The sequence below is a fragment of the Pinus tabuliformis genome, chromosome 1_1, assembly GCF_031772625.1.
Source record: "Pinus tabuliformis cultivar Carrire ecotype Pingquan chromosome 1_1, CPIR1, whole genome shotgun sequence".
Lineage (NCBI taxonomy): Eukaryota > Viridiplantae > Streptophyta > Pinopsida > Pinales > Pinaceae > Pinus > Pinus tabuliformis.
The window spans coordinates 342,590,580-342,662,668 of record NC_142297.1 but is presented as its reverse complement, the minus strand read 5'-3'; the positions used below and the strand labels follow the sequence as shown (position 1 = coordinate 342,662,668).

General features: G+C 35.6%; 2 pseudogenes; both read left to right on the top strand.

Moving 5' to 3' along the window:
* The first annotated feature begins 42,590 nt into the window (after positions 1-42,590).
* On the top strand, positions 42,591-45,970 carry LOC149212977 (polygalacturonate 4-alpha-galacturonosyltransferase-like; annotated as a pseudogene).
* Positions 45,971-46,341: 371 nt separating this feature from the next.
* LOC149212976 (polygalacturonate 4-alpha-galacturonosyltransferase-like) lies at positions 46,342-49,302 on the top strand (annotated as a pseudogene).
* The last annotated feature ends 22,787 nt before the right edge of the window (positions 49,303-72,089 follow it).

Sequence of the window (72,089 nt, the reverse complement as noted above, 5' to 3'; positions counted from 1 at the left end):
AGGTGACACCTCTTAGGCTAAAGGTTCAAGGAAGAATTTTGACTTCAATATCAAACCATCAACCATATCCTCAACATTTGTCCCATCAACTTGTTGAAGCCTCGAAAATCGCTGCAACAACATGGGGGAGACCATCCGGTCCGGACCTTGGTTAGCAACTCCTTTTCCGTTTGGAATGGTGGTTCCGACTGGTTCAACTACGTCCAGTTACCTTCTCTCAATCTCCAATGGCTTTAAAATATGACTTTCATTCACCAATGTGAAAGAGACATCAGATCGTCCTTCTTGTTGATCAGGCAAGAAAGTGATCCTTAAGCTGATTTAGGGCTCAGCCAATCCACAACTAAAGTTTGCCTCTTTGGAAAGAGGACTTAAAAGAATGCAGGAATTAATCTAATTGCAAACTTATGCTAAGATGCAAGCAAAAGGAACTATCTTAATTCTATCTTAATTAGGCAGATATAGATCTAACCTAACCAAGAGTAGGTATTTGTAATATTGGGATTGAAATGTGTCGTTTATAATGAATATCAAGTTAATGAAGTAATTCAATTCATTGACATTATGGATACCAAACACATCCTATTGAGACCCTTCAACTGAAATAATCAATCAACAACACTCAAGAAGTAGTTCACAAAATGGTATTGATCATTTAATCAGTAACTTGAATAATTAAACAATAATATGCGGAAGAAGTTCACAACATATCACTATTTATTCATCCAATATTAAAAGACAGATTTGTGAGTAAATAGTTACTCAGAAATCAGAGTTCGGCCCATAAGAGCAGAGATAAATAACAACATAAAATAGAAGCAAATTACCCATACCGACAAAAGTGCACAAATATGTAAGCAAATTGACACCATTCCTGTTATCATAAAATGAAACCAGCATTTAAAACAATAGTATTCAAAATACCAATTTATTAAATCCATTTCTCCAGCTCCGGTCTCTAATAGTCCTTTACAATACCTGGGCTTCTTCTTTTAAAAGAAAAGCTACAATAGTGCAAACTCTGTTCATTATACATAACTCAGGATGTAAAAGAAAAACCTCAATAATCTCCAGATTCCACTCCTCCCACCTATAACTCTAAATCCCTATTACAAAAGTGCTTTTAGAATTCTAGAATTGCAGAGGAGAGCAACCCCCTTATTACATTCTGCAATCTGCTATTTATAACATTTGCAAAGGAATTCTTGAGAGTAAAGTTTGTTGAAGAGAAATCTGTCCAATCCAATTTTATTTGCTCAAAAATTATAATCTTCAATTGCCGGAGCATTCTTATTGACTGAGATCCTTTTCTCCATATTTCTTCCACTGTTTTCCTGCAAAAGAAATCAAAATAAATCAAAATGCAATAATAAAATCAAAATGTCATCGGTGGCATTTAAAACAAATCCAATCAAATACAACTAAATAGATAATTGAAAATAAAAGGTAAGCTTTCTATTGATGCGTGGAATGTTTTAATTGGCCAAACATTTTATTGATGAGCAAATCTGCAATTAAAAGAGGCTTGGACAAATGAAAATAAAACTCAGAAAATTGATTTTGTTTTTAAAATACAGAGCTTGATTTTCTACCTAATTTTTGATCCAATAAATGACCAAATCTATTAGTGAAACCTCCTCAGAAATATTTTCCTTGATTTTATCTTTCTAATGAGCCGTCCTAGGCCTCATTTGGCTAACTATAACTCAATCTATAAGCCTTCAAAGTTGATGGATCAAATCTGGCATGAATCTGGAAATTCTGTTGCTGGGCTAAAAATCTAATCCTAAATTAGGATTCTAATTAATTGTTAATTATAAACTAAATTAATTATTAAAAAACTATTTATTAATCTAATTAACTGATATCTAATTAGCTATTTATAAACAAATTTAATCTAATTAAAAACCAATTAATATTAATTTAAATGATATTTAAATTTAAATTTAATTAAATATTACATATATTAATTAATTTAATTAATATAATATATTACATATAAAATATTAATATATAAACTAATATTTAAAAATAATAAATATACACTCACCTCCATTATCTTTTATTCACTCCACTCATAACTAAACTACCACTTCAAGGAATGCATAAGTTTTGAATAAAACTTTGAAACAAAACGTGTAACATTTCGTTTAACGTTTCATGACTTATGTTTATCGGTGATCGAGGTATGGAGGTATCGGCGATCGGGAGAATTGAAGTGTCGGGTTTTTTTTTTAAATGGTCGTGTTGAGAATTTGCGATGTGATGGAGCATCGTTTTGTTAATTTTTATTTTAATATTAAATCATTTTATTTTAACATTCCATTACCTTTTTACCTATTCGCATGAATGCAAGTTTTATGGAAACTAAGGTTAATGCCCCGAGTCCTTTGACCTTTCTCAATCGCACATCGGGAGATAAGGGCCATCGCAATTTTTATAAATGTGTCAAGTGAAATTTTGCGATGCGATCTTGCGATCCAGTGTAATAAATTTTGTTTATTATATATATATTTTTTAATATTAAGTTTTAATTTTAATTAAATTAATTATATTTTATTATAATAATTAATTTAATTAACCTTAATTTAATATTAAAAATCAGTTATTTTATTTTATTTTACTGATGTTTAGTTTTAGTTCTGAAATTTTCTAAAGCCTAATTCGCCTATCTAAACTACAGCTATTCCGAAAATAAATAAAAAGAATAGAAATAGCATTTTTAACCCAGACTAGATAAATGATAGGACTTCAAAGGAGTACCATTTTTAAACCAGTTGACCAAATGATGCAAAACAAGCGTCAATGGGAAGCTTATAAAAAATTGATTCTAACAAAACAATCAAAACAAGAATCCAAAGAAAATGAAAAATTAACAATCGCGTAGGATAATCAAATAAAATAAAAATCATAAAAGGCGTTTAGCCAAAAATTGATAGAAAGGGTCCCCATTATTTGAAGTGAAAAGTCAAAAATGGGGGGGGTTGTTTTTTTACCACAACAATGGCGACACACGTGAGAAGAACCAGTTATCTCTATTTGATATGAATAAGACTTTCCTAAAATTAAAGTAAAAATAATTAAAGAAGGGAGAATTATTCTTGAAATGGTTCATTAGTCTGAATAAAAGCAAAAATCATCTAACTGTAATTTTTGTTAAAATTTCTCATAAATTAAAATATTTCAAAACTCTATATCAGTCTTTAATTAGTTGTAGAGATAAAGCAGGGGTCATTTTACATCTTAGCTTTTAAAATATACTCATTTGTCACAGGTAGAGCCACTGCTTCCATCAAATGTCTATAGTTTTGACAGGGTTACCTTTTAATCATTAATGATTGAGAATCCCATCCCTTTAAGAATTATTGACCTAGAGATAAATCCATTTATATATGTTTCCTTTTTCTTTTCTTTTTTAGTTTTATTTTTATTATAAATCTTTAAAATCCATTGTCCTGATATGGTAGTCAGATAGTTGACAATGCCATTCACTGGTTATAATTGGACTGAACAAGTTGGCTCGTGATGAGACTCCTTGTCTTATAATTGTTTGCAATCATAAGCCATTACCCTCGTTTGTTTAGCAGTGTTGGTAATGTCATCCTGTTTTTTCCCTATGATCATGGTAAGCAGGCTCATGATGAGACCTCTTATCTTTTAAGTTTAAATATATTTCTGGATTATACTCTAGAAAAATAAGACTCTTTGGGACGGGGAGAATCATTAACTCCTTAAAGTTAAGAATGACAATTTCAGAGTTTAAAGGTGCTTTGCTGTAAAGTGTCTTTACTTGGTTATAAATAACTTTTCTTGATTGATAATATAACTTTTGAAAAATCTTAATAAAATTTTGAAATCTCAAAATGATCACAATTTTGACGAAATTTAAATTTCTCCAGATTTTATGATACTTTGCCAACTTTTCTAAATTGGTAATCTCTTCCTTAATTATGCCTACCTTTATAATAAGAAAATCAAACCTTAATAAGAGATTTAAGAAAAAGCTAATAGGTGACTATTAACAAATTTTCTCCATGTATGCTAATCATTGTTAGGTAACGAGTAGGCCTTCCATATAAATCATGAAAAAGTCAGCAAAATCAAAGCTGAAAACCAAAGGAAAAGAATTCTTAAGCCAAAATGAAAAAGAAATCAACGAACAAAAATGAAGAAATTGAAAATTGAAAGGAAAATCCAAGTTTTTTTTTTTTTAAAATACATACTCTAACAAGAATGGTTATACCATTGTCTCAACAATATGAAGAAAGAAAATACTCGTGTAATCAGTCCTTCTTATGTCGAGATTTTAGAAAAATCATACCTTGTAAGGTTGTAAGTGTTTTTAGGCTTTTTGGATAACAATGATCATCCTTTTAGCCACAATGAAATTTTTTTGTCTAATATCAATCTTCTTGTTTCAAAGCATCAACTTAATGATTTTCTAATGAAAGGAATGCTTAAAGAAACAAACTAAAGGTTCAGAAACTTCCTGGTGTAGCTGTTTCAATGAGGATTATTGCTGCTTCTTGAAATTAAGCCAGGAGAAGAGTATGGACTTCGAAAATATGATCTGGCTGAGGATTGGAAGCTTTTATGAAGAGCTGCAAAACAGATTTATATATCAGAAAATCAAAACTGAAACTAAAGTAACGAAATGGAAATAAATGAAAGTGGGTACATGAATCTTACCATTGGATAATTGCTTTTGATCTTACCTGAAAGGTATCAGTTTCTCCAAACTAGCTGACTTCTTATTTTAATTAACATTAAAAACTTGAAGAAGTCAAACTAACCAAAATCCTATAACCCAAAATCATTATTTATTTTATTTAAACTAAAGCAAGCAGTAAAATAAAAATGGAATTCTTATTATTCAAAGGAAAACAAATGCATCAGAAATGAGAATGAAAATTTGCAGTAATGACTGTTTCTCAAAATATTATAAGTTTCATATAAACTCCATGATTTTATAAATTGTCCAGAATCAAGACCAAATCCAAAATAATAAAATTTAAATGTAAAGATAGAAAGGTCTTGAATTTCTTATTTAATTATGGAATTATATATTTAAAACTGAAATATATGAGAAATCGAAATTATTTAAATATGCTGCAAATTAGTCATTAACTACTCTCTTACCATAGTGGTTACCCAAGCTTGCTTTAAATTAACACATTGTTGTATTGGATGATTCACATCATATGTTTCTTTACCATGCTTCAAGTTTAATCAGCAAGACTTCACCTTTGTTGCTATGCCATATATTGATTAAATCTTAATGGCTTCGAGGCATGCATTGGAAGTTATCGCATCGGATGTTGCAATGGCAAATTGCCGATATGAAAACATGCGATGAGAACATGTGCAATGGAATGAAGCGATCACATTATTAAAGAAATATTACATTAGGGATCGGGGACAGTTATGTCACAAATTGCACATCGCACACTGTATCTTGTGATTTTTACTTTGCATATCACGCATCGCAGATTCAGAATAATGATATGGCCATAAATAAAAATGCAAGGAAGCGATTGCGATATCGGCGATGCGATGGATGACATAACTAATCGGCGATCGGCAATTTTAAGCACCCGATATAACACAATATGATTCCTGCGATGCCGATATGCGATGAATGACGTGGCTAATCGGCGATCGCGATCGGCAATTTTAAGCGCACGATGTAACAATTCTCGATGCGTCGATATGCGATGAAGAGTAGATCCGATAATTTTATGATGAAAATTTAGTAACATATCGGATCTGAAACATCGGCCCTTTAAAATTAAGCCTCTACTTTTATTGTGATTGATGGACGTGATATTTTATAAACTTGATTTGAATTTCATATCGGATCCGGAATTATGTGGTCATCGCAATATCGGTAAAGTCATTTATCGGAGATCGGCGATTCATGATAATGGAAGTATACTTCACTTGCAAACCTCCGATATGCGAAATGCGATATGGATGATGTGATTGACGAAGATGAGCGGGCTGAGAATATTGCAAACATTTTCACTGAAGTATCAGCAATACAAAAATCAAGTTGAATGCTATGATATTGCTTGACATTTCAATTGGGTTTTCTGATGGTTGAAAACAAAGTTAAAAATGTTCAAATTCTAATGAATCAAAAATAAAATTTCCCTGAACCTATTGCAAATTTAAAATGGGTTTGCTACTTACTTCAAGTTTTGAGAAAACAAATGAAAATCTGTAAATAAAATAGAACAAGAATAAAAAATAAACTAAGGAAAAGAGAAAATTAATAAGAGATGAGAATGTGCTTGTAAATGCATACCTAGAAGGAAATTGTCTGTAGATCTTACCTCACAAATCTTCAAATCTTTCCTTGGATTTATCAAAATTCTGACTTCATTCAACATCTTCTTATTATTTATTCTAAATCTGAGTGGGCAATCAACCTAAATAAAATCCGCTTATTCATGTTTAGGAAATATGAAATCCATAAAATTCACCAGAAATAAATCTAAAACTATGCTTCCCTTTTGAATTGTAACAACAATTTATCAGGTCTGCTCATTTCAAACTAACTTGAGAAAAATCTGTATTGTTATAGTGACTTTTTAATAACACCTTTAGTAAATAAATATGATGTGTATTGTAGCATCAGATAATAGACTAAAGGTCAGAATGAGATAAAACCACTAATTGTAGAAAAATATCAACACGGATTTAAATGTGTGCGAGGTGCATATTCTGTCAATACATTATTCGAAATAGGCAGAGATGTATTCATGGATAGAGGCATTGCTGCAAGAGATTTTGATGAAAAAAATGGGAAGGAAGAATTAGAAATTTTCTGATGAGAGGCAAATATTTCCTTGAACATGTATATGATATGAGAAGGGCTAATTGCTTCCTTCATTTTTAATCTGCTGAACTATTAAAAATAAATTAACTACATAAAACAAACTAACTAAATTAATTTTACTCCTATTCTAACCATATACATGAAAATGACTAGGTATAGTCATATTTCCAGTGTAACCATTCTCTCATTTTTATTCCTGCATATATGTACAGTTTAAATGCTAGTAATAAAAATAGAAATCTTATTGAACTAAGAAAGTTAAATCTGAAATCAGAATGTACAACTATTGTTAAAAGCTTATTTGAAATCTCCTTCTCATGAAATTTTCTTTCCAATTGAGTACCAATTGGATCATAGAAATCTGGATGGATTTCTATTAAGGATTGGGAAATGTTCAAAGGAAGAGATAACATGCTAGATTGTGGATATGAGCTTTTAAATTCAAAGGCTTGGAAGAAACTATTAGTGTTATGTGTAAATGTTAAGCTATTAACAATCTTCCATGAAGGAAAAGTTTCCAAATTTTTTCAAATGAATTAATGAAAAATCGATGGAAATCTTTCAAACGAAATGGAAAATTATTAATTAAATTGGATTGCTGGCAGATTTCTAAAAATACATTCTCTTGTTGATATTGCCTTTGAGAAGATAGAAACTTTTGATAAAACATTAGCATTGATTGAAATTGAAATTGAAATAGCTTTTGATGCTCACGATTATGATATGAAACTTTGATTTTCCAATCGAGCAATGTATCAATTGAATGTTTGATAGTCAAGTGCTCAATATACCAGCATAATGTATCAAAAATCTGAAAATAAATCTGATTTTATACAAAATAAGTGAGGAAACAAAAATAAAATGAAATCACTATTTGTACAACTAATGTTACAGCACAATTGGGATCGTTTTGAAATAATTTCTCTTTCACAAGGATTGGCCAGAATTATGGAATTTGAGTAATTTTGAATTCCAACTTGTGAACTAGAAAGAGAATTATGATTATGAACAAGAATGAAGGCTTGATCATTGCAAATTTCAGATTCCAAATCATTATTTTGTGTGCTTATGCTTTTTTGAAGAAGGTTGCTTTGCTGCCCTGATTTCGACATTTCCTCATCATGGAAAGATTGAGAAATTTGTACAGTTGTTTGCAGATTATTATTTACTTTGACTGCTACTTGCATTCGCTGATTTCCAATCTGATTTTTTGAATTTCCCTCAAAGTAGCTTTCAGATTTCAAGGCGGTTCTTTCTCCAAAATTGTTGCTATTGTCTTCTTGTATTTGATCAGAAATATTTTCCAAGCTTTGTGAAACCTCTTTATCACAATTTATTTTCACATCCGAATTGGATTTGTCATTTATATTGGAAGGGGATGGAACAAAGCTTGACTAATTTCATATGGATCAGGAATAGGAGGAATAGAATAATTATGTTCAAACCAACCTAGTGATTCTTCTTTTATAGGTTCATCTTTGACATTAAATTTTAAACAATTCAAATGAAATCGAATATTAAAATCTCTAACAGACTCATTTTCATTTCGTAGATATTCAATTTCTTCACATACATGACCATAATCATAGCGGTCAAATTTACAAACGAAAATTGTAAAAAATTGATCCCAGTTGTGAATTGAGGCTACCGAAAGAGTTCTACACCAGTTCCTGGTTTTTGCTGCAAATGTGAGAGTAAAAATTCTGCATAAGATGCCTTCATCAATTCCTTGAAAATCATAATTTGAAACATTTTAAATAAATTGAAGGACATGATTAAAAGCAGAAGAATTTCTCTCACCATTAAATTTTACCTGAGACAAGAGTCTTACCACTTCGGGTGGAGTATTGGAAGATGCACGTCCATGGATACAACTCCAAATTGGAAGTTTAAGAGGAGCCATCGTGATTAAATAGAATGTTAAAATTGAAAAGACTCCAACAGACAACAAGTTTCAGGCCCTCCTTCTAGCGCCATTATGTTGAAGCCTCGAAAATCGCTGCAACAACATGGGGGAGACCACCCGGTCCGGACCTTGGTTAGCAGCTCCTTTTCCGTTTGGAATGGTGGTTCCGACTGGTTCAACTAGGTCCAGTTACCTTCTCTCAATCTCCAATGGCTTTAAAATATGACTTTCATTCACCAATGGAAAAGAGACATCAGATCGTCCTTCTTGTTGATCAGGCAAGAAAGTGATCCTTAAGCTGATTTAGGGCTCAGCCAATCCACAACTAAAGTTTTCCTCTTTGGAAAGGGGACTTAAAAGAATGCAGGAATTAATCTAATTTCAAACTTATGCTAAGATGAAAGCAAAAGGAATTATCTTAACTCTATCTTAATTAGGCAGATATAGATCTAACCTAACCAAGAGCAGGTATTTATAATATTGGGATTGAAATGTGTCATTTATAATGAATATCAAGTTAATGAAGTAGTTCAATTAACTGACATTATGGATACCAAACACATCCTATTGAGACCCTTTAACTGAAATAATCAATCAACAACACTTAGGAAGTAGTTCACAAAATGGTATTGATCATTTAATCAGTAACTTGAATAATTAAACAATAATATGCAGAAGAAGTTCACAACATATCACTATCTATTCATCCAATATTAAAAGACAAATTTGTGAGTAAATAGTTACTCAGAAATTAGAGTTCGGCCCATAAGAGCAGAGATAAATAACAACATAAAATAGAAGCAAATTACCCATACCGACAAAAGTGCACAAATATGTAAGCAAATTGACACCATTTCTGTCATCATAAAATGAAACCAGCATTTAAAACAATAGTATTCAAAATACCAGTTTATTAAATCCATTTCTCCAGCTTCGGTCTCTAATAGTCCTTTACAATGCCTGGGCTTCTGCTTTCAAAAGCAAAGCTACAATAGTGCAAACTCTGTTCATTATACATAACTCAGGATGTAAAAGAAAAACCTCAATAATCTCCAGATCTGAGATTCCACTCCTCCCACCTACAACTCTAAATCCCTATTACAAAAGTGCTTTTAGAATTCCATAATTGCAGAGGAGAGCAACCCCCTTGTTACATTCTGCAATCTGCTATTTATAACATTTGCAAAGGAATTCTTGAGAGTAAAGTTTGTTGAAGAGAAATCTGTCCAATCCAATTTTATTTGCTCAAAAATTCTAATCTTCAATTGCTGGAGCATTCTTATTGACTGAGATCCTTTTCTCCATATTTCTTCCACTGTTTTCCTGCAAAAGAAATCAAAATAAATTAAAATGCAACAATAAAATCAAAATGTCATTGCTGGCATTTAAAACAAATCCAATCCAATACAATTAAAGAAATAATTGAAAATAAAATGTAAGCTTTCTATTGATGCCTAGAATGTTTTAATTGGCCAAAGATTTTATTGATGAGCGAATCTGCAATTAGAAGAGGCTTGGACAAATGAAAATAAAACTCAGAAAATTGATTTTGTTTTCAAAATTCAGAGCTTGATTTTCTGCCTGATTTTTTTATCAATTAAATGACCAAATCTATTAGTGAAACCTCCTCAGAAATATTCTCCTTGATTTTATCTTTCCAATGAGCCGTCCTGGGCCTCATTTGGCCAAGTATAACTCAATCTATAAGCCTCCAAAGTTGATGGATCAAATCTGGCATGAATCTGGAAATTCTGTTGTTGGGCTAAAAATCTAATCCTAAATTAGGATTCTAATTAATTCTAAATTAATTGTTAATTATAAACTAAACTAATTATTAATAAACTATTTATTAATCTAATTAAAAACCAATTAATATTAATCTAAATGATATTTAAATTTAAATTTAATTAAATTAATTAAATATTACATATATTAATTAATTTAATTAATATAATATATTACATATAAAATATTAATATATAAACTAATAAATATACACTCACCTCCATTATCTTTTATTCACTCCACTCATAACTCAACTACCACTTCAACGAATGCATAAGTTTTGAATAAAACTTTGAAACAAAACGTGTAACATTTCGTTTAACGTCTCATGACTTATGTTTATTGGTGATCAGGGTATGGAGGTAGTGACGATCGGGAGAATTGAAGTGTCAGCTTTTTTTCTTTTTTAAACGTGTTGTGTTGAGAATTTGCGATGCGATGGAGCATCGTTTTGTTAATTTTTATTTTAATATTAAATCATTTTATTTTAACATTCCATTACCTTTTCACCTATTCGCATGAATGCAAGTTTTATGAAAACTAAGGTTAATGCCCCGAGTCCTTTGACCTTTCGCAATCGCACATCGGGAGATAAGGGCCATCGCAATTTTTATAAATGTGTCAAGTGAAATTTTGTGATGCGATTTTGTGATCGAGAGTAAGAAATTTTGTTTATTTTATATATCTATAATTTTAATATTAAGTTTTAATTTAAATTAAATTAATTATATTTTATTATAATAATTAATTTAATTAATCTTAAAATTTAATATTAAAAATCAGTTTTTTATTTTTATTTTATTTTAATGATGTTTAGTTTTAGTTCTGAAATTTTCTAAAGCCTAATTCGCCTATCTAAACTACAGCTATTCCGAAAATAAATAAAAAGAATAGAAATACCATTTTTAACCCAGACTAGATAAATGATAGGACTTCAAAGGAGTACCATTTTTAAACCAGTTGACCAAATGATGCAAAACAAGCGTCAATGGGAAGCTTATAAAAAATTGGTTCTAATGAAACAATCAAAACAAGAATCCAAATAAAATGAAAAATTAACAATCGCGTAGGATAATCAAATAAAATAAAAATCCTAAAAGGTGTTTAGCCAAACATTTATAGAAAGGGTACCCATTATTTGAAGTGAAAAGTCAAAAATGGGGGGGGGGGGTTGTGTTTTTACCACAACACAACCATATCCTCAACATATCGAACCAACAATCAAGAAGACAACTTAGGTGAAGCATGGGAATCCTCTCTCACCCACGTTGTTCTGGATATATATCAATCTGTGAATGCCTCATCACTCCACCAACTGTGCATCAATAAAAATTATATTTGCCCCATTGTCCACCAAGATGGATACACATTGTCCCAACATTGTGCCTCTGATTGCCAAAATTGTAAAATTGGGATTTTCCATGTCAAAATTTTAATTCAAGACTGACCATGCATTGGAAGGCCATTAACACAATATTAGGGCATAAAAATTGAATAATTGACACAATACCAAATACAATACATACATTGAGTTTTGTCTCACAAGGTATCTAGATGCTAATTGAGCAAGTTCACGCAAAGAGAGAAAGGCAATGTCATGATACATTGTTCAATTTGTAATCAAGAGCATTATCTTGGATAAGGGAGAAGTAACATTTAGTTTCTCTCTCATATACAAAGGCAAAATTATGAATCAATGTCAAATGCCTTTTGTGAAGCAATGTTGTTGTAAAGGGTGTTAGAAAGCTTGCATTGTAGGCAAGGACCTCACACCATACTAGATTGTGTTAACCAAAGCATGTTAACCATGTCCAATGATCTCAAATTTCATGAGCATGTTCAATGAGTCACCATAAATGAGGGGTGTCAGAGTGGCTAATAATCATAGCTTATAGTGGATGATTGTCATCGTACATAACATCTGTGGTCCAAGTCATTTGTTTGGTGCCCAATATTGGTGAATCATTGTATTACATCATGGTAGCATATCTTGCCTTTTTTAAAGCAAAAATATATTGGAAATAAATTAAGTTATGTCTCATGCAAATGTTCAATATTGTTGTTTTGTGAGTGTTTTTCATATTATATGTATCATATATCTATAATCACTTATTCCAAGCCTACCTTAAGAAATAAATGAAGAGGTGCAAGGACTTTTCATAACAAGGACTCCCACCAACTCCTCTTCTCGTAGCAATCTTTCAAACATTAGGCCATAAATCAAACACATGCCCTTGTTTCTCTAGTTTGGAAACCCTTGGATGGATATGACAGTGAACTCCTCCCAGCCACTTCTTTAACCATCTATTGAATGCCTTTGATTGGTATGTGTAAGTGATTGTGATTGATTCCTGGAGAGGTGTGAAATCTAATTTTGCATTGACATAATAAAAACACCAAACTTAACCCGTGGTTGCCAAAATTTCAGCCTTACAACTCTCTCATCCAATATTAAATACTTCACTAATTAGTCAAGGGGTAATCTCCTTAACAATATATTAAATATTAGAAGCATTCATATTAATTGAAAAATTAAGAGTATTATTTAATATTAAGTTATAATGCAGGTAGCTACCAAGTTGACATATGAGACCCCCTTGTTTGTGAGACAAGGGATGCCCTCCATTCAATGCTTTAACTATTTAATCTATGGATGTGTACATACCTTAATTTCCATTGGATCGAATCCTGTGACCTTTAAAGAAGAAACACTTTAACATAAATCGAACATGTAAATACAAGATTAGTTTGTATGTGTATCAAAGTTACTTTGAGAGTTACATGGAATGCTTAATTTTGTATAGAAGCAAGGGAAAACTTGAAGGGTTGATAACAACAAACATGTATGGTCAATTATGATTATCATAGGTATATTAGTTTGGTTTTCCCAATCCATAACTTGCACACTTTGTTACTACTGTTAAAGGCATGTCATGATGGTTTACTGGTGTACATCATGTACATTTAGTTGTGTCTATTAAAGGCATGTTAGTTCAATGACAAAACCAATGGTTTGTCAACTTGGTCAGCTTAGTGAGCTATGGGTTAATCATCTCAATGAACAACATATAAGGTCAATTAGCTTAGCCACTGACATGCACATTCCATTGTCACTATTAGTGACATGTTAGGTTGGATATTAATATGTATTTTTGATTAACATTATCTAGGAGGTTAACCAAATCAACATGCATGTTTGACTACAATTGTGGGAGATATGTTAGATAGGTCAACCCCATCAAAAACATTTATGTTTAATAGCCCATGTTAGAGGCATGACACAATGGTCAATTGATTAATAACATGTACATTTTGGTTATCACTATTAAAGTTGTGTTAGGTTGGTTAGCTTGTTCAATGACTTGTATGTTTGGTTACAATTATTAAAGCCTCACTTGATTGTTTAATGCAGTAAATGGAGTGTAAGTCTAGTTACCATTGTCGAAGGCATGTTTTGTTGGTTAAATGAGTTAACATCATATACATTCAACTATGATTGTTAGATCCATCCAAGGCTATTAAACCCGTTTAAAGTAGTGCATAACATCAATGGGGGCTTGCTTATTGCATTGTGTGTGAGTATAATGTGTTATTTTTTTGTAAGTCGAAGATTTTTCATTAATAAAAAAGAATGTACAAGGGCGTCAAAATGCATGGCTTATAATTATTTATATATTTAATGTAATATGTTTTTCATTAAGAAGAAGAAACAAACTTTGGGGGATAGGGGAAATGGCGTTGTCTAGGGAAAACGTCGATCTCGTCTTCACTCTCCCTTCCCTATCATTAGCATCCATCTTCTTTTTTTCTTTATCCACCAACACCAATAATAGAATTTTTGTGAAGAAGTAGCATTGGATGACTCAGGACGAGGGTTAGAGCTCATATGTTTATCTTGGGGTTCTCCTTGGTGTTTCTGAACTTACATATCTTGCTTTAAATTCTTCTTAAACATCCCAACAATATCCTTTCTCATCTCTTGTTCATGAAACTTCAGCTTTTGAGCACAATATTCATCCTAAATTTCCTTTGAAGATTCATGTAGCCATTTTGCACCGAGGCCTATTCCTAGGGGGCGATTGGGAGGATCTACATTTGTCAACAGACCTTTTTATTGCTGTCCCATGCCACCCCAAACTTTATAGCCCATGTTTGTAGCCAAGATATACCCTCTTCCATATGTAAACTATTTATCAGATTGATAAAAAGAGAAGACTGAGCTCTTCCATGAGCTTTTATTTGAATATGAGAATGACAATGAAATGTTCATTTTTAACTATACACCTAAAATCTGGACTCAAACCATGGCAGAATGTGACATTTTGAAGCGTGTCACTCTAGTCCCTTTGACAAGGAGTGACATGACACCTTTTGTGAAAGAGCAACAAGAGACTGTCGCCTCTTGTCCCTTTGAAAGTGGTGAAACTTTTAGAAAAAGGGTAAATGTCTAAAAACATCATGGAAAAAGGTTTCCAAAAATTTAAGAATGATTCCATTTTATTAAATCACTACTACAAGAGACTATCACCTCTTCCCCCTTTGAAAAAGGTGAAACTGTCTAGAAAAAAAATATATCTGAAAACATCGTGAAAAAAAATTTCCAAAGCATTTAAAAATTATTCCATTCCATTGAATCACTACTACATGAATTCATATTAAAATTTCATTTTATTTATTAAATTTATCATAATCAAAATTCCCCATGAAATACATTGAGAGGCATTAGAAGAAATATATATATATATATATTCATAAGAGCTTGTTAAAACATACCATGGCAATTTAATAAGTTTATTTAAGACATTTTGTCACCCGTGTACCAGTCACCAAATAAAATTTCGAGGTGGGCGATGCCATTTTTGTTCAAACCCTCAAGGAGCACCCTCAAGGATCTTTCAAGAATGGAAGAACAACAATGGGTGATGCAATTTTGTTCATACCCTAGATTTTTTAATTCTGGAGAAGGTTTTAGCAATTTTGTTCAAACCATGAATTTTTGAATTTCGGAGAAGGTTTCAGCTATGGAGACCAACATTTTGCTACGAGTATCCTATTTTTCCCTTCCAGTTTGATAGAGGCAGGGGATTGTTGGGGTTTTGTGCAGGGAACGGGACACATAACAGGAACTTGTGTGGCACCTTGATTACGCTATGGAACTCCAGACCCACATAAGGTTCAAACAGGGCTTTTCCTTTCCACCGTCACCCAAAAAATTCCCCTCTCTCTCTATAGGTTGTTGCCTTCTCCTACAAGGCAGTGAAAGAGGTTGATAGACCTATTCCAGAAATTATGGACTCGAGTAATTGATGAAAAAGCTTCGGTTGTTGGACATCCCCTTCGGAATCATACATTTTCCCTAACACAGGCAACAAAAACCCTTTGAGGTTTCTACAGCAAAGGACGTTGATAAATCTGGGGAAGAGGGAAAAAAAATAAATGGAGCCCGTCGACCCGCCAAGCCTTGGGAAAGAACTTTTGACTGTATCCATTTCTCACAATGGTAAGTCTCTATCTGACTCTAGTTCTATTATCAACTTTCTGTCTTTGGAAGATTTGACGATTATTGAAACCAGAGTAAATTAAAGGAAACGAAAAACCATAGTAAATTAAATTCAGTTTGAATCCATCAAATAAAATAGACTTCTTTGACTAAGACTAATTCTATCCTAGCTTTCACTGATGGAATGCGAATTTGGCAGCTATGAAAAATAATGTGCAGCATGCACCGAGCATGGGTACTAGAAATTACTAATTAGAGTATATAAATGTTTTGTAAACCCAAGATGTAAAAATCATATAAGAAGTGATGGCTTTAGGCTAAACACACGTGTGTGTCCTGATTGCCTCAATGAGTTGAGATGAGAAGAAATGTCGAGATGCATTTAGCTTAGACACCAATAAAATTCATACCTATTTAAATGAGATTTTAGAACATTGTGTTTCATATTTCAAGATCCTTGAAATGATCTTTATTTGTCATGAACCCCCTTTCCTTTGATACCAAAATCTCAGAGATGCACAAAGGTTGATCCTTTACCTTCAATAAGCATCTACCCAATGGAAAACCATGAACACTATTTTTCAAACCCTCTTGATTGATGTCCAAGGGCTGAGGATACTTCACCTTTTGTAGCCTTTTATACTTCTCTGTGAGACAGACAAAGCCCTAATATAAGGTCGAAGGCATGTCAATGAGCTCAAGAATAACATTATATATATGAGCTTAGATGTTAGGAACTTTATAGCTTCAGATATGATTTTATATAAACCTAGAATAGAGAAGGAATTCCGAGTGAGACACTATCTTCAAACCAAATTCAATTCAAGGGTGATTTCATAATAGAAGATTTGACCCTAAAGCAACCAAAGCTTCCTGGCTATAGTCATGAAAAAAAACCTTAGATATAGATCATTTGACCAACAATTTGACAGAGATCTCTATCCTAGAGATGCTTGTTTGATCAGGCCTTGATCTCATTTCCTTTCTAGGATCTGCAACCTAGAATTTTGTAGTAGGAGTTTCAGTGCTTCACGATGACTGATCTTTGAAGAGGAAGTGTTGGGTCCCTATAATACTGGTGATTACCCCATTACTATTGTAGTTATACCCCTTATTAATATTGTTGTGCCCCTATTTCCCCCATATTGTTATTAATGCGCCCCATAGAATCCCTCTATTGTTATTTTTGTGGATTTATATTATTATTGTTAGGTCGGTTGTGTTATATTGTGACTCCTTAGACTCCTATATATAGAAAGGAGGTTTTGTCATTTGAACCATCCAAGAATTGTTCATTTATGTAATGTAAAGGAGGTTTCCTCCTCAAAGAGGCTGAATTCTAAGGCGTTGATCTATCTTTTCTATCTTTTCTTGAGCTGGTTTCATAACATTTGGTATCAGAGCTTTGGGTTCTAGGATTTCGCTGTTCCAAATAGGTCATCGTGGAATTTTTGATATAAATCTTTTTCTGCGATGTTTCAAAAGTTTCAAAAACAACCCATTTTAGAAGAAGTCGCGCTAAACCTTGGATCCGAATTTCAGAGCTTTTCGCGCTACATTTGCGGAGATATGATCTGAGGAAGTTGGTGTTTTTGCAGACTCTTGAATTACATTCCAAACAGGTGACCTGGGGAAAATCGTCATATCTTTCTCTCTAGGGATCGGATTGAAATTTCTTAAGAAGGTACAGAAAGAGGACGGACTCTAGTTTCTTGTATGCATTTTTCAGATCCAAAGGTCGAAACAGTGACTCGTGGCACGTCGTACAAGTTCGCTCTACTAAACTAGTCTATAATCAAGTCACTGTGTGAGATTTCGCATAAATCTTCCTTGGAGAATCCAATTTGGGTCATACTTGTGGAATTGGAAAGAGAACACAGAGGGCTACTGCAAGACACAAATTTATAACTAGATGATCAAAAAGTACAGAGATACATCAGATGCAATATCGAGATCCTACAAAGTGAAAAAAGGTGTGTAGATTTTCTTAAATTTTTGCTTAAGATCGGTTTGAAAATTATTTTGAAGGAACTATTATCGGTAACTGATGCCCTGAGGAAAGAAAATGCAAACACCTAGTAAGGAACCTGAAAGCTCTAGCATGACTCATGAAGAAGAGGAAAAAATGCTACATGATATATCAAAATTACAAGAACAAGTGCAACAAATGTCACGCTCACAAAAGCTAACAGAAGCTAAGATAAATGGCATGGAATCTAAGATAAAGGGCGTGGAAGCTAAGATGGATGATTGGAAGATAGATTTGAAGATAGAAATGGAATAATTGAAGATAGATTTGAACACAAACTTGAAGACAGGCATGATAGATATGAAGAAAAATTTGACAAATTTTCTACAAGAAATACTTACTAATGGTGAAAAGGTAGTAAAGGAAACTCATGATGTCAACAAAAGAAATGTTAATCATGATATCATAGACTCTAATGTTGGATCAAAGAACCACCATATTCCAAAAATCGATATGAGGAAGTTTGATGGCAAGGATCCCGCAACATGGATATTACAGATGGAGCAATTCTTCGATCTCAATAATGTGCAAAACACACAAAAGGTACGTATGGAAACTTTATATTTGGAACCAAATCAGTTTGTATGGTATCAATGGCTTTGCTCTCGTAAACAATTTATCACTTGGGCAATTTTTACGGAAGAATTGATAGCACATTATGAGGATACAAAAAGCAACACTTTTTTTAGCCAATTGATAAGTCTCAAACAAAAGGGTTCAATAATGGAGCACATTGAGGAGTTCCAAAAATTGAACATAAGGGTAAAAGATATTCCAGAGGAGCATAGGATTGATGTGTTCATAGGGTCTTTAAAGGATAATATCCAACATGATGTTCGCCTTTGGGAACCTGATTCATTAGAGAAGGCATTCAGGTTAGCAAGAAAAATGGAAAGCAAAATTATGGCAACCAGGAAGCATACCACTCACAACTATAAAGACGGAAGTGTTGTTGCCCTAGTCTTCCACAACCTATAAGGTTGACACCACAACAATTGGAAGAAAAAAGAGCAAAAGGGCTTTGTTACAGTTGTGATAGCAAATACACTAAAGGTCATAAGTGTGCTGAGAAGAAATTATTCTACATAGATTGTGAAGAGGAAGAAGAAAAGGAGCAAGAAAGGTCAAAAGAAGAGGATATACTCCAGGAACAAAGCCTAGATGAAGAACAAATAAATCCGACCATATCTTGTAATGCATTGGCGGGAATTACCACTCCTCAAACCATCAAGATAGAAGGACAAATCAAGAAGAAAAAGGTAATAGTGTTGATTGATTCAGGAAGCACCCACAATTTTATTCATTGTAAGGTAGCAAAAGAATTGAATTGCTTCCTATATCCAGCACCAGAGTGTCAAGTGATGATTGCAAATGGAGGAACAATAAATTGCTCTGGAAAGTGCCATAATATCAAGCTATCCATGGGAGAATATGTATTGACTAGCCCAATGCTTTCCATTCCAATGGGAGGTGCTGATGTTGTACTAGGAGTCCAATGGCTACAATCCTTGGGTACAATAGCTTTTAATTTTCAAGAACTTTTCATCAAATTTTCTACGGAAGGAAAGGAAGTTGAATTAAGGGGTATTGCAGGGAAACCAGGAAAGATAATCAGCTCTAATGGTATGACAAAGCTTCTAAAAAAGGAGCAAAGAGGTGTAATTGCACAATTATGTTCGCTAGATGTTTCCACATCGAAATCATCTATTTCTCCAGATCTCCAAAAAGTCTTGGACAATCATTCCAAGGTATTTGAGACTCCCAAAGGTCTCCCACCTATGCGTGATCATGATCATGCTATTCATCTGATTCCAGGAAGTGTTCCTCCAAACATCAGGCCGTACAGATATCCCTATGTCCAAAAGAGTGAAATTGAACGTATGGTTGCAGAAATGCTAGAGGCTGGTATAATTCAACCGAGTCAAAGTTCTTTCTCTGCTCCAGTAGTATTGGTGCACAAGAAGGATGGATCATGGCGCATGTGTCCGGATTATAGGGAGCTCAACAAGCTCACTATTAAAGATAAGTTCCCCATTCCTGTCATTGATGAATTACTGGATGAATTGCATGGATCAATTTACTTCACCAAGTTGGATCTTCGTTCAGGATATCATCAAATCAGAATGAAGATTGAAGACATTCCGAAAACAACATTTAGAACTCATGAGGGTCATTATGAATTTTTGGTCATGCCTTTTGGCCTTACCAATGCACCTTCAACATTTCAAGGTTTGATGAATTCAATTTTCAAACCATTCCTTAGAAAATTTGTGTTAGTATTTTTTGATGATATACTAATCTACAGCAAGTCTTGGAAGGATCATGTTGAACATGTTGACAGGGTGCTACAACTATTGGAGGAGAAACAATTATATGCAAAAAGATCCAAATGTTTCTTTGGAGTCCAGGAGGTGGAATATTTGGGTCATATTGTATCTCATGAAGGAGTTAAGGTAGACCCTAGCAAAATTAAAGCCATTAAGGAATGGAAAATCCCCACATCCATAAAGCATCTGCGAGGATTTCTTGGGTTGACAGGGTATTATCGCAAGTTTGTTAAGAATTATGGGAGAATAGCAGCACCTCTAACAACATTATTGAAGAAAGATGCATTTTCATGGACTCTGGAAGCAACAAAGGCCTTTGAACATCTTAAAGAGGCAATGTGCCAAGCACCGGTCTTAGCTACACCGGACTTCACAAAAACCTTTATTGTGGAATGTGATGCTTCAGGAAATGGAATTGGTGTTGTTCTAATGCAAGATGAAAGACCCATTGCTTTTGAAAGTCGTCCAATCAAGGGAAAGTTTTTAAGCAAAGCTATTTATGAGAAGGAAATGTTGGCAATACTCCATGCACTTAAGAAATGGCGACCCTACCTAATGGGAAGACACTTCAAGGTAAAAACGGATCATGATAGCCTTAAATACTTTTTAGAACAAAGATTATCCTCTGAAGAGCAACAAAAGTGGGTCACAAAGATGTTGGGTTATGACTTTGAAATCATCTACAAAAAAGGGAAGCAAAATGTGGTGGCAGATGCACTCTCAAGAAAGGATGAGGATGTGGAAGCATTGTTGTGCGCCATTTCTATTATCCAACCAGATTGGATAAACGAAGCAAGGGAGGAATGGAAGAATGACGAAGAAGTGTGGGCACTTATTCGAAAGTTACAACAAGATTCCAGTACGTCTGATACATTTAGCTGGCAAAATGATTCGTTATGGTACAAAGATCGCTTATACCTCTGTAAGAATTCCCAGCTAAAACAAAAGATTCTTATGGAATTGCACACTTCTCCCTTAGGAGGGCACTCAGGATTTTTAAAAACTTACCACAGGGTTAAGAAGGAATTTTTTTGGGATGGCCTTAAATCAGATATTCAAAAGTTTGTGGCGGAATGTTTGGTTTGCCAACAAAATAAAGTTGAAACAATTAAGACACCAGGTCTATTACAACCTTTATCCATTCCAAGCCAACGTTGGGAGGAGGTTTCAATGGATTTTATCACAGGTTTACCCAAGTCTGAGGGAAAGAGTGTCATCATGGTGGTAGTTGACAGACTTACCAAGTATGCACACTTTTGTGCATTATCACATCCATTTAAAGCCAGTACAGTTTCTACTGCATTTATGGAAACAATTCAAAAGCTACATGGAAACCCAAAGATTATTGTAAGTGACAGAGATCCCATTTTCACTGGAAATTTTTGGACAAAATTATTTTCTTGTCTTGGTACTCAGTTAGCTCATAGCTCATCTTATCATCCTCAATCTGATGGGCAAACTGAGATAGTAAACAAATGTTTGGAAGGATATCTTCGTTGCTTTGTATCTGATAAACAGACACAATGGGTCAAATGGTTGCCTCTGGCTGAATGGTGGTATAACACTTCCTTCCATACAACAACAAAAATGACCCCATTTATGGCACTTTATGGGTATCAACCACCATCCATCACATCATATTTAAGAGAAAATTCTAAGGTTCAGGCAGTGGAACATCACATCGAACATCAACAACAAGTCCTCCAACTCTTAAAGGATAACCTCGTGTTGGCACAGAATAGAATGAAACAACAGGCAGATCAACATCGCAGTGAAAGAAGTTTTGATGTAGGTGATTGGGTATTCCTACGGCTACAACCATATAAGCAAATGTCCCTCAAGCAAGCTAAGAAGGATAATAAATTATCACCAAAGTATTATGGTCCGTACAAGGTGTTGCAAAAGATTGGTACTATGGCATACAAATTGGAGCTTCCTGCAGCTTCTCGATTGCACCCAGTTTTCCATGTTTCATGTTTAAAGAAGGTTATAGGCGACAAGCTCCCAGTTCAAACAATATTGCCAGAACTTGACGAGGAAGGAAAAATTATATTGGAACCGGAAGCAGTCACAGAAACAAGAACTCGACAGCTACGAAATCGATCAATTTCAGAGTATCTTATCAAGTGGAAGAACTTATCCGCTGAAGATTCCACATGGGAGGATGAGAATTTTATGCAGAAGTATCCAGAACTACTCAAGCGTTGAGGACAACACTTTTTTGAAGGAGAGGGGCATGTTGGGTCCCTATAATACTAGTGATTACCCCATTACTATTGTAGTTATACCCCTTATTAATATTGTTGTGCCCCTATTGCCCCCATATTGTTATTATTGTGCCCCATAGAATCCCTCTATTGTTATTTTTGTGGCTTTATATTATTATTGTTAGGTCGGCTGGTTATATTGTGACTCCTTAGACTCCTATATATAGAAAGGAGGTTTTGTCATTTGAATCATCCAAGAATTGTTCATTTATGTAATGTAAAGGAGGTTGCCCCCTCGAAGAGGCTGAATTCTAAGGTGTTGATCTATCTTTTCTTGAGCTGGTTTCATCACAGGAAGGAGGTCAATGTTGTCAGAAAACTTCTTGTGATTTCTTTCTTCCTTGCTTGGGCTTGCCCTCACCTTAGATTTGATACCTTGCCCTCACCTTAAATTTGATACCATTCTGGCAGGGCAAGCTAAACATGACAACAATAGAGGTAAGAAGTTGTAGATTCATGTGCTGTCTGTCTTTTAGCTTCTATAACATCATATGTTTTATTGCCAATTTCTACTAAATTTAAAATTGACATACTGATCTAAGAAGAGAGTTTGCAATGCTAATAAGCTCTTCTTCAGTCCATGTTGGCACACTCGAGTCTTAAAGGACCAACTATTTCTTGTGCAAAATTCGAAGCAGACGACAACATACAACATGTTTTTTGAGAATCAAAACAACTTCTAGAAGTGCTATGACATTAATCCAACACTATGTTTATAAACCAGTTCATACTAATGGACACAAGATGTGTAAAATGTATTATTTAACAAAAATTTTCTCTGTTGGTTGGTTTAAAGCTTACAACCTTACTCATATCTTCAAGAAAGTGTACTTGCTTCCCTTTCACTTCATAGGTATATGAAAACCAAGTTTTGTAAGCACCCATAACCATGAATATTATACCAACTCCCTATGCTTAGTGCATCAATAATGTAAGTGTAACACTCATCCATGTGGTAGTCATAAGGCATTTAGGTAAGGTTTTACTAACACTGGCATCCCAGACCATTAAGATCTATCCATGGCCTCAAATGATGTATTTCCTTTACTCAATAGAACACTCATCGTTTCTCTCCCTTAATCATCATATTCTTTCTCTTCATTCTGAATGAGAAATCAATCAACAAGTCAACATTTTAAATGTTAGATCACAATATGTTTAGCTTCTCTCTTGTGCTTACACCCTAGTATTCTCGCAGCTTCAGAATCACGAATCTTAAACACAGTCTCATGATGTGCATTTAGGGTGGCATAATTCACCCTTGCTTTGCATCAAATTACCCCCCTAGCATTCCCTTTACCTTTACATGCCTCAATGCAAGGCATGCCAAGTCAGTACTTTCTCAGTTAAATTAGTAAGTTTAGGGGCGTCATATATACCCAATGTTGCCTGCCTGTTCTTCCTCTTCCTATGTCGTAGTGTATGAACAGTCAGCTAGACTGGTGAGGATCCCCATTAATAATAAAATCTATGTTGGCATCTGAATCAGAATGATGTTTTTCCCTTAATTATATGTTTTGGTTTTTTAGCCAAAAAGGCTAACAGAGATAGAGACCCTCAAATCTATCTACTTCCGGCCCCTATGCTCATTTTCATCTAGGTTTTTACCATGCCAGTGTCCCTTTCTTTCTCAAAACTGCATGAAATCAGTTGATCTATCCATTTCCTAATGCCTTTGGTAAATTTTTCTATCAAATGCTCTAAAGTATATATGAGATCTAAGGGTTTTTTTGGTTGTTGCTGACTTCATATATTTTTGCTAACCATGATATGGGTTTGATGTAGAGGATTATGATCGTGTAAGGGTTGCATTGGTCGATATATGTTGAGGAGGAGGAGAAGGAGAAAATTGGTGTTAGGGTTGAGAGCTAAAGATGCCTGTGAAAAGAGGATGTGTGTGGAATGGAGGGTGTCAGGGCTACCAGCGTGGTAGAAATGGAGGATGGGAAGGTTAGGGTTTTCATCATCGAATAGCTGTGGTGGGCTTCCTTGTTAGCTTTGTGGTCATGCCATTGGTTTTCTTGGCAGCTAGGTTTCGTCACTCTGCGTCTACATCTACAACTGGTAAGCTTCTTCCTTCCCTCCTCCCTCGCTGGTAAGCTTCTTCCTGCCCTCCTCCCTTGTCAGGTTGCTTCTGTCTCTTTTTTTGGGGTGGGTCAACGCTTAATTTATCTTTATTGGCAAGCATGCCCTTTCTTAATCTGGTAGTATTACAATGAAGTGTAGTCATCTTATACTATTTTAGAAAGATCCCTTTCATTGAGAACCCATTGAACAATGTATTTATGTGATTTGAGACTTGGCGGGGAATTATCATCACTCCCGGTTAACCATTGAACGAAGAACCCATGGACCTGCTCCAAAATTTGATTTGCCTTCACCACCCCCAGTTAACCATTGAACCAAAACCCCATGGACTTGTTAGCCTCCTATCACAATAGGTGTTCATATTTCATGATTGACAGTTGAAAGTGCCAAATATGTCATCTTTTCATGCTGCAAGGTTCCATATTTCCAGAAAGAGGCCAAAGAAGATGCCATGAAAGTGTGCCAGTCTAAATGCCACTGCTGTATTCCAAATTTTGATGAGTTAATCCATTTTGATGAGTTTTTCAGTTAAGGGAAGTCCAAACAGCTTAGTCTTGGCTTCCCTAGGTTTCAATTTCTTGTTGTAGAATATAGAGAATGAATATCTATCCAAACAGCTTAATCTTGGCAGATTTGTAGATAGGTAGAGAAACAAGGGTTCTCAACAACTTAATCTGAGCCCCTAGATGATATAAGGGTACGTTTAGATAGGAGGGCAGTCAAAAGAAAAAAGGATAATCAGGGTCTGCAAGTCCAAGTGCACCCATGCAAAAACAAGAAAAAATGCTAGGTAAGTAGGCTAGGTAAGTAGTTTTGTGGTTGCAGAATCAAGCTATGTGATCCATTTCATGTTTTCAAGTGTTATATCTATTCAGATCACAAGTACAAGGCAATTTCCCTTTGGAGGAGCTCAAGTGAGGCATGTCTAATTCCCCCCTCTTCTAAATCTCCAAATCACTCACTAACATCCCCTTGAGGACCTTGTGATCTGCCCAACCAGTCCTGTTATCACTTCATTTTTGTAAAAATACCAAGTCAAGCTTTGACTTTCTTCAGTGAAAAGAAGCTACATTTCTTGTGTAAAAATCATGCCTCTACAGTCCATTCACTTCCTATGTCTAAGTTTCAGCTCACAAACTTAGCCTCTCCCCTACACTTCACCTCACAAATTCATATTAACTCCTAACTCTACTATCTAGCTCCCTAGATCATTTCCTTATCCCCTATTATACAAAAAACTATATAAAATTCCAAAAAATAATACATATCCCACCTTATAGCATTATAGCTATGTATATATGGTTTTGGGAAATGATAGTCCACCTGGAGCTACTATTAACCCATCTGCGTCTTAGCCAGTAGTCAGCTTAACCTCTGGTTAAGCTAATAACCATTCCCTTCCCCTCTCTTACCCATAAACCTTATTGTTTTACCCTACGCACTTACATTTTTGGGTTTTGTTTAAATATTTTGATTAAACTTTACCCCCGATGCACAAACCATGTATAAAACCCACAAACCCAAAGTCTAAAACCCCCGCAGCATTGTATAAAATTTTGAAAATTCCTGCGGGCCCCGCGCACAAACCTGCCGCCAGCTCTGCGCTCCGTCAGCCCTCCGATCCACCCTCCCAGATCCGACGGCTCTCGGCGATTTCGGAGCTGCCCTGTCACTCGACAGTTAAAGTCCGATGGCACGGCGGTTTTGCCGTCGTACAGAAGGACGCGTGTCCGCCTTTTATTGCATCGGGTGGGCTCTGACAATTACCGCTCTCATACAGAAGGCGGTCCGATGAAACTACAGACTGCCTTCTATCTCTCCTCCCCTGACGACATCACAAGGTCAGCGCATGTCACCTCTGCGTCCCCCCCCCACTGTTACGTGTCACTGCTACCACATCACCCTGCCATGTCACCATGTCGTACCGGGACCCACCGCTGACATCATGCTGACGTCATCATCGAAAAAGGCACGAAAGGAGAAAATTGCAGCAAAGGATGCCCAGAAGAAAAAACTGAGGCAGTTTTCGATGCGCGATTAGCGCTAATCGCGCATCGCTAAGAAAAATTGGTCAAAATGGAGGGCCTCTCATGGCTCGGCTACCTGCAAAACCCAAAAATTTGCAATTTGACAGGATTTCTTCATTTATATTCATATTCAAATTGGCCAGCGCCGATATCATTCCAGAGGCCACGAAAAGCATTTGCAGCAGCCATTTCTGCGTTGAAAGGGAATAAAAGGGGCGAATTGACAGTTTCAAACACATCAAGGGAGAGAAAATGGCCCAATTCAATTGTGAAAGAGTATCAGAGGAAAGATGAAGCCCTGAAATCAAAGAGTATCAGTGAAGCGGCAAAGAGCATCAGATCGGCAATACCAAAGTAGGTGAACATTAAAGGCCCCCAAGCAAAGTCAAAGAAAGCGGTGAAGCCATTTAAGGCTCTCAAATCACAGTTAATGCACATCAAAGCCACTCAAGAGCAGGGGATCAAAACCCAAAGCACAGTTATGGCTAAATGAACAACACAGAGCCATAAGGAAACCATATTAACTCATTTTGATACAGCTGCCTCCAACGCAGCTCAAAGATATTTTCTTGCATTAATTTCAGGACAAGATTAGGTTAAAAAACTCGTTGCCCTCAGACCTGTTTAAGGTTTGCTGTAATAGATATTTTTTGATATTTTTCTCTATAGAAACCACCCTAATTCACTATTTAGAGGGTTGGTTAGTTGATTTGCTCCACTAGAGACTCGCTCTGTATGTTTGATGATTTCTTTAATCAAAGACTGCTGAAAGTTTGGAAGATGGACTGCCTGCTGTGTTATTAAGGTTTTGAAGAGTGAATTATGGAATTCTCGTGATGCAACATGACTCAATAAGTGTTTTCTACCTATGTTTTCCATTGATATATGCTCATTTCATATATATATCATCATCTAAAATAACAGAAAAAATGAATAGCTTAGATTTTTTTTAACGGCACTCTATGCTCAATTTTTGTTGTTTCTTTATGTTTTCATTTGAATTGGTAATGAATATGAATTCCCTTTGACTCATATTTCCCCAATTCACCCATGTTTGACAGTTATCTAGGGATTCTTTATTGATCCTAGATAGAGCTCATTCACCTTTCCTCTATTAAGCTGAATCAGAGATTCTTAATTGCCTCTCATTCCTTAGCCCTCAATCCATCTCCATTTAGCTTGAATGTTGTTTCATGTGTAACTATCTTGCTCCATATTCCTCTTGTGACCAAGAAAACGCACCAGCAGTCCTACTCCTTGACTCCATGCCCAATGGTTTGAAACTCTCATACTATACCTACCTCTCTACTTGAAAGCATCATCCTTCCCACCAAAACTTAAACAAAACCCCTTGAACTCAATAACTAGCCTAAAATCATCATCAACAAAGCTAAATCACTAAGAGAGAGCCCTCTCTGATTGCAATTGGGCTAGCACTTGCAGTCCAAAGATTGGTTTGTGGTTACCTCGGCCGTATCCCTTTAAGGAGCTTAGGGACAACCTGAGTGTTAACATAATGGCGACTCCACTGGGGAAGAATGGATTATTGCAATCACTGTTTGTTCCTTAAAGCTACAGATGAAGCCTGAATGTCAGCCAGGAAGCCTTTGAAACTGTTCTTGCTCTGCATCTACAGGAGTAAATAAAAGCTGCTTCAGTCAATCTTCATGCTAGCTTTAAGCTACAGATAGCTATTCGAAAAATTTGATTACTTCCTTTCTAAATTCCAAAAATTTCTTAGAAAATACCAAAAACAAATTTGGAAGCTGGCTCCAAAGAGGAAAACTCGTTATACAAGGTCAAACCCAGACCCAAATCCCCCAGCTGCTTTTGAAAATCCGAATTTAATCCCAAGGAATCTCAGGAAACTAGAGCGAATAGAGGATTTTGCTGATTCTAGTCCTGAAACAGTTCAGCCAAGCTGTGTTCCAACCCTTGTCAAAGTTTTATTTCGTTCTACCCCTACTTCCCCTTGCTCATCATCCACCTCTCAAAGCACTCCTTCCACACCTCCATTCACTGCACATACTACGACTACCACCACTGTTGTTACAATTGTTCCAGTTGTTCCTGTTGTTCCACTTATCCCTGTGAATATGGTGAATAGATATGCTCCGTTACAGTTGCCTGCTAATCCTGGGGCTATGCCTCAGAATTATCAAACTAAAATCACATATTTTGATGGAACTGGTTCTTGCACAGCCCTTCAGCATGCCAAGAAGATGCAAGACTATTTTGAGAACTACGAGATAGATGATGATAGCGTGAGAATGAAGATTTTTGTCCAAAGTTTGGCAGGTGATGTCAGGACTTGGTTTAGAGCACTCCCAGCCAATTCCATAGCAGACCCAGAAGCCTTATGCCAGTCATTTATCAACAGATGGGAGAAAAAGAAAGAACCCTTGCACATATTATCTGAATATGACACCATCAAAAGAGACCCTCAAGAGTCTGTCTTAGACTATTGTGCGAGATTTAATAATGTTTATAATGCAATACCACAGAACTTAAGACCTCCACCTGATCTTGCTTTGTATAAATTCCCTGATGGTTTTGATACTGACATGGCTTGTCAGTTAAGGGAAAGAGCCCCTCAAAGCCTAGCAGACATGCAAAATGTTTCTGTTAGCGTAGAGGAAAACCTAATTGCCAAAAGAAACAGAGCTAGAACTGAGAGAAGAACCACCTTTAAGGAGGAACCCTCAGCCTTAGATCAAAAGCTGGATGCTATTATTAGTGGCATGCACAGGCTGGGAGACAGAGTAGAGAGTGTTAAGAGGAAATCATCATGGGAAGGACAACGGCCTAATACCATAAGGAACCCAAATTTCAGGAAAACTCAAAACACAAATGTTGGTAGGTCTAGCTCAGACCATGATATAAGGCCTCCTTTCCAAGAGAACTATACAGAAGCATCCACATCTAGTGAGCAGACAGAGGACACTCACATGAACTTGATGGATCTAAAGGGTGAGCAACAAATTTTTCTAACCCAAGAAGACCAAGATGACCATGAGATAAATCAATTTCAGACTAAGTCTGGTGAGTCTTTTGACTTTAAACAAGGTTATGATTCAGCTGTTTATGAGGTCCACAAACAGTATAAGCTGAGGACAAGAACCATAGATGTGCCCGAAAAGGTTAAACCAAGTGATACCAAACAGTCCAACAAGATTAAGGGCAAGGTTATTATAACAGAACCAGCTGATATAACTGTCCGAAACCTGCAGCAAGTGACTGTAGAGGATGTCACAGACATGCAGCCCTCTAATGATCAGCCTCTGCCACCTTCTTCCTCAAAAGACGATTTGAACAGCACTCCTAAAAGCCTTCCCAAAACAGAAATACCGCAAGATATCACTCACCATAACGCTGATAATCAAGAGGAAAACGTAGAAAATACACTTGAAAAGGGGAAATCTGCTGCTACCAACACAAAGACTCCATTGGAGAAACCATTTAAGTTAGAAGCAGAGATTGGCAAACTTAAGATATCCGTCCCTTTATCTGAACTTGCCAAACATGACATCTACAGACAGCAGATCAAAAGATCGCTGCAAATCCCAGAGAACAAGGATGATGTGAATGTTCTTGATGATCAGCCTGAACTGCTGTTCGGTCCAGAAGTTAATGGAAAATCAACATATGGATCTGTTCTACCCTTTTATGTCAGTTTGCACATACATGACAAAGTCTTGCACAATGCTATGTTTGACTCAGGTGCCTCACACAATCTTATGCCCAAAGCTGTAATGGAGAAGCTAAACCTTGATGTCACTAGGCCATACAAAGATCTATTCTCCTTTGACTCAAGTCAAGTCAAGTGTTTAGGCCTCATCAAAGACGTGTGTCTCCTTAGTCTAATATCCCAACAAGACAATCCTCATGGATGTGGTGGTTGCTGACATTCCACCAAAGTATGGCATGCTATTGTTAAAATCTTGGGGAGCAAAACTCTAAGGATCTCTCCAATTAGACCTCTCTTATGCCACTATATCTGTCTTTGGGCAACCAAAGAGACTTTATAGAGAAACCCTAATGAAATATGTGGTAAGTAGTGAGGACAAGCCCCAAAATTTTCCTATTTACTTAATCCATTCTGATATGGATTCTTTTATTTTGTTTAATGATGAAACAAGTCCTCCAACTGATGATAAGCTTTTGGCTTTAGAACTGGACACACACATCAATGAAGAATCGGTTGCCCATACTAATGAAACTGTCAAAACAATCAAGGCAACCAGCATACAAGAAGAACCTCCCCAAATAGAAAATTCAAATTTGCCCACTGCAAGAATGACTGAAACTCTTAATACTAACCACAAGCAAGAAATCACATGGTATTTAGAGTTTGATGGCTCTGTTAACAAGTTAGGAGCAGGGGCAGGTGTATGGATTCACAATACACATAACAATCATGCAGAAGGCCACACCTATAGATTGAATTTCAAATGCACCAACAACATGGCAGAGTATGAGGCTCTCCTTTTAGGCCTTAGACTGCTCAAAACTCTAGAAGCTGCAAAAGTGTCCATTCTAGGTGACTCTGATTTAATCATACAACAAATGAAAGGAAGCTTTGTTACCAATGACAATAGAATGCGGGCCTATAGGACTGCTGCCACTAATATACTCAATGCATTCACTGAATCCAAGCTTGCCAAGATTTCAAGAAATCATAACATTCATGCACACAGCCTAGCCACTTTTGCTAGTACATGCAAGCTTCCCTTTGAGCCAAATCACCATTTCACTGCTGAGATAAAACATAGGCCTGTTGTCCCAAATAATGTTAAATATTGGCAAGTGTTCGAAAATGATGCCCAAATTAACAATTTCCTCACTCTTGAGCATGAGTTTTCAAATATTAACATTGACATGGATGCTATGACGGATGAACAACAACAAACAAATGAAAATCAGTAGGTTGTAACAGCTATAACAGCCAAACAAATGCTAAACCCAACTGTTTTTGACAATGCAAACATAGAAGAGTTGAAACAGATGCATTTGGAGGAAATATCCAAAACAGAGGCCGAGATCATTGATCTAAAGGATAACTTTCTTCTTGCTGGCCTCACTCCGTTAGAAGATATGTTTGATGCAAATGATGTTCCCAAAAATCCAAAAATGCAGCCCTTAAATGCTGCTATAGAAGAACACAACATTGGGACAGCAGAGAAGCCCAAAATGATCAAACTATCTCAATCTTTGCCACCCGATCAAAAGCCCAAATATGTTGATTTGTTCAAAGAATTCCAAGATGTATTTGCTTGGAGTTATGAGGACTTGAAGTCCTATGACACCTCAGTGATCCAACACACCATTCCCTTAAAACCAAATCAAAATCCCTTCAAAAAGAAACTAAGGAGAATCAATCCTGTGCTTCTCCATTTGATTGAAAAGGAAGTGAAAAGAATGTTTGAAGCAGGTATCATAGCACCCATCAGATTTTCTGAATGGGTATCCAATATTGTTCCCACAAGAAAGAAGACAGGTGAGATTAGGCTATGTGTAGACCTAATAAATTTAAACCAAGTCTCCCTAAAAGCCCACTACCCATTGCCCAAAATGGATCACATTCTACAAAGAGTAGTGGGGTCATCTAGAATCTCTTTGCTAGATGGCTTTTCAGGTTTCATACAAATACTGGTTCACCCGGATGACCAAGACAAGACAGCTTTTACCACACCGTGGGGAACATTTAAGTATGTGAAGATGCCTTTTGGACTTAAAAACGCTGGTGCTACCTTTCAAAGGGCAATGGATATTGCATTTGCCAAGGAAATACATGATTTCCTAGTTGTCTACCCCGATGACTTAACCCCTTTCTCCAAATCTGATCAAGAGCACCTCAAACACCTAAGGCAAATATTCATGACATGTAGGAAATACGGCATTTCCTTGAACCCCAAGAAGTCTCTCTTTGGCCTTGAAGAAGGTAAATTACTAGGCCATATCATCTCAAAAGATGGGATTAGAATTGATCCTGAAAGAATTCAAGCCATCCTTAAAATCCCATTTCCAAGAAACATAAAAGAGTTGCAAGCATTCCTTGGAAAGATCAATTTCCTAAGGGGATTTATCCCAAACTTGGCCGAGCTGATAAGACTATTAAGCAACATGTTAAAGAAGGATGCCAAGGTAAAATGGTCTCTTGAAACCAAACAAGCCTTTGAGAGTATCAAATCTGCCTTAACCCAAGCTCCAGGCCTCACAAGTCCTCAATTTGATAAGGACTTCATCATATTCTCATTTGCATCTGATCACACCATAGCTGTTGTCATTTTGCAAAAGGATGATCAAGGAGCTGAAAAGCCAATTGCCTTTTTCAGCCGAGCCTTAAGAGATGCCCCTTTAAAGTACCAAATCATGGAGAAGCAGGCCTATGCCCTTGTTAAAACAATCAAAGATTTCCGAGTTTACATTTTATATTCACATGTGATTGCCTATGTCCCAAATGCTGTCGTAAAATACATATTAACCCAAGAGGGGTTAGAAGGAAAAAGAGGCAAGTGGATTGCTAACATCCTTGAGTATGACATAGAAATAAAACCAACCAAGCTAATTAAGGGATAAGGTTTAGCCAAACTGATGTCCGAAACAAACTTTCAAGCCTTAGACATTAACCAACTGGACAATGAACAAGAGCTGGCGACTCCATAGATCGGTGAAACCTTTTTGCAATCCCCATGGTATGTTGATATATGCTTTGTATTGTTAAACCTGTTTGCTCCCCCAGGATTGTCCAGAACCAAGAAAAGATTTTTAAAGATGAAAGCTTCCAAGTTTTGTGTCTTAGATGGTGCATTATTTTGGAAAAATCATGAAGGCATATTGCTTATTTGATTAACTATGAAACTAACAATGTCATGAAAGAATTCCATGCAGGGGACTGTGGAGGACATCTATATTGGAAGTCCACTGCTGATAAAATTTTAAGGGCTGGTTTCTATTGGCCCTCTTTGTTTGCAGATGTAAAGAAGTTTGCCATTTCATGTCAGAAATGCCAAATCTTTGAGGGAAAAAGGAAGCTGCTGCCCTTGCCCCTTAAGCCCATCTCAACTGAGAAACCTTTTCAACAATGGGGTCTTGACTTCATTGGAGAATTCCATCCCTCTTCCTCAGGCTAGAACAAGTGGATTTTAACAGCCACCGACTATTTCACCAAGTGGATTGAGGCCATCCTATGTAGGCAAGCCAATGATACCACCATTATCCAATTCCTCGAGACCAACATCATTTCTAGATTTGGCTGCCCTGAGAAGATCATTACTGACATCGTTGTTGCCTTCAAATCCAAAAAGATGATCAATTTTTGCCATAAATTTCACATTACCTTGGGCCATTCCACAGCCTATTACCCTAAAGGTAATGGCTTGGCTGAGTCATCTAACAAGAGCCTGATTAGTATTATCAAGAATATCTTAGAAGAAAACAAGAAGAACTGGCATAGAAAGCTCACAAATGCCCTATGGGCAGACAGACTTTCAACAAAGAGATCCATTGGGATGAGCCCTTATGAGCTGGTGTATGGCATGGAGGCCAAGTTTCCATCTTCTTTAGGCATTTCCATTATGAAGCTGTTACAAGAGGTTCAGGCAGAACTAAATGATATTCAATGAAGAATAAATCAGACCATTCATCTTCAGCAAACAAGAGAGCAGGTCTATGACAGAGCTCAAATTTTACAAGAGAAGCTCAAAAGGATGTTTGATAAGAGAGCTAAGGCTGAGGATTTCTGTGATGGCAACAAAGTTCTAAGGTGGGACTCACGAAGAGAAGACAAGGGCAAACATGCAAAATTTGATTTTTTATGGAAAGGTCCATTTGTTATCAACGCTGTGCAGGGAAATAACACATATTTCCTCAAATCTATAGAGGGCGGCACAACTAAAGAAGGCCCTGTTAATGGCTGAATGTTAAAGCATTATCATGATCCCTGTTGTTGAACACAACGCAGCTGTATTATATTTGTACATAAATACTTGTATTTTCAGCACTTTGTTTTTATAGCAGGTCGAATAATGGAATAGCGGAGAAAAGTTCTTTAAAGGCAGAACCAAAGCAAGGCCTCCATTCAGATCTCTGTCATTGCATTAATTTCAGCAAAAGAGCAGGAAGTTTTTCAGTTAATAGTATTAAAGGAAAGGAGGATTTTCAGTTTACATCAACACCCTTTTTCAAGACAGAATCAAGGGAAGTGCTCCAGTTTTGTTTCCCTATGTTGTGTTTATTTCAAAGGCAGGTTCTCAGGCAAGAGGTGCATGTAATGATAGAGCATGCATAAGAAAGCAGGCAGTGCTTCTATTGTATAAAAATTCAGTTTATGAGAATGTTGTGTTCAGGTTTCAAAGTTTCAATCATTTGACAGCCAGCACAAGGGAAGTTTCAGTCTACAGCAACAATAGAAGATCAAGGCAGTCTGACTTGTTGTTATTCGCTTTTCACAAGGAAAAGCCATCCCCAATTAGAGCCACTGTTAGCCTCCTATCGCAATAGGTGTTCATATTTCATGATTGACAGTTGAAAGTGCCAAATATGTCATCTTTTCATGCTGCAAGGTTCCATATTTCTAGAAAGAGGCCAAAGAAGAGGCCACGAAAGTGTGCCGGTCTAAATGCCACTGCTGTATTCCAAATTTTGATGAGTTAATCCATTTTGATGAGTTTTTCAGTTAAGGGCAGTCCAAACAGCTTAATCTTGGCTTCCCTAGGTTTCAATTTCTTTTTGTAGAATATAGAGAATGAATATCTGTCCAAAGAGCTTAATCTTGGTAGATTTGTAGATAAGTAAAGAAACAAGGGTGCTCAACAACTTAATCTGAGCCCCTGGATGATATAAGGGTACGTTTAGATAGGAGGGCAGTCAAAAGAAAAAAGGATAATCAGGGTCTGCAAGTCCAAGTGCACCCATGCAAAAAGAAGAAAAAATGCTAGGTAAGTAGGCTGGGTAAGTAGTTTTGTGGTTGCGGAATCAAGCTATGTGATCCATTTCATGTTTTCAAGTGTTATATCTATTCAGATCACAAGTACAAGGAAATTTCCCTTTGGAGGAGCTCAAGCGAGGCATGTCTAATTCCCCCCTCTTCTAAATCTCCAAATAACTCACTAACATCCCCTTGAGGACCTTAGGATCTGCCCAACCAGTCCTGTTATCACTTCATTTTTGTAAAATACCAAGTCAAGCTTTGACTTTCTTCAGTGAAAAGAAGCTACATTTCTTGTGTAAAAATCATGCCTCCACAGTCCATTCACTTCCTATGTCTAAGTTTCAGCTCACAAACTTAGCCTCTCCCCTACACTTCACCTCACAAATTCATATTAACTCCTAACTCTACTATCTATATCCCTAGATCATTTCCTTATCCCCTATTATACAAAAAACTATATAAAATTCCAAAAAAATAATAATACATATCCCACCCTATAGCATTATAGCTATGTATATATGGTTTTAGGAAATGATAAGCCACCTGGGGCTACTATTAACCCATCCGCGTCTTAGCCAGGAGTCAGCTTAACCTTTGGTTAAGCTAATAACCATTCCCTTCCCCTCTCTTACCCATAAACCTTACTGTTTTACCCTGCGCAGTTACATTTTTGGGTTTTGTTTAAATATTTTGATTAAAATTTACCCCCGACGCACAAACCATGTATAAAACCCACAAACCCAAAGTCTAAAACCCCCGCAGCATTGTATAAAATTTCGAAAATTCCAGCGGGCCCCGCACACAAACCTGTCGCTAGCTCTGTGCTCCGTCAGCCCTCCGATCCGCCCTCCCAGATCCGACGCCTCTCGGCGATTTCGGAGCCACCCCGTCACTCGACAGTTAACGTCTGATGGCACGGCGGTTTTGCCGTCGTACAGAAGGATGCATGTCCTCCTTTTATTGCATCGGGTGGGCTCTGACAATTACTGCTCTCGTACAGAAGGCAGTCCGATGAAACCACAAACCGCCTTCTGTCTCTCCTCCCCTGACGACAGCACCAGGTCAGCGCCATGTCACCTCTGCGTCGCCCCCCCCCCCCATGTCACCTTTGCGTCACGCCACCCCCCCCCCCATGTCACCTTTGCGTCGCGCCCCCCCCCCCCCCCCCCCCCCACTGTTACGTGTGTTGCGTCCCTATAATACTAGTGATTACCCCTTTATTATTGTAGTTATACCCCTTATTTATATTGTTCTGCCCCTATTACCCCCATATTGTTATTTATGTGCCCCATAGAATCCCTCTATTGTTATTTTTGTGGCTTTATATTATTATTGTTAGGTCGGCTGGATTATATTGTGACTCCTTACACTCCTATATATAGAAAGGAGGTTTTGTCATTTGAATCATCCAACAATTGTTCATTTATGTAATGTAAAGGAGGTTGCCCCCTTGAAGAGGCTGAATTCTAAGGCATTGATCTATCTTTTCTATCTTTTCTTGAGCTGGTTTCATAACATTTGGTATCAGAGCTTTGAATTCTAGGGTTTCGCTGCTACAAACAGGTCATCATGGCATTTTCTCTATAACTTTTTTTCTATGAAGTTTCAAAAGTCGCAAAAAAAAACCCATGTGAGAAGACTTCGCTCTGCACCTTGGGTCTGATTTTCAGAACTTTTTGCACTATATTTTCCGAGTTATGATCTGAGGAAGTTGGTCTTTTTGCAGACTCCTGAATTACATTCCAAACAGGTGACCTGGGGAAAATCGTCATAACTTTCTCTCTGGGGATCAGATTTCAATTTCGTAAGAAGGTATAGAAAGAGGACGGACTTTTGTTTCTTGTATGTGTTTTTCAGATCCATAGATCGAAACAGTGACTCGTGCATGTCGTACAAGTTCGCTCTACTGAACTAGTCTATAATCAAGTCACTGTGGGAGATTTCGCATATCTCTTCCCTGGAGAATCCAATGTGGGTCAGACTTGTGGCATTGGAAAGAGGACACATAGGGCTAATATATCTCACAACGTCATAACTAGATGATTGGAAGGTACAGAGATACATCAGAGGCAATATCGAGCTCCTACAAAGTGAAAAAACTTGTGTAGATTTTCTTAAATTTTTGCTTAAGCTTGGTTTGAAAAATTATTTTGAAGGAATTCAAAGGGCATAGTAGAGAATTATTATTGGTAACTGATGCCCCGAAAGAAGATGCAAACACCTAGTAAGGAACCTGGAAGCTCTAGCATGACTTATGAAGAAGAGGAAGAAATGCAACATGATATATCAAAATTACAAGACCAAGTGCAACAATTGTCCCTTACACGAAAAGGAACAGCTAAGATGGATGGTTTAAAGAAAGGTGTAGAAGCTAAGATGGATGGTTTAAAGAAAGGTGTAGAAGCTAAGATGATTGACATGGAAGCTAAGATGGATGATTTGAAGATAGATTTGAAGATAGACATGGACGAATTGAAGATAAATGTGAATAAGTTGCTACAAGAAATGGGCACTAAGGGTGAAAGGGTACTAAAGGAAACTCATGATGAGAATAAAAAAAATGTTAATCATGATTCCATAGATGCTAATGTTGGATCGAAGACTCACCATATTCCAAAAATCGATATGAGGAAGTTTGATGGCAAGGATCCTGCCACATGGATATTACAGATGGAGCAATTCTTCGATCTCAATAATGTGCAAAACACACAAAAGGTACGTATGGAAACTTTATATTTGGAACCAAATCAGTTTGTATGGTATCAATGGCTTTTCTCTCGTAAAAAATTTATCACTTGGGCAATTTTTACGGAAGAATTGATAGCACATTATGAGGATACAAAAAGCAACACTTTTTTTAGCCAATTGATAAGTCTCAAACAAAAGGGTTCAATAATGGAGCACATTGAGGAGTTCCAAAAATTGAACATAAGGGTAAAAGATATTCCAGAGGAGCATAGGATTGATGTGTTCATAGGGTCTTTAAAGGATAATATCCAACATGATGTTCGCCTTTGGGAACCTGATTCATTAGAGAAGGCATTCAGGTTAGCAAGAAAAATGGAAAGCAAAATTATGGCAACCAGGAAGCATACCACTCACAACTATAAAGACGGAAGTGTTGTTGCCCCTAGTCTTCCACAACCTATAAGGTTGACACCACAACAATTGGAAGAAAAAAGAGCAAAAGGGCTTTGTTACAGTTGTGATAGCAAATACACTAAAGGTCATAAGTGTGCTGAGAAGAAATTATTCTACATAGATTGTGAAGAGGAAGAAGAAAAGGAGCAAGAAAGGTCAAAAGAAGAGGATATACTCCAGGAACAAAGCCTAGATGAAGAAAAAATAAATCCGACCATATCTTGTAATGCATTGGAGGGAATTACCACTCCTCAAACCATCAAGATAGAAGGACAAATCAAGAAGAAAAAGGTAATAGTGTTGATTGATTCAGGAAGCACCCACAATTTTATTCATTGTAAGGTAGCAAAAGAATTGAATTGCTTCCTATATCCAGCACCAGAGTGTCAAGTGATGATTGCAAATGGAGGAACAATAAATTTCTCTGGAAAGTGCCATAATATCAAGCTATCCATGGGAGAATATGTATTGACTAGCCCAATGCTTTCCATTCCAATGGGAGGTGTTGATGTTGTACTAGGAGTCCAATGGCTACAATCCTTGGGTACAATAGCTTTTAATTTTCAAGAACTTTTCATGAAATTTTTTGTAGAAGGAAAGGAAGTTGAATTAAGGGGTATTGCAGGGAAACCAGGAAAGATAATCAGCTCTAATGGTATGACAAAGCTTCTAAAAAAGGAGCAAAGAGGTGTAATTGCACAATTATGTTCGCTAGATGTTTCCACATCGGAATCATCTATTTCTCCAGATCTCCAAAAAGTCCTGGACAATCATTCCAAGGTATTTGAGACTCCCAAAGGTCTCCCACCTATGCGTGATCATGATCATGCTATTCATCTGATTCCAGGAAGTGTTCCTCCAAACATCAGGCCGTACAGATATCCCTATGTCCAAAAAAGTGAAATTGAACGTATGGTTGCAGAAATGCTAGAGGCTGGTATAATTCAACCAAGTCAAAGTTCTTTCTCTGCTCCAGTAGTATTGGTGCACAAGAAGGATGGATCATGGCGCATGTGTCCGGATTATAGGGAGCTCAACAAGCTCACTATTAAAGATAAGTTCCCCATTCCTGTCATTGATGAATTACTGGATGAATTGCATGGATCAATTTACTTCACCAAGTTGGATCTTCGTTCGGGATATCATCAAATCAGAATGAAGATTGAAGACATTCCGAAAAAGACATTTAGAACTCATGAGGGTCATTATGAATTTTTGGTCATGCCTTTTGGCCTTACCAATGCACCTTCAACATTTCAAGGTTTGATGAATTCAATTTTCAAACCATTCCTTAGAAAATTTGTGTTAGTATTTTTTGATGATATACTAATCTACAACAAGTCTTGGAAGGATCATGTTGAACATGTTGACAGGGTGCTACAACTATTGGAGGAGAAACAATTATATGCAAAAAGATCCAAATGTTTCTTTGGAGTCCAGGAGGTGGAATATTTGGGTCATATTGTATCTCATGAAGGAGTTAAGGTAGACCCTAGCAAAATTAAAGCCATTAAGGAATGGAAAATCCCCACATCCATAAAGCATCTGCGAGGATTTCTTGGGTTGACAGGGTATTATCGCAAGTTTGTTAAGAATTATGGGAGAATAGCAGCACCTCTAACAACATTATTGAAGAAAGATGCATTTTCATGGACTCCGGAAGCAACAAAGGCCTTTGAACATCTTAAAGAGGCAATGTGCCAAGCACCGGTCTTAGCTACACCGGACTTCACAAAAACCTTTATTGTGGAATGTGATGCTTCAGGAAATGGAATTGGTGCTGTTCTAATGCAAGATGAAAGACCCATTGCTTTTGAAAGTCGTCCAATCAAGGGAAAGTTTTTAAGCAAAGCTATTTATGAGAAGGAAATGTTGGCAATACTCCATGCACTTAAGAAATGGAGGCCCTACCTAATGGGAAGACACTTCAAGGTAAAAACGGATCATGATAGCCTTAAATACTTTTTAGAACAAAGATTATCCTCTGAAGAGCAACAAAAGTGGGTCACAAAGATGTTGGGTTATGACTTTGAAATCATCTACAAAAAAGGGAAGCAAAATGTGGTGGCAGATGCACTCTCAAGAAAGGATGAGGATGTGGAAGCATTGTTGTGCGCCATTTCTATTATCCAACCAGATTGGATAAACGAAGCAAGGGAGGAATGGAAGAATGATGAAGAAGTGTGGGCACTTATTCGAAAGCTACAACAAGATTCCAGTACGTCTGATACATTTAGCTGGCAAAATGATTTGTTATGGTACAAAGATCGCTTATACCTCTGTAAGAATTCCCAGCTAAAACAAAAAATTCTTATGGAATTGCACACTTCTCCCTTAGGAGGGCACTCAGGATTTTTAAAAACTTACCACAGGGTTAAGAAGGAATTTTTTTGGGATGGCCTTAAATCAGATATTCAAAAGTTTGTGGCAGAATGTTTGGTTTTCCAACAAAATAAAGTTGAAACAATTAAGACACCGGGTCTATTACAACCTTTATCCATTCCAAGCCAACATTGGGAGGAGGTTTCAATGGATTTTATCACAGGTTTACCCAAGTTGGAGGGAAAAAGCGTCATCATGGTGGTAGTCGAAGACTTACCAAGTACGCACACTTTTGTGCATTATCACATCCATTTAAAGCCAGTACAGTTTCTACTGCATTTATGGAAACAATTCAAAAGCTACATGGAAACCCAAAGATTATTGTAAGTGACAGAGATCCCATTTTCACTGGAAATTTTTGGACAGAATTATTTTCTTGTCTTGGTACTCAGTTAGCTCATAGCTCATCTTATCATCCTCAATCTGATGGGCAAACTGAGATAGTAAACAAATGTTTGGAAGGATATCTTGTTGCTTTGTATCTGATAAACAGACACAATGGGTCAAATGGTTGCCTCTGGCTGAATGGTGGTATAACACTTCCTTCCATACAACAACAAAAATGACCCCATTTATGGCACTTTATGGGTATCAACCACCATCCATCACATCATATTTAAGAGAAAATTCTAAGGTTCAGGTAGTGGAACATCACATCGAACATCAACAAAAAGTCCTCCAACTCTTAAAGGATAACCTCGTGTTGGCACAAAATAGAATGAAACAACAGGCAGATAAACATCGCAGTGAAAGAAGTTTTGATGTAGGTGATTGGGTATTCCTACGGCTACAACCATATAAGCAAATGTCCCTAAAGCAAGCTAAGAAGGATAATAAATTATCACCAAAGTATTATGGTCCATACAAGGTGTTGCAAAAGATTGGTACTATGGCATACAAATTGGAGCTTCCTGCAGCCTCTCGATTGCACCCAGTTTTCCATGTTTCATGTTTAAAGAAGGTTATAGGCGACAAGCTCCTAGTTCAAACAATATTGCCAGAACTTGACGAGGAAGGAAAAATTATATTGGAACTGGAAGCAATCACAGAAACAAGAACTCGACAGCTATGAAATCGATCAATTTCAGAGTATCTTATCAAATGGAAGAACTTATCCGCTAAAGATTCCACATGGGAGGATGAGAATTTTATCCAGAAGTATCTGGGTGAAACTGTGAACTCTATCTCTGCATTAACACGGTACAATACCTACCAGGAGAAAGATTCAAAGTTTGTACCTCTCTCATGCAAGAGCAAAGGTTTTACCAACTGCCCCTAGGGTAATTTCCCTTGCTAAAGATAATGAAACCATTAATCCCGATAGCAAGAAATAACAATGCTCTTTCCATTTTTTAACAAACGGAAATGCATATGACTGGTAAATTCGCTGGGCAACTGCTCGGTGAATTCACTGGGCACTCCTCATTCTGAGTAGGATGGTACTAAGTGTGCATTGGATTCTGCATAAGCTGGATGGGTATTATAAAAATGTGTTTGTTAAGAGTTCAGTTCAACATCTTACTCATGGGAATTGAATCCTATGGGAATTGAATCTGGGTGGGAAGGGTAACAATCATTCTTCCCATCCACTCATTATCTAAGCCAGACCCACTTTCCATCCATAAAGCTAAATCCACTTATCATCAGTCAAGCTAAACCCAGTTCTGATCCACCCAACCTAGACCCAATTCACAACGAGCTGGCTGCTTTCTGCTATACATATAATTTTCACACTGTTCCCACAGTGTTCATAGCACATTGGCCAAAACAAATGATAGATACTATACACACCATTTTATTATTGATGTGTAATGAAATCTCGATCTTAGCATATCCATGATAGCAAAGTAACCCCCTTTTTAGCGTTTCAGTAATTTTATAGATGTTCTTCTCCATCAAGTATTTCTACCTGACCTTTTATGCATTTTTTGTCATTTAAAACAATAGGGCACAACTTCTAAGGAGATGGATCTGTTAGAAGGGTATTCTCTTTCCACATCTTGAAAACCAATTCTATTTTTCTATGGCCATTTTGTTCTTTTTCAGGATCTGGGCAATGCACTTGCACTTACGTTAGTCTAATCCCAGAAAATAAATAATGTCCCTAAACTAAAATTTAATCGACCTGAGTGGATTGAAATAGAGAGGAATTATTGAGGATACTGGAGCTCTGTCATATCTTTAAAATCACTCTTATCTATTTATTTGTGGGGTTGACAGGAACAGACATATGACTGGAGAAAGCAGAGTTTAACAAAGAGCATTGACTCTCTCTTCCCAAAGGAGGAAAGTATAAGAAACCTGCTACATTTGGATATCTTAAATTTGATTTCTCCACTATTGAGCAGAGAATTGAAAATAAATTTTATTTACTGCGTAGGTGATTGATGTCATAATAGCTATCGCAGAGGACTCTGGAACTCTAAACTTAAATATTGTTGGACGGGATGACTTATCTTCGTCATGGGTATTAGAAAAGCCCTTCGAAGTAAACCAAAGGGATATTACTAACTCTGAGGTACGATTGGTGAATATTTTGGTTATTTTCTCTATTGAACATGTAAGGAAACCTACGTGATGATGACCTATGTAGTTGAGTAGGGTTGTATTAAGAAGGAAGTGAAAACTGACATTGGCAGGGGTGTTTCTCTATTTCTAACTGTGTACATCAAGCAGATGCAAATGAGATCTGGAGATAGCTCAGAAAAGTTACATTCACAACAAGATGGTGTGATCTTTAATGAAGAAGGCAAGGAAAATCCTGAGGGGGGTAAAATGAATGACGAGGTGCAGAAAAAAACTTCCAATGATGAAGAACTTCTTACGAGGTTTCAAGAGGATGACACAGGAAGTGAACATCGAGACGTCAAAGAGAATGCTCTTGATGGTAAGTTTTGATTTTCCCTAGTTAACTGATCTATGATGTTGGTAGCCTAATGTAAGGTAATGTCTAGTCAAACTCCCAGGACAATGGTTTTTGTAATGCAAACCATTTGCAGCTTGAAGAAAGTCCAACAAAAGTTTTGCGGAGGGTAAAAATATTTGCTGCACTAGATCGCTACTTTTTGTTCTCATGGAAAAGGGAATTGTTATATTATTTTCCAAAATCCTTTTTGAATGTTACTTCTCCAATATAAAAATTTTATATTTCTTAGATTTTAGCACAGTATGCTTTAATTTATAGTCGTTTAATGCTTACAAAAATTGAGACAAAAGAGGAGGGAGAAAAGGTCAACAGAGTTGATTCAACAGGATGAAGAAAAACAAGTTGAGCTTGAAAACACAACAATTAAACGTTCCGAGGCAGATTCTGCTGTCCTGGGAAAATACAGCATTTGGAGGCGGGAGAATGAGAACGAGAATTCTAACTCCATTGTTAGATTGATGCGAAAGCAACTAATTATGGCTAGGGTGTATTAAATCATTTCCCAGGCTAGGAATAATCTTGATTTATACCATGAATTGATGCTTCGTATTAAATAATGTCAGCGTACATTGGGTGAGACTAATGTAGATTATGATCTACCTCAAAGGTAATAGTTTTTGCATTGGCTACTTCTAAATCAAGAGTAGTAAGTGCTTCCATTTGCATTTGGTGTTCATATCCTTTGTTTCTTTTAAAGTTGCAGTCTATGTGTCAACCTTTATGCTTTTCATTCTCTTTTTCATGGCCAATAATTGATATGAATGTTTCAGTGCACCTAAGAAGATCAAGGCTATGGGTCATGTCCTATCCAAGGCTAGAGAACAATTTTATCACTGTGGGATAGTAACAAAGAAGTTGCGAGCCATGCTTCAGTCTGCAGACAAGCAAGTAAGGACCTTGAAAAAGCAAAGTACATTTTTAAGTCAGCTGGCAGCAAAGACTATTCCCAAGGGCCTGCACTGTCTGTCCATGTGATTAACCATGGATTATTACTTGCTTGCCCTTGAAAATCAAAATTTCCTAGAAAGGACAAGTTGGAGGATCCAACTCTTTATCACTATGCATTATTTTCTGACAATGTATTAGCTGCATCTGTGGTTGTGAATTCAACTGTCATGAATGCTAAGGTGAAGTGTTATGAATTTAAAATACTATAAAGTTTGGAAGTCCAACAGTTTTCGTGCATTTTACATTTAATATTTGGATCTCATTGTAGGTGTTTTACTTTTGTTTACAAGAATCTCAGAAACATGTATTTCATCTCGTCACAGACAAGTTAAATTTTGGGGCCACGAAAATGTGGTTTTTACTTAATCCCCTAGGGAACGTTGTGATACATGTAGAAAATGTTGATGATTTTAAATGGCTTATTTCCTCCTATTTCCCTGTGCTTCGCCAAATTGAATCCGAAGCTATGAAAGAGTATTATTTCAACGCAGATCACTCGACTACACTCTCAGCACGTTCCTCCAATTTGAAATATATAAATCCAAAATATTTATCCATGCTAGATCATCTTAGTTTCTATCTTCCACAAGTTTATCCCAAACTGGACAAGATCATTTTCTGGGATGATGATATTGTCGTGCAGAAAGATTTGATGCCCTTGTGGTCAGTAGATCTTCATGGAAAGGTTAATGGTTCAGTGGAAACTTATGGTGAAAGCTTTTGTTGGTTTGAAAAATACCTTAATTTTTCCAATCCGCACATATCCAGGCACTTTGATCCTAATGCTTGTGGTTGGGCATATGGGATGAATGTATTTGATCTCAAAGAATGGAAGAAACCAGATATAACTGGAATATATCACGAGTGGTAGAACATGGTAAGTGTGTAGTGTGGTTTATTTATGTTAATTCCTACGATGCTTACTTTAAAGTATTTGAAGTAAATCTGAAGTAATTGGCTAGAAAACTTAATGGGTTTTTCTTTGTTCGATTTCTAACTTTTTCTTTTATTGTATGTCAAAATGAGGATAGAGTGTTGTGGAAGCTTGGAACACTACCCCTAGATTTTCACATTGGTTGCTTCTAAATCAAGAGTAGTAAGTGTTTCCATTTGAATTTGGTGTTCATATCCTTTGTTTCTTTTAAAGTTGCAGTCTGTGTGTCTATCTTTCTGCTTTTCATTCTCTTTTTCATTGCCGGTAATTGACATGAATATTTCAGTGCACCAGAGAATATAAAGGCTATGGGTGATGTCCTATCCAATGCTAAAGAACAATTTTATGGATGTTCAAAAGTAACAAAGAAGTTGCAAGCCATGCTTGAGTCTACAAATGAGAAAGTAAGGACCTTGGAAAAGCAAAGTAAATTTTTAAGTCAGGTGGCAACAAAGTCTGTTCCCAAGGGCCTGCACTGTATGTCCATGCGATTGACCATAGATTATTACTTTCTTCCTCTTGAAAAGCGATAATTTTCTAAAAAGCACAAGTTGGAGGATCTGACTCTTTATCACTATGCATTATTTTCTGACAATGTATTGGCTACATCTGTGGTTGTGAATTCAACTGTCATGAATGCTAAGGTGAAGTGTTATGAATTTAAAATACTCTAAAGTTTGGAAGTCGAATAGTTTTGCTGCATTTTACATTTAATATTTGGATCTCATTGTAGGTGATTTACTTGTTTTTGTAGGAATTTGAGAAACATGTATTTCATCTCGTCATAGACAAGTTAAATTTTTGGGCCATGAAAATGTGGTTTTTACTTAATCCTCCAAGGAAAGATGCCATACATGTAGAAAATGTTGATCATTTTAAATGGCTCAATTCCTCCTATTGCCCTGTGCTTTGCTAACTTGAATCCGTAGCTATGAAAGAGTATTATTTCAACGCATATCACTTGACCACACTCTCAGCATGTTCCTCCAATTTGAAATATATAAATCCAAAATATTTATCCATGCTAAATCATCTTCATTTCTATCTTCCACAAGTTTATCCCAAACTGGACAAGATCCTTTTCTGGGATGATGATATTGTCATGCAGACAATTTGACACCCTTGTGGTCAATAGATCTTCATGGAAAGGTTAATGGTTCAGTGGAAACTTGTGGAGAAAGCTTTCGCCGGTTTGACAAATACCTTAATTTTTCCAAGCCGCACATAGCCAGGCACTTTGATCCTAATGCTTGTGGTTGGGCATATGGGATGAATGTATTTGATCTCAAATATTGGAAGAAATAGGATATAACTGGAATATATCAGAAGTGGCAGAACATGGTAAGTGTGTAGTGTGGTTTATTTATGTTAATTCCTGTGATGCTTACTTTAAAGTATTTGAATTAAATCTAAAGTAATTAGCTTGAAAACTTAATGGGTTTTTCTTTGTTCGATTTCTAACTTTTTCTTTTATTGTATGTCAGAATGAGGATAGATTGTTGTGGAAGCTTGGAACACTACCCCCTGGATTTTCACATTGGCTGCTTCTAAATCAAGAGTAGTAAGTGATTCCATTTTCATTTGGTGTTCACATCCTTTGTTTCTTTTAAAGTTGCAGTCTGTGCGTCAATCTTTCTGCTTTTCATTCTCTTTTTCGTGACCGGTAATTGATATGAATGTTTCAGTGTACCTGAGAAGATCAAGGTTATGGGTCATGTCCTATCCAAGGCTAGAGAACAATTTTATGGCTGTGCGAAAGTAACAAAGAAGTTACAAGCCATGCGTTTGTCTGCAAACGAGCAAGTAAGGACCTTGGAAAAGTAAAGCAAATTTTTAAATCAAGTGGCAACAAAGTCTGTTCCCAAGGGCCTGTACTGTCTATCCATGCGATTGACCATAGATTATTACTTTCTTCCTCTTGAAAAGTGATAATTTCCTAAAAAGGACAAGTTGGAGGATCCGACTCTTTATCACTATGCATTATTTTTTGACAATGTATTGGCTGCATCTATGGTTGTGAATTCAACTGTCATGAATGCTAAGGTGAAGTGTTATTAATTTAAATTACTCTAAAGTTTGGAATTCCAACAATTTTGCTACATTTTACATTTAATATTTGGATCTCATTGTAGGTAATTTACATGTGTTTGCAGGAATCTGAGAAACATGTATTTCATCTCATCATAGACAAGTTAAATTTTGGGGCCATGAAAATGTGGTTTTTACTTAATCCCCTAGGGAAAGCTGTGATACATGTAGAAAATGTAGATGATTTTAAATGGCTCATTTCCTCCTATTGCCATGTGCTTCACCAACTTGAATCCTCAAAGAGTATTATTTCAAGGCAGATCACTTGATTACACTCTCAGCACGTTCCTCCAATTTGAAATATATAAATCCAAAATATTTATCCATGCTAAATCATCTTCGTTTCTATCTTCCACAAGTTTGTCCCAAAATTGACAAGATCCTTTTCTTAGATGATGATATTGTGGTGCAGAAAGATTTGACGCCCTTGTGGTCAATAGATCTTCATGGAAAGGTTAATGGTTTAGTTGAAACTTGTGGAGAAAGCTTTCGTTGGTTTAACAAATACCTTAATTTTTCCAATCCGCACATAGCCAGGCACTTAGATCCTAATGCATGTGGTTGGGCATATGGGATGAATGTATTTGATCTCAAAGAATGGAAGAAACAAAATATAACAGAAATATATCACAAGTGGCAGAACACGGTAAGTGTGTAGTGTGGTTTATTTATGTTAATTCCTGTGATGCTTACTTAATAGTATTTGAAGTAAATCTGAAGTAGTTAGCTAGGAAACTTAATGGGTTTTTCTTTGTTTGATTTCTAAGTTTTTATTTTATTCTATGTCAGAATGAGGATAGAGTGTTGTGGAAGCTTGGAACACTACCCCTTGGATTGAACAGTTTATGGCTTGACCCATCCTTTGGACAAGTCTTGGCATGTGCTAGGTTTAGGATATAATCCTAGTGTAGACTGTTGAGAGATTGACAATGCAGCTGTTGTTCATTACAACGGGAACATGAAACCTTGGTTAGAGCTAGTTAGAGTAGGGAAAAACCTCTCAATAGGGGAAAACCCAACAATCCTCCTCTTATTGAATTTATTCAAAATGAGATATCCAACACTAGACCAAAGATTCCCTCCAAGTCAGCCCTCCTCTTTAAGTCAAGGTCAATAGTTGAGTCTCTGCCTAGTCAAAGTCAGAAGCAACTTCTAAATTTCTGTCCTTATTGCAGGTTTAGTCTCTTATTATAATACAATGACTTCCAATTACAGACTCTTTGCCTTCTATTACTGATCTTTGGCTACTACAGCAAACCCTTGACTCTTTACCACAGATATTGAGATCCTGTTGCAAATAGATAGCTTTAGATTGAGATTCGGCTTAGTCACAGACTTCGGTTTCTTCAAGTGTTGTAGACTTCTTTTTATCCTCAGTTTTTCTTCTCCCATTGGATTACAGACTTAGATATTTTTCACTTTCTTGGTTGCTACCCAAAAGAGGTCGAATATAGGCTAAAACACCTGGATATCATTCTCCATGAGCTTTGACTTAACTAAACAAAGAGTGACTATGCCTGGATTGTTGCCTTTGTAAGGTAGAAATGTCCTACAATCTTTTCCCGTGACAAGATGCAATAGCCCTAATTGGACAACACTGAAACTAGCTCAATTCAGTGATTAACTGCCATGACCAATTCCTTCATTTTCCCATAGCAGCTATGCTGCAATAGTCTCACATGGAGTGAGGGTTAATTTGCACATGGACATCTCTCTTTTGACAATCAAGGCAATGTGCTAGGCTCTCATCTAATATATGTTCCTAAGCTATAATAAAATTATGGTGTATGAGTTATCATCATTCTTACTCAGTTATGTTATATGTGCTCCCTGTCTTTGTGCTCATGGCTGAAATAAATAACTCTCCATTGAATTTTTATTAGCATCATTCAGAAACTCTTGATTGATTAATGCTCTATGAAATGCATCAACTCTGAGTTACTGATAATTCACTTTCTTGTTTAGTTAGAGATCAACTACCATGGTTCTGGAGCTAATGCATTTCCTCTAGGAGTTGCTAATTTAGTTTCTGTACGACTGTTAAGAATTTCTCTCTCCTTACCTGGAATATTCTTAAGCGTTCTTGGGTGGATTTCTACTTACTAGAATCGTTTCCGTCTCCCCTGAGCATTATTTTCATTTGCTAGGGTGAGTTTGAGCTCACTCTTGGTTGTCTAAGAGGCCATAGGTACTAGACAAGGCCATACATAACTGTAGGAGATCATTGGCTTTCCAATTTCCCTTCATTCCCATAATCCATCGAATACATGGGTGCTGAAATCTACAAGGCAAAGCATTCTTGATGTGTATTTATGGTAGAATATAATTATATTATAATGTTGTTAAATTGAGATTCATTACTTGAGTGATTCAAATTGTATGTTGTTCCATTGGTACTGGGAATCGTTACATGAGAACCCATTAACTACAATTATTCACCAATAATATCCAGAGGTTGTTTTGTACTAGAATGATGATTGTCCAATATGATGTATAATGAGGATAAGGTTGAAGAAATGAATGAGGAGAAATCGCATTCAAGGGGCAATGTGGATGAAAGTTGTACTGTAGAAAAAGAAAATACAACAGTATGGACAAATATGGACAAATTCTGATGAAGAACATGCAACATCAGCCAAATTTGATGAAAACACAAAGTGTGAACAGTTTAAGCTGTCTGATTTCGCACTTATTGCATATTGAACTGGTGGATCTGTATCTTCTTGTATTGATAATATGGAAGATCAAGATTACATACAACAATGTATACAAACTTTTACCTTAAGGCAAAGTGTTGGGCAAAAGACCCTCAAGGAAAACTCCCTTGAGACAAGTGTCAAGTCAGTGAGCAAAAACTATTGTAAAGATGCTAGCAGTCAATTGTCCAAGGGTGATTTTTGGATGCCCTCACAAGAACTAAAGATTGTATCCCACTATCCAAAGGATCTTCTCTCAACTAAAAAGGGTATGCTAATAAATTCTTATGGGAAAAAGGCACAACACATTTATCTTTGTTTGGGAGCTTATCCATATTGTCCATGATGTAAATAGTTATAATGTCATGTTGAGTAGATTTTTGGTACACCTTTAAGAAGGTATCATTATCGAATGGGGGATAGAAATATAAAATGTTATCCATTGAATTAGATATAGGATTATATTTGTCTAGATGGGAAGGTTGATATAGTTTGAGATTGTAGGAATCAATTATTGGTGAATACCCTATTACAGAGGAAGCTTTGGGTTGAATGAAATTTGATGAACCTACTGTAGAATATGTGACTTAAATTTTTTATTTTTAATATATTTTTGCCTTAAACTATTTCTTATGATGGATGGCATATGATATGTAGGAAGCTTTTCACTCTATAGAAGATATTCATGGCCTTGTGTATGGTCAAGAAGATTCCTAAACCTCAAATGATGGCAATCTACTATTCAAAGTTAACAAAGATATTTTGGATATTAGAAAGTCATTTGTATCATGCTTATGCATGGTACAAGCTCTATATCCTCCAGAAAAGCTACAATAAATACTTAGCATAGAAAGATTTGTAGCTGATGGCATCATCTAGATTGTTGGCTGCCATTGTGAAATGGGATGAGGGAAATGTGTAGAAAAATCATATTCTAGAAACCATTTATCTTTGGTTGGGAGTTTAACCATATTTCCCATGATGTAAATAGTTATAATGTCATGTTGAGTAGCTTTTTGGCACATCTTTAAGAAGGTATCACTATCGAATGGGGGCCAGAAATCTAAAATGTTATCTATTGAATTAGATATAGGATTATATTTGTCTAGATGGGAAGGTTAATATAGTTTGATATTGTAGGAATTAATTATTGGAGAATACCCTATTGCAGAGGAAGCTTTGGGTTGAATGAAATTTCATGAACCTACTATAGAATCTGTGAGCTAAATTATTTTAATTTTTAATATATTTTTGCCTTATACTATTTCTTATGGCAGATGGCATATGATATGTAGGCAGCTTTTCATTCTATAGAAGATATTCATGGCCTTGTGTATGGTCAAGAATATTCCTAAACCTCAAATGATGACAATCTACTATTCAAAGTTAACAAAAATATTTTAGATATTAGAAAGTCATTTGTACCATGTTTATGCATGGTACAAGCTCTATATCTTGCAAAAAAGCTACAATAAATACTTAGCATAGAAGGATTTGCAGTTGATGGCATCATTTGGATTGTTAGATGCCATTTCTATTATGCCCTATGATCACAAGCATGGGGCTCACCATTTTGAGCTGGAGAATGAGAAGGAAAGAAGTTCAAGAATGGCTAGTCTTCTAAGTTTTGGGATTTAGTTTGGATCCTAAAATGGATACCAGAGAAGTGGTAACTTATTTCAATCAAAAGGCTTAAGTTCATCTGTCATTGTTTGAGATGTTTGCATTTGTATAGATTTTTCTAGTATAAGTATTATATTTTATGCTTAGTCCAAGGAGTTTTCTTCCAATATGTCTAATAATAATATGTTTTTTGGGCAGTTGTCACGCTGAACACTTCTATCTGAAGTGGTAAGTAATAGGTACAAAGATCATTAAAGAGTTTATTTTTGAAATTAAGTCTTTCCTTGATGTTGCTGAGAAGTGAGAGCACACATATATTCTTCTAAGCACTTTTTATGCTTGTACAAGTTACCTCCCTTATGTCTTTCCATATGTACCTTGTACCTTGTTACCTCCAAACTTGCAAGTAAATGGTTACCTTCCATATGAAGAATTATCAGCCACTGAGACAGAAATCAATGTTTCACTTGCCAAAGGTCCCAATGTTCAATCAAAAGTAGTACCCATAGCAGCAACTCCACCTCCTGTCCTAGATCTTCTTGGTTATTTGATAAGTTTAGGCAATGCACTTGTCCGTAGAGATTAGTGAGCAGTAGGCTCTCGGTGGGTATTAGATAGTCAATTCCATTTCATTTTGTAAATAACAAATGGAAAAAATTGGCTTTATTGTTGTTAGATTTGAATTGTATTTACTATGATAAGCATCAACCTGATTAAAGCAACTTGTGATATTTGATTAATGCTTTGTGCAGGCCTCCATTGCCTGTTTTACTTGCAACATCAGTATGTCAAGGCCTTCAGATCAATGGAAAACCTATATGGTGCGATGGTCAAATTTTTTACAGCCTGAAGCTTTAGAATAACTCTTTTGGTCTTGCAACTGCTGGACCTCTATAGGTACAGTTCATAAAATGTGAAAATAGTTGAGATATTAGTTCTATTTACTATAAATATTGCTAGTTTAATAAGATGTAGATGCACATCTATTTTTAGTCCTTTTCCTAAGTTTCGTTCCTCGTAAATTGGGTGCCACCATTACAGCCTTGTAGCTCAACAGACACACTGCTACCAATGGTACTATTTCAAAACATATCTCCTAGACCGGAAAATGCTCTTTTGTAGGTGGAAGTAAAAAATAATCAACAACTTGTTTGGTATTTTAATGATAATATTTCATTTGAAGTTTTCTTCACTGAGGATGACAGGATGGAGCGTGAAACATTTCTGGACGTAATAATGAATGATAGGATCTAAATTTTAAGCTTTGGAAGTTTTCTTCATTGAGAATGGTAAGATGGAGCGTGCAACGTTTCTCGAGGTAATAATGAATGCTAGGACCCTTCCCTCTCCGCCACTCTGCTTGTGCCTTCGACTCTGTTGGATTTTTAGGACTTTTGGGTCAGAATGATTCGGCAGGATGAAAAAGTCCAAGAGATCAAAAGGGGAAGAGGAAGAGCACAGAGACGGTGAGCTTGTTCTCTCCATTAAAAGGTTGCAGGAAATCCAGGATGAGCTTGAGAGGGTAAGTTCTCATGCACTCTGAAAACTGCTTTTTGGGGTTATTTTATTTTATTTATTTATTTTTAAATTGGTTTTTCTCTTATCTTTTTTTAAAACATTTTGCCCATGATTCCTTTCACTATGTATTATTTTTTTGATTTATTGGCGCATATGTGGATTGATTGAATTTTTGCTTGTTCGTGGGCTGCCTGAGAATGATTTGTTACAGCTCTTAAGAGTGGGTTTGAGGAAAAGAGCGGTGTTTTCAGTAAAGCCACACTTCATCTTCATATTCTTTTAGTCTTTTGGATATGGACATTTTGATTGGTTTACATATATTGATTTTCCAATAGTGTCGGGCAAATTATTTCAAGGAAAAATTGAAACTAGAACATCCTCAAATTAGTTATTTCAGTTTCTTTGCCATATCCATTTATTTTTTTGGCATGAGTTGGTAAAGCTCGGGGTTCAACAAATGTAATATTTTATGTGACAATTCTTGATTAGTTACAGTCTTCTTGTTTACAATTAGGTTCATAATGCTGGTGACCTAAGGCTCTCTCAATGTAGTATGCCACACTCCTAGACTTAATGGAAAAAGCTCGCAATTCTATTCGACACCTGCCCTTAGGGAAGGGTAGACCTACCTTACCTATATGGTTGTTGAAGGTTGGCTTATTCTTACATTCATCTTTTTATTAGTTCCTGGAAAGCTTTCTTGGATGAATTAGTGGATAGAGTTTAAGTTGGATTCTGGATGATACTCAGAATATTCCTACATTACATATTTGTAATTTCATAGTTTCATTCAATTGAGGAAGAACCAGATTCATTGTATCACTTTTGTTTTCCCTTTCCCCACTTATATGGAAATGTTGCAGCTCTGGATTTTATTTTTCCCTTCTAATTTTTCTCTCTGAGATTGAATCTAAAGTTTCCAGTACCTAGCAGAGCCTTTTTCTCTTCTATCATAAGATGCATATGTGTGTAAACCTATGTAGTTGATGAGATAAGTTTGGAGTGGATTGAAACAGTGAGATCTTGCTGTGGCGTTGGTGATGAATCATTTTTTCAATTGAGCATAACATGTTTATATGATATAATGGAGAAAAATGGAAAACAAAGTGAAATTTTTAAAGGGTGCATTGAGCTACTCTCATTTGGCTATTCATCTCCAGTTATGTTGAATGTTAGAAATGGGGGCCAACTGCAATTTTTTTTTTCTTTCATGAGACTGCAAAAATCAGTCTCCAAATAAATTGAAAATGTCCTGGTGCACTCTGGGGTGTTCTATCACTAGTCTTACATGGGATGTTTGTATTCAAGTTATTTAGGTTACTATTTTTTTTAGTTATTATATGATGTCCAACTACGTGGGGCCTTCTACATGGGTAGATTGCACTTGGGTATTATAGACAATTGAGTCCTCAATTATTTTTTTTTCTTTTCCTTTCACTACAGGGTCTTTAACATTCATTACGGTTTGATACGGTGAGCATTAAATATCATATGCCCTTCTTTATGCTTTGCCTTTCACTACAGGGTCTTTAACATTCAATACTGTTTGATATGTTGAGCATTAAATATCATCTGCCCTTCACCATAAACCATAAAAAGATAAAGCTTTCTTTATATATTTATTTGAATGAAAAAAAGGGGAGAGAGCTGTTGTTTCAATTTCTCTAGCATGGCATACACCAAACTGTGAAACACATCGTTTCTATTTTAATAGAATAAGCATGTAGTTCATCGAATTAAAAATCCAATTAAATCAAAGCTACAAATCAGAACACCCATTTTTAAAAATCCCCCTATCAGGGAACAACATGGAAATATGCTTATTTCCATTAGAATCGAGTGTCAAGGCTATGATACATAGCTTAATGTTATGAACATTGCAGCCTGTTTACATGAGATTGCCATTGTGAACTAATGGCATTCTATGAAGGGGTGTCTTCCTTGTGTACAATCTGAAACAAGTTCTTCGTTAGATATGTCAAATTTTCTAATAATACAACATTCAATAATCATGTGATTCTGGATCCTATGAATAGTAATAATGGGGTACATAGGACTGAAAATTGACCATGGTTGGCAATGTCTAATCTCAGTAATTGGGCAGGGAAGACTGCAACTCAAGAAGTTGATGATAGCAATTTGCAGCAGAAGGCCTCTGATTTGGGTCTTGTTCCAAGCACATATTCTGTAAATTCCTCAACAGCTCAAACACATTTAGCCCACTTGTCCTGATAAGGTGTCCAGTACTCCACACATCAACTTTAACCCCATGATCACCCCTAGACATCTCAGGAGCATGGTTCAAGCCACTAAGATTATGAGGGTAAATCTGAGGTGCACCAATGGCATCCTCAAAATCTATTATAAACCACTCATTTGATTCAATGTTCTTAGTCACATTATCCCACCTGAGGTCCCTGTGCATAAACAAAAGGGTGTGCAAAGACACCAGTGCCTTGGTCACAAATTTGAGAGTTTCCACAAGCTTTTTGGGTTTGTTCGTAGTTTTTAATTTTTATCTTTTCTCTTTAATTTAAAATCAACGACTATAAATGTAATTCTAAGGATTTCCATAACTCTTCACTTGGTTTGGTGTTTGGGTTTGTTCATAGTTTTTAATTTTTATCTTTCAACTTTTTTCTTTAATTTAAAATCAATGACTAGAAATGTAATTTTAAGGATTGGCATAACTCTTCACATAATTTTTTAAAGTGTGTTAGCTCAATGGAAGAGCGTTTTCTTTAGAAGGTAACATGAATTAGTCAATGATTTTGTAGTTCATTTTTAATTAAATGTTTTTTATATCGATTTATTTCAATGGTGAGATATTTTTGGATTCATTGTTTTATATTGTCTCTAAAGAGGCAAAAGTGATCTTTAAATAAATTTTTTATCGTCTCTGGAGAGACAATAGCTAGTATTAAAGACATATTGTCTCTAATCCATGTGTTGTCTTTAGAGAGACAAAAATGAAATTGTCTCCGGTGAGACAAAAATGAAATTGTCTCCTAAGAGACAATAATGGTTGTGTTATATACTCTCTTTATAGAAACAATATTTTTTAAGACAATAATCTTTAAAACAATATACTTTAAGACAATATTTATTAAGGCAATAATATTTAAGTCACTACTTTTTAAGACAATAATATTTAAGACAATAATTTTTGAGACACCCCCTTAAAGACAATATTTAAGACAATACACAATTTTTTTTGTCTTAAGTTAAGACAATTTATCCAAAAATTGTCTCAAATATTGTCTTAAAACCCTCCTTTATGTAGTAGTGTAAACTAACTGTATATCAACAGATAGTCAGTGCTAGATAAACCGATAATCTTGCACTGCATTTATTCTTTCTCATACCTGCCATGCAATAATAATGTACTTAACCAAAACCAAAAGAAAAGAAATCGATAATGCCTTTGTGTAGACCAAAAAGAAAGAGAAATCATGAACCATGACATATTTGTGCATATACTACACTGAAGAAATATTTAACTGCATGTACTGCACTGAAGAAATATGAAGCAAGATATCACATAAATATCTATAAATTTGTAACAATAGGTACACTTAAATTTAATTAGATACATTTAAATGAATATATACATTAAATTTAATTTTGATTGATAATTTTTTATTTAATTTGTTTATTTAATTAATTATTCAATTAACTACTTATTAGGAGATATCACGACCTGACCATAAAATCATTAAAACAAAGTAACCACATAGGAAGGTTTTGCTCATACATAAATCAGAATTACAATATATCTGCGTCCATCTTCTTCTATGTATAAGTAAATAGATTATTTGGCTTTAAACTAACTATATATCAACACATAGTCAATTTTAGATAAACAGATAATCTTAGACTGCATTTATTCTTTCCCATACCTGGCATGCAATAATAATGTACTTAACCAAAACCTTGAATTGATATGGGAATGCCTTATAAGTAGACTATTTGGCTCTAAACTAACTATATATCAACACATAATCAGTCTCAGATAAACAGATAATCTTAGACTGCAGTTATTCTTTCCCATTCCTGCCATGCAATGACAATGTAATTAACCCTAAGGAAAAGAAATTCATGACATATTTAATTCGAAAATTATTAATGATGACATATTTGTGCATATAGTGCAGTAGTGAAGCAAAAGTGAAGCATAAATTTCAGAGAGGAAAGCAAAAGCCACTTAGTATAAGTTGGTCCAGTTAAGTTGCCATTACCTGGTGGCATAAGTTGCTCTACAATTTTATCAAGCTGTTGTTGTCGCCGCCTTTGTTGTTGCTCTTGGTGTTGTTATTGTTGCCGACGATGGGATTGTTCATGGTGTTGTTGCTCTCGGTGTTGCCACTGTTGTCGCCGAGGATGGGATTCCCATGACTCTGGGTGTTGGGGCCAATGATGTTCTTGTCGCCGTTATCGAACCTACGGTCGACCTTGTTGTTATAGCCACTGACGTTACACCCTGCTTGTAGCAAATTGTTCATGGTTTTATGGCCGCTGACATTACACCCTTCGAAGGTAACAAGATTCCCACTTCTACCATAATGTGGACATTCATAAGTTACTGTGAATCAATGCTTAATGTTACTGTGAATATGAGCAAATCAATGATATCTCACAGATTAGAAATTCCATAAGAAAGAGGTGAGAAATAAAATTGCATAGCCTGCCATATATAGAAGTAGGCGAACTCCAAACTTGGATTTGAAAACCATCTACACTCAAGTTTTGAAGTTTTCATGTATTAAATTTACATGAATGACATCATCAATCATGCAAAGACCAGCGTCACTAGGATGACATATTGTGGATGCCTTGTTGGGCAGATGAGTTATTCTTTTTGAGATTGAAGTGTTAATCATAAATGTGATTTCTTTAGTATTTGTGATTGTTCAAAAACTTTTACATTTATCATGGGACTCACTGACCCTTTAGCATAATTTTACAAGCAACCCTTTTTTTTGGGTGGACTTTTACCATGTGAATTTAGGTATCACATGTCGCTTTATACTTCGGAAGGAAAATCTAGTGTGGTTATATGAAAATCTTGTCTATGTGGTATATTTTTTAATTATTATTAATGATGAGGTTTTTTTTATGTAAGATAATAATAAGTTTGTTTATGTAAGATAGGTTTTGGTAGTTTTGTCAATAAATGTTTTTTTTTTTTTTTTTGACTTTTTGAGAATTTATTTCAATAGAATCACTGGATTCATTATTTTCCTAGAAATGTATTTTTGTGGTTAATATCATTAAAAATGTATATAGTTTTTGATACATGTGGTTAATATTATTAAAAATGTATATAGTTTTATCTAGTATCAAGTGCTTTCATGTAATAATATTAGTTGGATTCATAATAAGATTACTATTATAGATATTCGGTGGTTATTGAAGATATCTTTAATGAAAAATAATTGAGTTCAAAATTGGAGGATTTACCTCTCAAATCAGTTGTGATGAATCTCCCATACTACTTTATAAACCATTCATTCGAACTTAAGTTGGGGTGGTGGAGAACCTGTGGCCTGCCTCCTTATATTTTGTTTCAAATTGAAAAGAGGTTTCATAAAGCCTTTCCTTTGACCCCTACGATTTTGTTTTGTAGGAAGGAGTTTGAGATTGTAAGTGTTGTAGTCATTTTTAAAATTTCATGAATAAAGATAGCTTTGATGATCTCATCCACAAATTAAGGCATTGTGTTATGTAAGCTTATCTATGATTTGTAATTATTAGCACAAGACACCATTAAAATCATGTCAATAGTTGGCATCTGCAATATACAAGTATCAATAAAATCTATTCACATGTTGGAAGTAAATCCAATGATTATAGAAAGACAAATGTGATGGGATGGATGATCAAATTCATGTATACTTTGCAAAGAAGAGGTTGCAAGATATTTCAAAGATTAACAAGGTGTCACAATCATAAGATAACCTTTCACTTGTTGAACCACACATGGTATGTTGAAGGAGAATGGTAGTTTTAAAAACCATTGGAAAATCTCCCATGTACCACTCATAAATTGTTATGCTCTTGACCTGCGAGAAATTCCAGAATACCAAATATGCAAAGAAATACAACCGAGAACATAGAACAAAATGAGAAAAACAACAAGTATTTTATTATTAGGAGATGAAAGCAGTGTTCACTTGCCTCTTCGAGGGGGCAACCTCCAACATAGCAGAGCTCAATTACAAAATAAGAAACGATATATCTGAATGGGGAGTCTCTATCCTTTATATAGGATTCATAAATACAATACCATGGGTCATTACCATGGTTCTCTCAATACCATCTATCTAATACCATGGCCCGTTTGCAACTAACTGTGGTCCCTTTCTTAAATGCAGGTCAACCACTTACAATTATTAATACGAGCTTTATTGACTCTTTGCCTAACTATAACTTTGACTCGACCCTATTACATAAATAAAGGGGTTAGGGTTGGACCCTAACATAAATCCCAATGAGGTTTCTTGCAATCCTTATACAATGGTTGGAAAAGTAATTAGTGATGACTTGATTTTCAACCAAAATAAATAAATAAGGGGAACTTATCTAAATGACAAGGGAGTATTAATCCCAACTAATTATGTCCAATGGTAGTTCAAGTTCATGGTTTGAAAATATCATCTAGAAAGTTATTATTCATGGAATTCCATTAAAATTTACAAGCTTAGAACCTGCCAAAATTTGGAGCCCCATTTCAAATATGAACCATTATCCACTAACCCAAAGTTGTAAAATATTCACATATGCTTGTTTTTATACTTTCATTTTACATTTTGAATTAGTTGTAGGATTAATAACATTCCCTATGGCTTCCAAAGAAATATGTTCTTCCTTCTAAAAACCATTTCTCACAACCCTAAAGATGAGAGCCTAATTCAACATGAACTATATATTTTCACAACCTACGTTACTAGGGAAACACCATACAAGATTTTCCATGTAACGTTTGGAAAATTCTAGGATGCTTGTGATTGAATTCCCACCTAGGATTGTGTCTCTCTATGTGCCGAAATTGATAATCCTTCTCAGCAAGCCATGATGTTCATTGATTATTCTTGAATTACTTTTCCTGTAACTACTACATTTATTTATTAGATGTCAATACTATATAATAATGTTGCACACTTGGATAATGAAAATCCTTCATCTCAATATTTAAAGCCATAAGAAAATTCAAGTAAAACACTTATTGCCTCATCGCCTCCAAAAAGGAGTCCCTCTGCTTGAAATTATCTTTCCTTTCCAAGCTTTTTCCTTTCCAAATCCTTCTAGAGAAGCAATTTTGGTGATTTCTCTCATACTAGAATATGATGATGATGATACTGTAGATGAAGCCACCTTGGGAATGATGGAAAATATTTTTTGCTAACTCCCCAATTAAAAACACACTATGAGAAACATAAATACCATGCTTATATACATGTTAGGGATTTATTTAGTAGATAAATATAGTGCATAAACACTACCTCTTGGATTTATATCTTGATCATATCATATTATCCTTAATAGTGGAAGTAATGTTTCTTGAATATTTTACTTAAAAAATGAAATTGCAATGTACACTAATGGTGATAATTCTATCAAAACATTATACAGTATCTTAAGAAATCCTACTTGGCTTATAAGGCTCTACTAACATGCAAATATTTTGTGATTGGATCATTGCTTTCTATTTAGTCTAAGAAGTTTATGATTAAGAGCTTTCCAAGATCTATAAAACCACAAAGTTAAAATAAATTACTCATGAAGATCAAAAAGTATGCTACCCTAATTGAGATAGATTTTTCACTTTATCTCTTCGCAAATGCAAAGATGTATGTTAATCTAGTTGCCAGAGACAAATCCCTAATTCATAGATCTAACTATAACTAGAATTGTGATACCTTCTCCATAAATTTCTAAAGAATCTTAACTATGCCTTAAAAGTGTATCTCCAAGCATTAACGTTGTACAAGATATTACTTATTGATTTTGGGCTTGGGATGAGAGAGATAAAAGAGAGATTGACCATTCTCAAAGTAAACACTCACTTTTCCATACATAATGTCCCTTTTTTACCTCGCACCATGTACCGATTTTTTCTAATAATATTATAAAGCTTGTCATGTGCATAAATAGGGAATATATAAAAAGGTATAATGGACCAATGAGTTAGGACAGCTTCCATAGGGCATATCCTGGAAAGTGTAGAAAATCAACGGATAAAAGTTTTACCACATGTAACATGAATGTCTTACTTTTATCTCCTCAATTTTTCACTGTTTAAACATCACAAAATGGAAAAATGACACATTCACTTCCTAAACCAAATTTTTGCTCCACTTTTAAAATGTCAATAGTATTCCCTCAGTTCTTTTGCACACTTTGAATCTCTTTGAGCTTAGATGTTTTTGAATTATACTCAAGTAACCCCTACTTGTAAAATTGGGTGAGCTAACTCATACTACATGGCTTAGTCAACTTGACATAATCTTATTTTATATGTCCTCGTTGTGTTGGAGTTATCACGAGCAACATATATCAACATATACCATTGGAAATGTCCATAATATCATTTGAACCATATATCCTGTGCTCCCATTTAAACTACGTGTTTAGAGTAAAAATGAATTCAAAGATAAGCCCAACAACAATATTTCCAACAATCTTCATCTTACAATCTTTATCTTCAACATCTATAGTCTTCCCATATCTTTCACATTAATTAAAATAATATTTCCAGCAATCTTTGTTGGAGAAATGACATGAACCCATGATTTCCACAATTTCTATCTTGAGGACCGGGCTTAAATGGATATCAGGCACATTAATGTCAACTAAAGAGCAACCCCTAAACATGAAATACTTTAGGATAGTTTTTTTGGGATTTTTACCCATAACATTAGGAATTTCCCATGGTAAAAGTAGGTTGTGTTTTTGAGTTGAGCCTAATGTAAAACTGTAAATAAGTATGCAATGTTCTATGATAGGTATGGCTAATAAATGGATCGTGTGAAACAAACATTCCTGTAGATTAACTCTTTTTGTCAATTTACAACAAGTGCACCAAGGGCCTGGTTTTTTGAAGGCTTCTAAGGTTAACAGTATTGGGGCCTTTGGGCCTAATAAAGTATTACAGGTGCTTAACATTGAGTTCTTGATTTAGGCCTTATGCCTTGTCCTCAAGCCTTTGGGAATTAACAAAAGCACTATCAGAACTATTAAAAATGGTGGTTGAATGTCTTAGTGATTGTTTCTAGCATTGAAGCCATAATAAGTGAATTTCACCAAATTGGTCACCCAACTAAAACTCGAACCTCAACTAAAACCTATGAATGCCATATTTACATTAGGAAATTATTTCGGAGTGATAATAAGGTCACAATATTATATCTCTCACGCAATGGAATTAAGGATGATGGCTCAATGTTTTATTGATGCATATATCATCGTTGATGGAGTAGGTAGACTACATTTCTCCTCTTATGGGCTTCCTGATATGCCTCTAAAATTGATAATGGATATAAGTCCTATTTAATGTGCACAAACGCGAAGTAAATCCATTTACATAGAGAATAAAATAAATCAAATATTCCAAATAGTTCATATAGGCTTATTCCAATTTATGATTAGCTAGAGGATTAATTCGTAAGCAATGGGAGCCATACTGAGAGATTTAAGGCTACTGATACCGTCTGATGAATCACATTATGTAAAAAAATTCATTGATTTTGTGCTACATAGTTTTCTCCTTTGTAAGTTCTAATTCATTTAATGGTGTTCACAAATTCTGAGATAGAATTAGAGGATACTTTCTATATAGTGTAACAATGTCAAAGGAGCGATTGTTCATTCTCTACAAATTTATTGGTTATGAAGGTAGGTATGAAACTATTCTTTTCTACCATATTAGTATTTTGATGCATTTTCTAAAGGGGAAGGAGATAATTTTAGCCTACCAGTTGATCAGTAGCCCTAGAATAATGGCATTTAATATCTAGAAGAATTCTAGGAATCTTGACAAAGCCTTATATTAGTTCAGGTTAATCAAAATTGTTGTTGAGGAAAAAAAATTAAGAAGTGACAATTGGGAACCTTGTTTAGTAATAAATTATTTTATTGAGGCATTAGAAGAAAAAAAAAATTGTCCAAAGAGAAAAGGAAGAAGAGGTAGGGTTTTTTCAAACCCTTACCCTCAAGAAGAAAATAAATAAGTCAAAGAAACTCTAGTAGAGAGAGGACACTGAAATCATAGAGACAAAAGAAATTTTAAGACTAGAGTCTATGATGATATTGGAAGACAAAGATGCTACTGAAATAGAAGATGTCATAAAATCAATGCTACTTCAGAAAGGATAATTGTTGAAAATAAGATATGAAAGGAAGAAGAATAAAAAGGATCATGCTAGAACCAAAACGAAAGGTGACAAAAGAAATTATGAAGAATCCATGGGAAACTACAAAAAAAACCATTGTGATATCTGAACTGAAGTAAAGAGCATTAAAAGGAAGATTCTGTAAGGAACGAAGACACCAGAAGACAAAACAAATGTAGAAGCATCACATGAAGCATGAAAAAAGTAGACAATGTTGTTTCATTTGAGAATTTGAAAGTTGCAGAGCTAAAAGAATTGGAAAGATTAGCGACAAATCCTAAAAGAAAAGGTTCAAAGGTCTATGAAACTTAGCAACATATCTATTATTATTATTTTGATAGTCTGGATCAAGAAGCACAAAAAGAAGAGGTAAAGGATCCCTCTCCTAAAGTCTAACGGTCAATGGAATTTAGAAACATACCTATTTTTTTTATTGTTTGGATCAAGAAGCACAAAAATAAAAAGTGAAGGATCCCTTTGCTACTCTTGAGTGTACTTTCAATAGTGATATTCCAACACCTACCATTCACAATCCTATACATATTAACGATTTAACTTTTTCTAGGGATAAAGATAATATTATAAAATTAAAAGAAGAAATAACTCAATTAGAAATCCTACATAAACATTTGAAAGTGGAAATGAGAATCTCAAAGAAAACAATCATAAGATACTAAAGTGAATGTATTATTGGTATCACAAAAACTCTAGGCTAAAGAAGACAAATAGAGTACTCGAACAAAGAAACAATGGTTTAAAGACAAAGATGTCAATGAAGAATCCAACGTGGTCCATTTCCATGATAAAGAAAGGAGCCATAAGTAACTTGGATATTTTGATCCAAGCTCCTAAAACTATCTTCTGAATTGCAGTATTATCCAAATTTTTAAAAACTTTCTAACTTGCATGTGGGCTTGCAACACCCTAAGAACCCGAAAATGTTGGAAAATGTTGATAGAAAAAAAATGACCTCAGCAACATCAAGGAGTGATCCAGGTGGCTCCAAAGAGACACACAGGACAAAGAGGGCTTATGAATGCTCAAAAATCAAAGTGCTCAGAATGACTTTGACCTAGGACCAGAGCGTAAATCTCGTCATCTTCATCGCGGAGGTATGAACGGTTCGTCAATCCGAGCTCGTATAAGGGAGAACGGGCCAATAAAATTTTTGGTCAAAGTTGGGGTGTGGGCAAGGTTTAAGTGTCCTACAATTTGACCGACCCCGAAGCATAAACCTAGCTCCCCGAATCGGTCAAAATTGCAGCCTCATAAATTTTCCCAATGACCCTTATTTTCTAAAAATTTAAAAACAACCCCCTCAATATAAATATCAAAAAAAAAAAACATAAATAAGGTGGCGGGCCACCACCCCCGCCACCCCAAAATTTCATAACAAAAATATTTAAAAAATAACATTAAATTATATATTAATTATATAAATATAGTCTCAACTATCTTATGTGCCGAATTAGTGTTTATATTAATAAAATATATTCTAAAACTAAAATAAAGGGATAAAAATTTATATATTAATAATTTATTTTGATATGAATATTAAAGATAAAAGTGCAATAATTATCATTCTATATAAATTTTCAAATTGAAGTATATAAATTTCTAATATTAAAAGTCGCATAGTCTAACAAGGTGGAGGAGTTGCTCGGAAAGTTATGGAAATTTCGATTATATTTAGAGAAAATCCGGCAAGGATTTTTGTAAATCCAAATTATAATTGTTAAACTTCAAAGTTTTAGGTGTCCTAGACGTTTTTGATGGTGCTAAATCCATTTCCACCATCAAAAACATGATTGAAACACTACCTCTACAACATTTTTTGAATTTTTTGGGCGGATTCCGGCCACTTTTGGCCGCCCGCGCAATTCCTCCGCCTCGTTAGACGACTCCATTAAAAATTCTAAAATATGTTGATAAATTACAACTACTAACTTGTATTTTTTAAAATCTATATTAATAGTTTATGGGATTTTAGATAAATAGTGATGGATGTATATGACAATAATATAGCCTCACCATTTCCAAACTTAAAAAAATAAAATTCATATAATATTAAATTAATAAATAATTTTATCAAAATTACTTATACCAAATTACTTGGGCGAGCGGCCCCAAAACAAGTTATACCACCCAAAACCTTGTATGTCAGTACACCATGCGGGGATTACGGCGGTGGGCCGCCCAATGCAGACCCGACCCCCACTCATATATTTTTTTGCCCTGTTTACTGATGTAACTACTCGGATTTATTTGCACAGCTAGGCAAACAAGTTATTCTTTTTTATCCTAAGAAAGAGAAAAAAAAGAAGAAAACTCTGCCGGGATTTCTACACGCGCAATGTGACAGAGGAGTTCTTCTTCTTGGATTTCTTCACGCACAAAGGGGCATAGTTATTTTGCTTGGGCACAAAAAAAAATTGAAATCTTTGTTATTATTAGAGTGAAAAATGTAAATATTTGTAGTTTTTAAAAATAAGGTACATTTTTAACTTTTTGTGATTATTGCTTAGAAAATTATGACTCGGATCATCCAGAGTACTATATTCATTTCATGAATAAAGGTGGCCTTGATGATCTCATCCACAAATTAAGGCGTTGTGTTATGTAAGCTCATCCATGATTTTTAATTATTAGCACAAGACACCATTAAAATCATGTCAATAGTTGGCATCTTCAATACACAAGTCTCAATAAAATCTATTCACATGTTGGAAGTAAATCCAAGGATTATAGAAAGACAAATGTGATGGGATGATCAAATTCATGTATACTTTGCAAAGAAAATGTTGCAAGATATTTCAAAGATTAACAAGGTGTCACAATCATAACATAACCTTGCACTTGTTGAACCACACATGGTATGTTGAAGGAGAATGGTAGTTTTAAAAACCATTGGAAAAGCCTCCATGTACCACTCATAAATTTGTATGCTCTTGACCTGCGATAAATTCCAGAAAACCAAATATGAAAAGAAATACAACCCATAACATAGAACAAAATGAGAAAAACAACAAGTATTTTACTATTAAGAGATGAAAGCAGAGCTCGATTACAAAATAAGACTTGATATATCTCAATGGGGATTTTTTATCCTTTATATAGGATTCATAATTATTGTGACCTTCCCAAGCTATTGTCTTCACGTTAAAAATAATGTACATAGACTTTTAAAGAGACAACTAGTCACTGTATTATTTCAGAGGAGTTATTCTTCTTAGACACCCATGAATTGTGGCCATAACTCCTCTTAGACACACAATTATTTTGGCCTTGCCAAGCTGTTTTCCTTGCATTAAAAATAATGTACATAGACTTTTAAAGAGACAACTACTCACTGTACTATTTCAGAGGAGTTATTCTTCGTAGACACCCACACATTGTGGCCATAACTCCTCTTAGACACCACTTATTGTGGCCTTGCCAAGCTATTGTCCAAAATACCATTTTTTAGAATTTATTTATCAATGTGCTAAACTCAAAAATATTTCTAAGAAAGCTATGATGTCCTCCTCAATAAGCCATGACATCTCATGATTGTTTCCCAATTATTTTTACTCTAACTACATCTCTATTTTTATTTTCAAGATGTCAATACTTTCTAAAAATACTTAAAAACAATGAAAATCCCTCGTCAAAATATTTAAAACTCTAATAACAATTCAAGTAAAACACCTATTGTCTCATTACCTCCTAAAAGCAGTTGCTCCTCTTTAAATTGTCTTTCCTTTCGAAGTTTCCGTCTTCTCAAAGCCTTCTAGAGAAGCAATTTTGGTTATTTCTTTCATACTAGGATATTGTAGATGAAGCTATGTTGGGAATAATGGAATATATTTTTGGCTAATCCCCCATTAAAGTGCATTATGAAAAATATAACTACTATGCTTATATGCATGCATTTTAGCCATTTATTTTGTATATGCATATTTGGATCTATATTTTGAACTTATACAAATCATCCTTAATTATGGAAGTAGTGTTCATTGACTATTTCATTTAAAAAGAATAAATTGCAATGGACCTTAACCCCATTGTTGAATGGTGATAATTTTGTCAAAATATTAGAAAAACCATGAAGAAAGTCTACCTGGCTTATAGGGCTCCACTAACATGCAAATATTGCATGATTGAATCCTGTAATATCCCAACATCAAAATTTTAATGAGATATGGTACACTCTAGCTGTTCTAATGAAATTCTTGCACTAAAAACACCTAACACAATAAAGATCTAAGAATGCGGCCTCTTCTTTATGTAAATAAATAGAAACAAAATTACATTCCCACACAAGGCCTACTAAATCCCGTGCCTTGGCATGTATGGCTGCCCATCAACAAAGAAATTAAATTTATTGAAGCACAATCGTAGACCCTAGATGGATCCACTACACAAATTACTCCCATGGGTTTTCATACCTAGGATCAACTAGAACTAGCCTTGCCAAGTTCACAACAAAAGCCAAATAGATAAATAACTCTCTTATCCCCTTTTATAGGCTTGATTGAATCTTTAGAGACTTTATTTTATTGTTTTCCCTCGAAAAACAAAGGCAAATACCATGGGCCAATTCCATGGGCAACTGCCACATTAAATACCATGGGAAGATTCCATCCGCTTTGACCATAACCAAATATATATATATATATATATATATATATATATTACAAATCCGCCCACCCAAAGATTGTTTGCCCTCAAGTAATCCACTTCTATCCACAAAAGAAGCATTTGTATATTGATACCAAGATCCCATACAACTCAATGTGTTATCCCATGCCTCCATTCTAAATGATCATGAATGGATCGTTCGATACCTGAATCCAAAACAATCCTTTGGTCAATCCTACCCCCAATGGATTCTCCTAGATCCCAATGCCACCTAAGTCCTAGGACATGTTGGTTATGACACCACCTCAGCCTTCCATCATTGCTTGTGCTTGAGGGCCCAAGTTGCAATATGCCTTTGGCTAAGAGTATCCCGTCAATAGAGTTCCAACTCATAATCTCTCATAAATCCATCTCGTGGGAAGTATATATTGCATGAATCCCTGCACATGGAATAAATCTACCATGTTGATTTTGCCTAATGCTGAACTCATGTTGCTCCACCCGATCACCCATCATGATCCATTTGTATAACTCTTCCTTGTTATCCCCAATGTATAATGGCAAGCTAGTAGAGCTGCAAGCCTTATCTATGTACTCTTGTAGAGGACTTCTTTGCAACTCCCAAATATACTCCTCTTCGTGCCTTGTGAGGGACTTGAGTCGTTCCTCAACACTAGACAATTGGGTCATTGATTCAACACATACCCCTATGAGGTCCTCAAATTTTCTATTCTCCTGTAAGACGGTGTCTCAGGCTGCCCTGACTCTCTAATTCAACATCGTAAGATCTGTCTCGAAATGCATGATCCTTTCCCAAAAGTTCTCTACTAGAAATTCTCGTGCCCTGTAGAATGTCTCTATATTTGACTGCACTGGATGCCCCATGACCACAACTTTAACTTGAACGTTTGTTTGACCCTCCAGAAATGACTTATCCTGCATACTATATTTGTCATGATACCCTACATGATCATGCTCATCATGTTGGTTTATTATTTTTGTCTCCTCATTTGGTTCTCCTAGAATGTCTTCTTCCTGGCCTTTTTCACTTGTGTGGATAAGTTGTCCACCCTCTTTGATTGGAAAACATGGATGTATTGGTGGACTGTTATCTACACCTGATTGCCCATACTCTTTATGGATGTTCTCCTGGATATCTATAGACTCAACTACCTCATCATCAGGAGGAATTCCCTCCTTCCTTTCCCGATTTACTTTGTCAAGTTGATTGATTATCATCGACCTGTCCTGTAAGTTTCTCTAAAAAAAATGATGTTGTTGCTCACCATTTGTACTTGACTGCTTGGATCCTTCATAGGTTCTCTTCTAAAAATTGGTGAAACCAACTATGGATGAATCTTCATGATATGCCCTTGTTTTCTCTTATCACCTATACATGAATGGTTAAGCGCCCAAGGTCCCTTGCAGATAAAGCATAGTCCTCTCATCCTTAGTTCATTATTGATGCATACTTTGATCTTGCTTCCTCCATCAATCCTTATCAACTCTTTCATAGTGAGCACCCTTTTGAGTAATTTTATGTTTTTACTCACAAAGTTCTCGACTAGATCATAAGATCGTTGTGGTCCTTCCTCCAAATGGTCAACAATTTACATCTTAGTATCTTGCATATGTGAGCATGGCCTTCTAATAATAGAGACACAATCTTTTACATGCTTGTTTTGACATGGTCTGAATGAGCTGATGTAATACTGGTGTAAAAGTTATGGAGCAACTAAAAGATCAACTCATCACATTCCAAATTCAGTATGAATGTGCCAAAGTTGAATTCTGCCACGAGTGTTAAAATTTCTACATCGGTTCTAAAAGGTAGGAAGCATGATGCTATTCAACCCTTTAAGGCATTTTAATATCAACTACAATATCTCCCTCATAAGATCATTATTGTAAGACAATACTCAGGATGTTAAAGCTATGATCTTGCTAAGACAAGAAGCAATTGTGAGCTTGACCTCTTCACAAGGATGCCCGAGATTTTGGGTAGTATTAATGCAAGCATAGATGGCTTGAGATTCCAACTGAGTTTCCTCCATTCTGGTTGCCCCACCTCTAAGAGCCATGTGTCTAATTCCTCCAATTTCTGAAGATCTATGGTTGACTTTGTTCGTTGCAATTAAGATCCAAGTGCGAAGAACTTAGCTCCTCTTCCTTGTCCTTCCTTCACTTCCCATGGGAATTTTTGTTGCATAATGGCATAGACCATTTTTTAGAAAGACTTGCTATTCTATTATAAAGTGGTATTGCTAAGAAAAGGCCCCATGCTTCTTTTATTTTATCTAGAATTTTGTCCAAAATTTTATAAGTGTTTTCTAGGGAAAGTCGCATCTCCCCTCATACCAAAGCATCAATACACTAATTCTTCAATGGATTTCACCCCAAGATAACGTAAATGCAAACTTGATTGGCAATAGTAAGATGATTGTACCACCTCCTTCCTTTCCTATTCCCTTTTTTTTAACACAAAATCTCATTTCTATCGTCAAACTCCAAAATTTGATAAATCCCCTGTCAAATTCTAAAACCAATCAAAATTTTCAAAACTATAAACATGGTTTAGTCCATAACCTGCCATGTTTTATGCTTCCACACTAAGATTTTTGAGCGGAAAATCTGTCTAGATGGAAAGAGAATAAGTTTTCAGGTAAAGACTTAGATCTTCATACGCTAATCAAGAGTCTGTGGACCCAATAATTATGTCCTTGCGAGTGATCAATGGATCATGTGCGACATTGAATTTGATGTTAGAGGTTTCAAATGTATAGGCATAAGACTATATTTGACAATGATAAACCTCTACACCAATCCAACCACATAATGCAACATACTATATAACGAAAAAAGGCATAGGATTACTTTATTTAATTATGGTGTCCCACCATGAAATCTTTTGATGAAATATAATTTACTTGATTCCGCAAAAACATGGTGTCTTTGCCTCTATGACTAATGTGTGAGTGATATTGATGTAGCGAGATCAATTTATCTAATGTAATAAAACAAATACTTTGGCATGCACCTGAAGAGGACCATGGTTGGCTCCTTGACCGACCCTATGGCAAAAATAATCTTGTCTCTGCTATTAAGATTGATGACAACTTT